We start from the raw sequence: 70,865 nt of genomic DNA, 5'->3' as shown, positions 1-70,865 counted from the left end.
TCAAAGAATTTTTAAAAATCCTGAAAATTTCTTTGCCGAGGGCCAGGGAGTAGGCCCTCGGCAAAGGGTTAAAAATTCAAAAAAACCATTTCTTTGCCGAGGGCCGGCCCTCGGCAAAGAATTTTAAAAAATCCTGAATATTTCTTTGCCGAGGGCCATAGAGGAGGCCCTCGGCAAAGATTTAAAAAAAATAAAAACTTTTATTTGCCGAGGGTCGGCCCTCGGGAAACAAATTAAAAAAAAAAATCATTTCTTTGCCGAGGGTCGGCCCTCGGCAAAGAAACCGCCTACGGTGCCGGCATCTGACGGCGTCTTTTCTTTGCCGAGGGTGATCCTGGCCCTCGGCAAAGGCTTTGCCGAGTGCCCGATAAAGGGCCCTCGGCAAAGACCCCTTCGCCGTCTAAAAATTCCCCGAGGGGTCTTTGCCGAAGGCAGCCCTCGGCAAAGCCTTTGCCGAGGGTTTCTAGTCCTTTGCCGAGGGCCAGAGGCCCTCGGCAAAGCATGCGCCTCCAGTAGTGCCGCCTCCGTCCTCCGGGGCTTGGCCGCCGCCGCCGTCCGCGCAGACTGCAGCCTATGGTGGCCGACGACGAGGAGAGACAAGACCGACGGTCAAGGCAGGCCACAGTCGCTGCTCGGCTGCCGGCACCGAAGAAATACTCCTACCGTACACAGAACAGAGAACACTATCATCCAAGTTCGCAAGCTTTCCGCGACTAGACGACAGGTGCAAACTACAGCCCAGTACGTCGTCTATAACCATAAGGACAAACACATGCATGGATCCCATGCAAGCATGGCTCCCGGCCGGTTCCCAAGCCCCATGCATCCCAGAGTGAGTGACCCACCCCTCCAGGCTCCACCGCTCCAGCCTAACCTGATCCCGATCCGTCAGCTGCAGGTCTGGATCGGCCGGAGCTAAACAAACAAAAGGTCGAGACGACGGGTATCGAATCAAACCGAACGCGACAGCTCAGAGACCGATCCCCGGCCGCGTCGTGGCAGCGCGTGAGCGCATCATCGCCGGGGCCATGCTCGATCGCTTGGGCTTGGGGCCTTGGGTGTCACCAACAGTGCGCCGGCTCGGGGCATCTTGCGTCCCAAATGGGCAACCGCGAAACGCGAAAGATCAACAAACAACTACTACCACCTTTTTCTCCGGCGCGCGCGGCCGGTCTGACGGACGGACGGACCAAAGAATAACGGGTACGTAAGTGGATCACAGATTGCACGTACGTCACATGTATATTCTCAGCAAATTGCATTGCCATCGATCAACCCGTGCATCGTATATACTCGGCGTAAGAAGCCATCGAGCAACAGCATGAAGGCTAGGTTAAGGGCTCGTTTGGTTCACGGGATTTTCACGGGAAAATCAAAGGAAATAAAAACGGAGGAAAGGATCGGTGGGGGAGCGTTTGGAACGGAGGAAATAGCAAACCCTTTCCTTAGGAATACTGTAGCTGGATACCGATTTCATTAGAAAAATCAAATCCAGTCCGATCGCTTGCTTTCTCTTCCTTTGCGGAAGCCCGAGGCAACTCGCCCGTCTCACGCTAGCAAGAGAGGATTTTCTGTTATAAATTCCTACGTTATAAATTCATGTGTTCCAAACAGCCTAAATTTTCTGTTCCTGTGTTTTGAAATCCCGTAGTTTTTCACTTTTCATCATACCTTATTCCTGCGTTTTTTCCTATCCCTGCGTTTTGGATTCCTTCGTTCCAAACAGGCCCTAAAGGGTGTTTGCCTCTTGCATGGTGAGAAATGCTAGTTAGGTCCTGTTTATTTCTCTTCTAATCCGTCTTTTTTAGTTTATTTTTTTTAGCAGGCCTTAATCCAAAGAAGAATGAAGATGCTCAACCAACACAGTACTCTATAGCAGTGGCACAGAGGCATGGGCACAAGTCCCAAGCACTGTAGGCGGCTAGGAGTGGGCTGGTAGATAAAACCAGGCCTTGTTTAGATTGCAAGTTTTTTCACTTTCTCTCCATCACATTAAATCTTTGGACACATGCATGGAGTATTAAATGTAGATAAAAAAATAACTAATTACACAGTTTGATTGTAAATTACGAGACGAATCTTTTGAGCCTAGTTAGACCATGATTGGACAATAATTATCAAATACAAACGAAAATGCTACCGTGCCAACTACTAATTCCTAGCCGCGAACTAAACAAGGCCCCACTGTAATTCGGTTGGTTCCGGATGATTGAACAGTATTCTAGTATTCTGTGATAAGCTGAAACAAGCGACAGCCGAACAGGCCAAAACAGTCGGTGGCAGCTGGCTCCAACTGTGACGAGGAAAGGCAGGTACCAGCAGCACCAGCGCAGCTAGCTGGGCTGCTGAGACGATGACAGCACAGCACTACACTGCACTCACCAGCAGCTCACCGGTCGGGGCAGCCCATTTTTTTTTTGCCTTTTTTTTTAGTTTTTCATAAATTTACCCTGAAGGTATGTTTTCTAAATCTGAACCATAAGCTCAGCGCTATTACACGTCTCGACGCCAAAGGGTTTGGCGCCTAGGTCGGGGGCCACGTCGGCATCAAAGTAGAGCCAGGGGGTGAGATGACAGCCAGCTCGACGCCATGGATCTTGGCGCCAAACTTGACGCTGTAGATCTTGGCGCCGAGCTTGACGTCAAAGATCCAAGCGCCGAGCTTGATGTCAAAGGTGGGTCCGTTTCCTTTCTCTCTTCCTTCATTTCTTTTCCTCTCTTCCTTTCTCTCCCACTCTCTCTCGCGCCCGACACCTCCCGCCGTCGGCGCCGCTCGTCCTCGCCGTCCCCCGCCCTGGCCACTGTCGCCGCTCCCGGGCGGCCGTGCACCCGCGTCGCCGACCGGTTCGGCGCCCCACCCGTGCTGGTTGTCGCGACCGCGCCCCGCTCCCCCATCCCCAAGCGCCGCACGCCGGTCGGCCGCCCGCCCGCCTCGCCGAGGCCGCTGCGCCCCGCCCACCCCGGTGTCCCCTCTGTGGCCGCCGCACCGCGCCCGCGCCGACCGGCCTCCCTGCTGTGGCGGCCTGGCTGCCTCGCCCCGGTAGGCCGGTAGCGGGGTGCCGTTTGCCGGCCTCCTGTGGCCGCCCACCCCCGCCCGCTTGGCCACTCCGGTTGCTGGCCGGGTGAAAGCTCTAGTTTGGTTTTGGTTAATTGATGAAACCCTAAGTGCTAACCTAGTTTATCAAGATGATTATGAGATAGGTAGCACTACTCCAAGTGATGAAGCAATGACGAAGATCATGACAATGGTGATAGCATGGTGATGATCAAATGCTTAAACTTGGAAAAGAAGAAAGAGAAAAACAAAAGGCTCAAGGTAAAGGTATAAAATGTAGGAGTCATTTTGTTTTAGTGATCAAGACACTTAGTGAGTGTGATCACATTTAGGATAGATAGCCGTACTATTAAGAGGAGTGTAACTCGTATCGAAATGCGGTTATCAAAGTGCCACTAGATGCTCTAACTCATTGCATATGCATTTAGGATCTAGTGGAGTGCTAACACCCTTGAAAATATTTGTGAAAATATGCTAACACATGTGCACAAGGTGTTTGCAGTGTTGAGATGGGTTTGGGTCCCTCTCTCCCTCCCGCCGAGCAAGCTCGGCGGGATTCGGCGCTTTTGGAAAAATAAAATGTCTATTTTCTATTGCGCCGGATGCAAAATTCTTGGTGGTTGGCACATTTGAGCAAGGGTGAAGAAGTTAGAGTTGAAATGGAGTTGGTCGAAATGATGCTGGCGTCGGTCTACTGACCGGACGCTGGGTCACTCAGCGACCGGACGCTGAAAGGCTGCGTCCGGTCGAGCTGTCAGACGGCACAGTGGGTAGGGTTGAGCACCGGATGCTGGTCTGCGTCCGGTCAAGGTGGACCGGACGCGTCCGGTCGAAAAAACATGCCTCGGGGAGCTTACTGGAAACGACCGGACGCTGGGGCTTCAGCGTCCGGTCAGTTTTGACCGGAGCGTCCGGTCAGCTTCGTAGCCGTTGAAATCTGACGAACAGCGTTTGAAGCTGGTGACGCGTGGCGTCCATCGGGCGACCGGACGCTGAGGGCCAGCGTCCGGTCGGTATGACCGGAGCGTCCGGTCAGAGCATGTTTTTCCCAATGAAGGGGTACAACGGCTCTATTTGATGGGGGCTCTATTTATAGCCCCATGGCCAGCTCAAGGGATAACTTTTGCACATTTCCATTAACATAGCAACCTTGTGAGCTTAGCCAAAGTCCTCCCACTTATCTCCATCATTGATCCATCATCATTGTGAGATTGGGAGAGAATCCAAGTGCATTGCTTGAGTGATTGCATCTAGTGGCACTTGGTATTCGTGTTGCGCTACGGATTTCGCTTGTTTCTCTTGGTGGTTGCCACCACCTAGACGGTTGGAGCAGCGGTGAAGGATCGGCACGAGTTGGTGATTGTTCGTGGCCGCCTTCGGTGATTGTGAGGGGAGTTGTACCTTCCCCGGCGGAGCGCCAAAAGGTAACTCTAGTAAATTGCTCGTGTCATTGAGTTACCTCACTTGTGGGTCAGTTCTTGCGGTGTCCAATCATGTGGACGAGGTTTGTGAAACACCTCTTAGCCGCCGAACCACCAAGTGTTGGTCGACACAACGGGGACGTAGCGTGTTGGCAAGCACGTGAACCTCGGGAGAAAATCGATTGTCTCTCTTCTTTGTCATTCTCCCGGTGATTGGCTATATATTCATCTTGTGATTGGTTCATTCCCTACACGTCGGTATAATCACTCTACTCACTCATTTACATTCTTGCAAACTAGTTGATACAAGCTCTTTAGTATAATTAGAATTGAGAGCTTGCTTTATTATTTATATTCATCTAGTTGAGCTCTTTAGAGTAGCAAGGTTGAGAGCTCTTAGTGAGTAATTACATAGCTAGTTTGTGTGCCTAAGTATTCATTGCAACTAGAATTGTTGGATAGGTGGCTTGCAACCCTTGTAGAGCTAGAGCAAGTTTGCATTACGCTATTTGTCATACTAATCAAATTGCTCTAGTTGATTTGTAGATTTTTAAATAGGCTATTCACCCCCCCCTCTAGCCATATTAGGACCTTTCACTGGGTGCACGCCTCTTGTCGACCGGCTACGCCTCCCCTGCACTTGAGGTACATTAGTTTTTAAATTTAGTCATTTAGCAATGGTTATTAGTTGGTTAGTGTGGTAGTGGTTTAGATAGGTAGAAAGATATTTAGATTGATAGGTTGATTGATGGATACTTTACATAGTTAGATACATAGTTAGTTACATAGTTATATAGTTAGTAAGATAGTTAGTTAAATAGTTATATACTTAGTTACATAGTTAGTTAGATAGTTACTTGACATAGTTAGTTAGTAGTACTTAGTAGTTAGTAGTGAATTGATAGTATCTATTTAGTTAGTTATTATATACTAGAGACCTTGTACTTAGTATGCTTCATTTATATTGGACTAAAGGTATTGTGCGTCCTTATGTGTATGAAATAGATGGACGACCTAGTGAACATATATCATGGAGGCACCGTGGAAAGAGATCGTTATGGATATGTTGAGTTTGTTGACACGCAAAGCATGCCTGTGTTATTCAATGAGAAGCCTTCATTTAGTGATTTGGTTGCAAGGGCTCGGGAGAAGCTACATTGCCATGATGATAATGGCATCGCAGTTGAGGGTGTACTTCACCTAGGTTTTTCTCCCAACATCCTTAGGAAGATGATCCTAATTCACCAGAGTACCTTTTAGCTCTCCATCGGAGAAAGGTCAAGAACCCCTCACAATCACCACGATTGGAGCCGGAGACAATCACCAACCTCTGCTCGACGATCCTCACTGCTCCAAACAGTCTAGGTGGCGGCAACCACCAAGAGTAACAAGCAAAATCCGTAGCGAAACACGAACACCAAGTGTCTCTAGATGCAAACACTCAAGCAATGCACTTGGATTCTCTTCCAATCTCACAAAGATGTTGAATCTATGATGGAGAAGAGTGGGAGGACTTTTACTAAGCTCACAAGGTTGCTATGTCAATGCAAATGGCCAAGAGCATGAGCTAGAGCCGTCCATGGGGCTTAAATAAAAGCGCCCATGAAATAGAGTCATTGTACCATTTCATTGGGCACAACATGGGGTGACCAGACGCTCCGCTCAGATCGACCGGATGCAGGACCCCAGCGTCCGGTCGCCCGATGCTTGTCACGTGTCATCGGCTTCAAACGCTGATCGCCCGATCTCAACGGTTATTAGTACATTTAAGTAGTGACCGGACGCGCTGTTCAAAGTGACTGGACGCAGGACCCCAGCGTCCGGTCGTTTCTAGTAAGGTTCCACTCGCGAAAATTCACGACCGGACGTGTCCGATCAAGCCCGACCGGACTCACCCAGCGTCAGGTCACTCAACGTCTCCCATGTGCGCTGCATATGTCATCATATGTCATACTAACCGGACTCAGGCCCTGAGCGTCCGGTCATTTCGCGCGCCAGCGTCCGGTTATGAGACCGAAACCGCACGCTCACTGCTGCCACTGACCGAACACGCCGGTCCTATCGAGACGAGCGTCCGGTCACTTACAGTGACCTCCGTTCACCTAGGTTAAGCCACTGAATACGTCCATTACGCTCTGTGAAACCCTGTCTTTTTTGTACAATGCGAAGGTGAAGTTTCTTACCCTTGCTCAAATGTGCCAACCACCAAGTGCATCACCTTGTGCACATGTGTGTTAGCATACTTTCACAAACATTTTTAATGGTGTTATCACTCCACTACATCCTAAATGCATATGCAATGAGTTAGAGCATCTAGTGGCACTTTGATAACCGCATTTCGATACGAGTTTCACCCCTCTTAATAGTACGGCTATCGAATCTAAATGTGATCACACTCACTAAGTGTCTAAATCACTAAAACAAAAATGGCTCCTACCACTTATACCTTTGCCTTGAGCCTTTTATTTTTCTCTTTCTTCTTTTTAAGTCCAAGCACTTGATCATCACCATGGCATCACCGTCATCATGTTACGATCATCATTTGCTTCGCCACTTAGAATGTGCTACCTATCTCATGAACACTTTGATAAACTAGGTTAGCACTTAGGGTTTCATCAGTTCACCAAAACCAAACTAGAGCTTTCAGGAGGACAAAGGGAACTCCCATTGTGTGGGAGGGGTCTCTTGGGCCTGATTTCTTTGAGGAACCACTGTATCGGTTTCTCCCCGAGAGTAAGAGTGATTTCACTAAAGAGTGCCCTCTCATATGATATGATAACAGGAAGGAAGATTGGTCAAAATGCATGCATGGTGAGGACTGCTTAGTGCAGATATTCACCGAGGGGATCGACGGAGGTCGTCGCTTCTTCAAATGCCCGCGAGCACTTGGAATGTTGCTATTACATTTCGTTTGTTAAATATGTTTCTCGAATACTCTTACAACTCAAAGGACATACTTATTGTAGTCTTTCGAGTTCGAAGAAAACTGTGGGTTCACTAGGTGGGTCGATCATTAACCAATTTATCGGCATCAGCAGTACATCTACTACCTACAGGACCAAATATTCGATTTACAAAGGGAAGTTAGCAGCGGGTACAAGAAAGACGAAGACGACGGCAACAACAATGGTGCACGTTTATAGGAGGCACTCTGCAATGATCCATATTGCACCTGCCCTACTTACAAGAACAAGGGGCCTCCGCCGTCACCCCCGCCACCACCACCACCAACAATGGGAGACTACTGTGGAGAAGGTGCAACATAATTTGCTATGTGGCCACACTACTAGGACAACCCTATCTTATTCACATGGCACATCCATGTGTTTGTTGTTTGGTTTAATTACCTAAAGCATGTTAGGTTTAGTCGAAGGAAATATGTACACTTGTTTGGTACATGTTCTCACATGCCATTTCGTGTGCTTGTTGTTCGCTTCAATTACCTAAGCCATGTTAGGTTTAGTTCAGGACCTCTGTACACTAGTTCGGTACATGTTCTCACATCCCATTTTATGTGTTATGTGCGTTTAATTATATAATGACATAATTTGTTAGGTTTTGTTTGCATCATGTGATCACATTTCACTACGCCCGTAATACTAAACTGAATATTATGACCACAAATAATGAAAAACAACTACATAATGAAAAGTCCAATGCTATGACACATTAAACAATACAATAATACTAGAAGTATGTGCCAACAAACTAAATAACGCAATACATGACCTAAGCATGCCCATACTTAAAGTGCATTACATGACAACGCAATAAAAAGTCCAACAGTAGACAACTTTGTTCATGAATAAAATATAGAACTAGCAAGTAATGGAGACTACTGAGTGCAACGAGACCACTTTTCCTTCCTCAGGACATCGAGATTCTCCTCCATCGCTGCTTTCGCTCGACGTGCACGCTCAAGCTTCATCTCCCTCTTCTCCCTGTACGCAGCAACACGCCTCCTTTCCTCCTCTTCCTTGTGCTCTTTTTCTGTAGCCTCCTCTCTGTGTCTCTTCTTCATCATCTCCTTATCCTCTGTCTCCCACCGTAATAGTTTATGCATCCATTTCTTGTCTTTAGGCTCGATCTCAGTATCGATCCACTGCTCAAAATCACAGAGCGGTGGAGGGGTCTGCAACAAATACAATTGTTACAAAACAAAAAAATCATGCAAGATGTCATATGACACAAAATAATTATTACACGACATCAATTCCTCACCATCTTATTAATGCGGCGATGACGAAGTGTAGGTTCAAACGTAAAATTAGAACGCATCCAATACCTCTGCCTATACGTGTCCTCTTCATCGGACTTTGCTACCTTGCAAGGATCACCGTAAAAGCACATGGGCACTGGAACACCACTAGACAGAGGTAATGGGTCGAAGATATTTCCGATCATCCGGCCATAACTACAATTTAGCCATTTTCGTTCTAAGAACCGAAAGCTATTAACATTAAACCATACACTAGGGTTTTCCATTTGATCCACAACAATAGACCCATAACATAACAACATGCGCCGAGGTTACCTTAGTTTGCTAGCTTTTCCACACATTGGCATACTACGGTTGTATAATATAAATATTAAAATTGCATGAAAACCCTAAGTAATGACGATTCTTAAGTTGAAAAATCCGACTAATATATACCGAATCGATGTGAAAAAAACTAGGAGAGAGCTAGGATACCTTGCTCTTGAAGATCTACTAATCAAATTAAATTTTTCAAGGTCCAATATGCCGATCCGTAAGGTAGGGCAAAGTGGGGAGAGAAAAAACCCGAGAGGAGGAGAAAGAAGTGGTAGAAGGCTCGGGCAGGAAGGTAAAACACCACCTCGGCGCCATAGATTTTGGCGCCGAGAACGGTGCCAATAACCCCGGCGGCATGCTGCCTGCCAGGTCAGCGTCCACGCCGCCAACGTGGCCCCGACCTAGGCACCAAACTCTTTTGCGCCGAGACTTGTAAGCTCGGCGCCACCAACGATGACGCCAAACTAAGGGTCCAGATTTTAAAAGTATATCTCCACGACATATTTATGGAAAACTTTCAAACAAAAGAGAAAAAAAACAAAAAATTCGGTCGGGGCAGCAGCGAGCCGCTGCAGCAGGCAGGAACGAACGAACATGCAGTTAAAAGCGTCAGCAGCACACCACGCTGCGCTGCAGGGGTGCTGCGTGCAAGCTGTGCAGCCCGTGCTCTGCACCCTTGTTACACACCACACCAAAGACGCAAAGACTTTCAGCGGCGACATCGATCAGCATTCAGGAGGCGGCCGTCCTCCTGCCATGTGGCCAAGGAGCACCATGAGTCCCCATGACGTCGCTGCCGCCGGCCCATTGCTGGCACTGAAGGTGAAGCAGTAGCCGCTGGATCATGATGAGTGCATGTGACGGAGGAAGGCCCGACGCCCTGGACAAACAGTGTTTTTCTCTCACGATAAATGTACTTTTAGTCATAGCTTCTCGGCAAAAACGAGCAGGACCAAAAGGCGGTGCCCGTGCCGAAACGGGGGCCTGGAACGCCCAGCCTTTTGCAGCGACGTTGCTCTGCTTGCTTGCATTGCACCCGCGCGTGAAGGGATCCAGACTCCCCGAGAGCATGCATGCTGCCGTGTCATGGTCTATTGCTCTCTGCCGACTGCTAGTAAAGCAATGAAGTGAAGATGCTAGTTCTATGTTCACAAGTAATTTGACCCTGATGCTGCAAAGTGACGACAGCGGCAACTAGCTAGTGATAATTGTATGCTTAGGTGATCATCAGCCATTACTTATAATTGTCCTGTTCGTTTCTCTTATAATCCATACTTTACAGCCTACTTTTTTAATCGGAACATTGTTTTTTTCTTACAACAAATCAACCGGAACAGTGTTCAGCTTGTTTTTCAGCGAAGCGAATGGGCCCGATATATATTGCTACGAGTTTGGCAGCAGAAAGACATGAGTAGTACTGCGTTCTTTATTTTTTTTCTCCGTCTTTTTTCCAGGAAAGACGAGCTACTGCTGGCACCAAGGACAGCAAAGTGGATTCCGATCTCCTGTCGGGGTCATATACGTAGTAGACCATTAGGCCCCTAGGGTTTTGTTGTTTCTTTTCGTTTGTTAATGTAAAGAGGGAGATATTTTTCTACCACCTTTCTTTCTTTTGGTTGGGTGTGACTGCGAGCCTTGGATTGGAATTCGACTGGACTGATCGCCATTCGTCAACCACCGCTCTGCCCGATTCCAACCACTGCCTTGGAAAAGATTGTCTGCATCTGGGCCTGAAAGGCCGCAAGTGGCCCAACCAAACTTACAGTACTAACCATCACAATGGCCCAAGCAAACTTTCCTACTACTAACTCTCTGAAAACGCCGAGTACACGCTGCGACAGGAGCAGCTGATTGTAGCCAATTCCCCTAAGGGCTGATTTGGAACTAGGCCATTCTTGCACCCTTTGCCTACTTCACCTTATTTCTCTGTCGTGTTAGGTTCCCGCCTTGCACGCTTTGCCTGCTTCGTTTCATTCCGCTGCCCTCCACCATCCCACACGGCTCCGTTTTCTTAATTTCCACTTCCCTCGCGATGCAGGACGACACAATGCACCCATGGTATAAGGGCTCATGTGCCACATACTCAAAACTCTTATCCATGCATGCAACCAAACAAGATCATATCTCGTACCGGACCAACAACAAAGACAACTAAACACGACTGGGTGCACGATTTGAGCATGCATCTCACAATCCTAGACTGCCTCTCCATCCCGGCTCCCCATCACCAAAGCAACCGATCACGCTTAAAAAAAGCTGATTGTAGCCAATAGTTATCATAGTACTGCGTTACAACAAAAAATGGTGTTAGTCAAAGAGGAATTTTCAGAGTTTCTCTGTTTCGAAACGTACGCTATCAAAGCGGTCCATGTTTCTGTGCTGCTACACTATGAAGTGTCCTAACCGAGAAAGATTAGGTAATAAAGTGGGAGCTGTACTGACTAACAAACTTCCTATGCTGACGCTGCTTCTGCAATCCTGCAATACCTAAAAGCGCTGGAGAGAGTCTGCGGTTGCACAGCTGCAGAAGGACACACTGTCCTAGCTTCTGGCCGTGCTTAAATTGAAGCAAGCAACAGCGGCAGAGACGCCAGCTCCATGCATAATTCCATATCAATGTTCCAGTGTATTTCAGATACCATTGTCGGGTTCACATCTGAAAACCAATAGACAAGGCAATCTCAGGCTGCTGTTTGGCACACTGTATCTCTGTTTCTCCGGAGCATTGCAAATGTACCACAAGGCATGATCACATCAGTGACAGCAGTTACATCATTCTATGCGCGTGGCTGTCCCAGTGCGACTGTGGTCAGCATGAACGGATGCACTTAGGCTTTCAGAATGACATGAATAGATTCATAACAAGCAGTCAAGCATTCAATTATATCTTACTACCTCCGTTCTTTAATATTTGAGTATGTTTATAGTTCAAAATAAGAACTAACGTCAATATTAGAGAATGGATGAGATATTATAACTTTTTTAAATCTTGATAACATGTAATATTAAGGGCACCCACAATGGTGCCATGTCAGCTCTCCATAGTGATTCCACCTTACTCCCTCCGTCCAACAAGAAGTGCAATTCTATAATTCAAAATTTGTCCCATAATAAATTTAGCTCGATCCACCTAGAACTAGTAGGTTTAGTTACTTCTCCAGTTTTTAGAGCACAATTATTACATGTAAGGACACCTTTTTGTAGGGGCACATTTTATTTCCCTACAACATTAACCTCTCTTAAGAATCCTAGAATTATGCTTATTTTAGGACAGAGGGAGTAGCCTTTATCCTACGTGGAAGAGAGAGGAACGGAGAAAGAGAGAACAGTCTCTCGTCAACATGCCTGGATGCTAGCATATATTATTTTTTTCAGCCGGAACAGTATTTTTCTCTCACAACAAATCATCCGGAACAATGTTTCGGCTTGTTTTTCCAGCGAAGCAAACAGAGCCAATAAGTATATATACTCTCTCTAGACTTTAATATAACACATTCTAGAAAGTACTCAAATAACACATGTATCCATAGATTAAACCCAATTAAGAAGCTTTTTTCTTAAATTATGGTTTCTTTTTTAATAATATATGCTAAATAGGCATCGCATTGAATGAATTATATTTTAGGACGGAGTGAGTACATGACAGCTCTTATCTCTATGTACTTCCTCCTATTGAAAATATAAGTTCATAAAAGTTTGCCCTAAGTCAATTCTCTTTACTTGGACTACTAATATGTATAGAAAATATATTATCTAAGATGACAAATGTATATTATGAACTTAATTTTTTCATAAATAATTCAATATTGTCAACCTTCTTTCTATAGTTGTGTGTAGGTAGTTGTTTTTTAGACATTGATTTATGCCAACTAGTACAAGGCGCGTGCCCTCGCGCGGGCGTCGATGGGCACAGGAAAAAAAATTGTGGGATTGATCATCAGTTATCAGCCATTTTTTTATTAGAACTTAGCAAGTGGCATAAGTATCTGTAGGAGCACGTGGGTTTAGAAAGATAGTATGAACTTATGTACAAAGCATATATCTGTGATTCTTTTTTTTCATATTGCTAACAAATCCGAACTTGACTATGCATGGATGCAGAGGGCACTGCAGTGGTGGTCGCGGAGCTTAGCCTGGGCACATTCCCCTTCCCCATCCCTTGGAAGAAGCATAAAAAACTAAGTAGACATAGACCCTGTTTGCAGTATTAGGTCCATCTCCAAATCTGAGTTTACCTACAACTGAAGCTGACATAGAAAACAAAGTTCACCAAACTATGCAAAAAATATATAGATCATGCTGGTAAATGGATATAAACTATATTGTGTAAGTTATGGCTTATGAATTATAAGCCACCTACTTCGGTAGGATAATTACAGCTTGACAGGCTGAGATTACTTCAATATCAGAAACAGATAGTAGGCTCTAAAGCAGCAGGAACTACAGAATTACATGTACTGTTAATTTTTTAATCAAACTCGTACCATGTATAAAACTATCCAACATGACATGGGAAGTCGAAATAGAGTTTCAGCATATTATGATCTCTGGCATGAGCACACTTCAGATGCCCATGAACTCAAGTAGCACGACAACAGCGAAGCACGACGGCCACACCACAAGGGCATAAGGAGGTAGGAATTAGGAACTCTTGATTTAGTTCTTTTTTAATTGAAGGAGATTGAATCATACTCTTATGCCATCATGGAGTAGATAATGCTTTAGTTTGCTGCTATAGAAGCATAGATCTGTGCACTTCTTTTTTTCTAAACTATTAGGACAAGGAATTGCCACATCAGCAACTAATACATATCCATTATGACCCAGAGTGGATTAATTTAAGATGTAGTGTAATACTGAGACAGTAACCGGCATCCTCATATTATTATTAGCCGGACAATAGGTGCTTTTCCCAATAAGCAAACATGGAGAAATTGGTGCACGAAGAGTAAGATGTCACACCTAGCAATCCAGAATGTGGAGCATCCGAATTAGAGTCCCCTCGTCAATCCAAGACTCACTAAAACGACAAGAACTGCAAAGGGTTAGAGTACAAACACATGAATACGTGCAACAGGCAAGAGGAGGACCTGGGAAAGACCAACCTGATGGCCTGTCGAAACTGAGAGAATGAGCAGAAATTTAGATAAGTGCACTGATCACCCGCGTCAACAGCAAGAAGTGCCACCGTGGATCTTCAACAACGAGAAGTGACACCATGAAGCACTGCACTGCTGCTGTAACTTATATAACGGCACAGTAAGTATCAATAAGCGAGAATCCAAAATTTGGATCCAGATTGATAAGAAACCTTGAGTTATTTGAGGAAGCACACTAAGGTAAACCTACGAAAAAAGGGAATATCTATCTTATTTAATACTTAAAAATACGCAAGGCATCAAAGTAATAAAACTGAATAAATAGGCTGCTATTTTGGAATCTAGAGAACAAACATGCTGAACATTTTAAAGGGCGGCAATGAGTCTATGGACTACCGTACCAAAAAACACTGAATAACGAATTCAGTATAACACAGAAAATAATACCGGTCGCATGCTTACTAATCAAGTAAATGAGTTATGCAGTGGCGTATACAAATTTGAGGACCCCTAGTGTTTGCACTGATATTTCCACACAGCCCATTAATCCATGCAGTCTCTAGTTGACGATGGCAGCTGCAGATTTACCATGCACTTAAGTTATTATACAACTAAAGTTACGTAGCCAAAAAAGACCTACCTATGTGCAGATAAAGTAACATGGCTGCAGTCAACACTAATCATGAACTCTCATGTGTCATGTGATACAGGAAAAAAGGGTGCTTTTAGATAACTTTCAGAAATAAATGGTTGAACTGACAGAAGTTGTACTTGTAGAAATTCAAATTCCTGACAATATATTCACATCCAGAAAATATTGAAGCATATATTACATATCAGACCATACTTGCGTAGAAAACCATATGTTGTTGCAACATCCCAGTCAATACCTAGTAGAGAAACAAGGGTCAGAGGTTCTGAATCTTGTAGGAGGTTTTGTTAATTCACCCCAGTTTTATAACCAAACTGACATAGCAAAGACAATGCACTGTCAAAGTTACAGACAGGTAACCATAAACACAAATAAGCCTAAAGTATACCGAGATACTTCACCATCAACAATTGATCCCAATAAACTGATATAAAGTAGTACTTGCAAAAAGTTTACGCAACACACTGGACCTATGTATACTTTGTGGCGACTATAATGGCAAGGCAAAGAATCTGACATTTTACTCAAAAAGGACATGTAACATAACATTATAGGGAACGAAAAATGAAATTGAAAGACCTGTTTACTCACTTGGTGAAAGCTTTAGATTGGTTTTGGTGAATTGATGAAACCCTAAGTGATAATCTAGTTTATCAAAGTGATCATGAGATAAGTAGCACTATTTCAAGTGGCGGAGCAACGATGAAGATCATGATGATGGTGTGACCATGGTGATGATCGAGTGCTTGGACTTGTAAAAGAAGAAAGAGAAAAACAAAAAGCTCAAGGCAAAGATGAAATTTGATAGGATCTTTTTGGTTTGGTGATCAAGACACTTAGTGAGTGTGATCACATTTAGAATCGATAGTCGTACTATTAAGAGGTGGTGAAACTCGTATCGAAATGCGGTTATTAAAGTGCCACTAGATATTCTAACTCATTGCATATGCATTTAGATCTACTGGAGTGCTAACATCCTTGAAAATGTTTGTGAAAAATATGCTAACACATGTGCACAAAGTGATACACTTGGTGGTTGGCACATTTGAGCAAGGGTGAAGAAGTTGGTGAAGTGAAGGATGTGATTGTCACTGTGAAACAGTGACTGGACGCAGGTCAAGAAGTGACCGACGCTCAGGCAGGTGAGTCCGGTCCCTGCTGACATATGCTGACGCAACATGGAGGAGCTGACTAGAGAGGACCGGACGCTGAGCGCGTCAGGTCATGGTTTTGCCTCTTTGGAACCTCTCTGGAGTCGACCTGACGCTGCACAGTGGCAGTGAGCTGCGCGTCCGGACATAGGGTGAAGGCTTGGGCGCGCGCGGAATGAAGCGAGCATCGGCGCGTCCGGTCCTGAACTGTGGTGCGTCCGGTCGTTCTTTAACACACGCGAGGAAGCGAGTTGACCATTGAAATCGTACGCGCGAGGTTGAACGCAGGGGACATGTGGACGGCGATCGGTGACCGAACGCTGGGGCCGGTGCGTCCGGTCGATCTGACCGGCGCGTCCGGTCTCCTCGAGTTGGGCTACAGTGAGAGCCCAACGGCTCTATTTCGAGGGGGCCTCTATTTAAGCCCCATGGCCGGCTCAAGCTCTCTCTCTCTCTCTTGGCCATTTTGTATTGACATAGCAACCTTGTGAGCTTAGTCAAAGCCCTCCCACTCATCTCCATCATAGATTGATCATCTTTATGAGATTGAGAGTGAATCCAAGTGCATTGCTTGAATGATTGCATCTAGAGGCACTTGGTATTCGTGTTTCGCTGCAGATTTCGCTTGTTACTCCTGGTGGTTGCCGCTATCTAGACGGCTTGGTGTAGCGAGGATCGTTAAGCGAAGGAAGGTACTTGTCTCCGGCTCCGATCGTGGTGATTGTAAGAGGTTCTTGACCTTTCTCCGGCAGAGAGTCAAAATGTACTCTAGTGGATTGCTCGTGGCTTGTGTGATCCTCATCTTGTGTTGGTTATGCGGCACCCTATTAAGGGCTTGGCGTGTGATGCCAATTAGCACGTGAACCTCCAAGTGAATGTATTGCCACAACGGGGAGTAGCTTGGCGGCAAGTAAGTGAACCTCGGTGAAAAATCATTGTGTCACCTCTTGTCACCGGGACTCTATTGTAATTGATTGGCTTCATCTTGTGATTGGCACACCTCTCTACACGGCGGTATAAACATCTCAACCACTTGTGTACTATTTACATTCATAGTGTAGCTAAGCTCTTTAGTATAATTAGTTTTGAGAGCTAGCTTGTGTTGTATCTAATGGTTAATGAGTCTTTTTAGTTAGTCATTGAGAGCTCACTAACTTAGTGTAGTGTGGCCTTTGTGTGCCTAAAGATCATAGAGACTAGAATTGTGGTAGGTGGCTTGCATTTTAGTAGGCTAGCGTAATATTTGCTTTGCCTCATAATTGTCTAACAATTTTGTTTAGTGTTGTTGTAGAAATTTTTATAGGCTATTCACCCCCTCTAGCCATTAGGACCTTTCACCTGAACGGCCAATAGGGTAGAAAAACAGCACCTCCACTTAATTTCACAGAATGCTTTAGTGGCAGTACCGTGAATAATGTCAGTAACAAAGATTAGCAGAATGTACCAAAAATTATATGTCGAACCTAGAATTAACATGAAAATAGTCTGGAAGAATGGCGAAATGTCATGAAGGATATGCACCAAAAAGAAGATTAAGTATAAGAAATGGAATCCACAAACGGACAAGACCTTGTCCTTGGGAGTGTGATCTTATATCAGAAGCTGGCGCTAAAAGCACAGGCTTTGGAAACACCTCTTATTGGTGGCGGCATATAATTAAAGGCACACAATAGGATCAGTCTAGGATTGAATTTAGACATGTGAAACTAACAGAGATCATTATCCATGTAAATAGGACAAGGTTCCATTTGAGGGCTGAGCAAAGATGCAGTTCTTACTGAACAGAAACAATGAAGACGCATTATCCATGTAAATCATAAAACTGATTTTGTAGGGAAGAAAAAACGGGTTTCAACAATATACAGAGTTGCCCAATTGCTTTGCGGCCTAGTTCTTTGGCTAGCAGATGAACAGCTTAAGAAGTTCTACACACATGATAATCATAATTGTGTATTCTCATATGGCATATTCTGACTGTCAGTGAAATATGTTCGACAAAAAAAATTGACAAATAGTAATGGCATCGAAATATGGTCAGACTTATCCTCACAGGCACTGTCATGGCAAAATTATTTTCCCAATACACCATCAGCAATGACTCGACAATGGCATATCATGAGGACTAAATACACAAATGAGTAGCATGGTACATCACAGGCATTGACATATGGTAAAATTGGAATGGCTACATCATCGGTAATGGCATATGCTCAGCATAAATCAGTAGCATGGATAAGACAATTTGCATGAGATGTTGATCCAGATTTAGGGCTAGCTTACCGCGCAGGCTGCTGTAGGGATCACTGTCATCACACGTACTGCTATAGGGATCTAAGAGAAGAAAGCAAACAAATTTAGGGATCGTCTCCACGCAGGGCGCCGCCACCGGGGGTGGTACTGGCACTGGGCGGTCACGACGTGGAGCACAAGAAGTTAGGGTTTCGTCAGGATGACACGCGGCGCTACGGAGGAGGAAGCACCGGGTCGCAGCGACGTCGGCGGCCACCAGCAGGGCCCGGTCGCGCTGCGCCGTGGGCAGGACGGCCACCGCCGGTGGCCACACGCGGCGTCGCGCTGCAGGTCCGCCAGGGCCTCGCGCGGTGAGCCGGCAGCGTTGGCCCGCCCGGCATGCGGCGACGCGAGGGGAGGAGGAGGAGGGCCTTGCCACGTCGGGAGAGAGGGAGAGGGAGAGGAAGGGCTGGAAGGGGGCGGCGCGTGCGTGCGGCGCATCGCTGGAAGGGGGCGGCGAGCGTTGCGGAGAGGTCGCGGGAGACGGGGTTTGCTTTCCTTTTTTTTACGGTACGATGGGAGGCTTCGAGAGGTGACGAGAGGCAGCGGACGCGGTGGGAGCAGAAATTTCAAGGCAGGCACTGTAGGAATCTGTGGGAGCAACCAGGACTGTTGATCTCAAAATCCAACGGACACAATTCGGGTGACGTGTCACATGTCCCCTGCCGGGGTTCACCTTGTGATTGTAGGGAGTAAAGTTGAAATAATTTTATTTAAGACAAACCTAGGTTGAGTCGTATTTCAGAAATCAGAAGGCACTGATTTACCACATCTCTGTTTTGGAGTTACTTCACATGCGTGCATCGGATTTTGTCGAAGAACATGTGATGCTTGCCATGCATGAACTTGCAACTTTTCTGCATTTTGCAAACGTGCAGGGCTGAGTCCCGGCTCGAGTGATGAATGCGTGCATTGTTGAAGGCATGAGTCTTCGTTTCTAAATCGATCTTTTACAAATTGTAGACGTGATATTTGACAAGCAAACACAAAGAACGCAAACCATGCACAGCATTGATGTGATATTTGTGATTACAATTGCATACGCTTGAGCGATTCATCGCGTCAGACACCTAAAGCCTTTACACACCCCTATCCACACGGCGAACAGCACCAGGCACAGCACCACATCCACGACGATCACGACCGCCGCGTGGCGCCACCACGAGCGCCACCCCGTAAGCGCGCTTTCCCTCGGTTGCAAGGCGCGACGTCGCTCTCCAGCCCGCTGGTGGTCCTCGTCCTTCTCGCAGGCCGGCGCCAGCGGCGTGGACGGCTCCTGATCTTGCAGCGATGCTCCTGGAAGCTCCGCGTCCGCCACGCCGGAGCTCGGACCCGCCGCGGTCCGCAGCAGCGTCCTCGCGAACTGGCGCGCGACGGGGGCCACCGCTTCGTCGCGCAGGCGCTTCCTGGGCGCGGCGTCGCACGCGTCGCGGACGCGCTCCAGGAACCGGACCACCTCGGCGGCGCCAGGAGTTGGGTCGGCCACGGCGAAGTACGTGCAGCCGTCGTCGGCCGAGAGGAACGCGAACGTCCTCGCCCCGTCGACGGTGTGGTGGTGCCAACGGTGGTGCTCGGGGGCGTGGTCGAGGCAGAGCGCGGCGAGCGCGAGGGCCGACTTGGCGCCCTCGCCGACTGCGTTGGTATGGAAGCAGGAGATGTTCTTCCTGTTGCCCCTGGACGTCGCGGCGACACAGAAGACATCGTCCACGCCGGCGTCTCCTGCGCCTGCGGTGGCTTCCTGCATCCCGTCGGCCTCCGCCTCCATCGGCACACGACCGGTGTGAGTTCTTGCTTCTGATCGGTGCGAGGTCGTGCACGCTCAGTCGAGGCTGACGAACAGGTGCTCTTGTTCGCTGAGGCTGTAAAGAGGACAGCTTCAAATCGGCCCGAGGTGCAAAGGCTGCTGCTGCGACGCAAAAAGGTTAGGGGCAGAAACGGTGCAGAAGCAAGCTGCTGCAACCGGGAGTTGCATTACTTATGCAGAAATGGTTTCAGCCGCACCGGAAAGGAGTATAGGATAGACCGACAGAGATGATATGTGCTTTGGTGGCCAAGGAATACACAAGGAGAGAAGCAACGAAGCCCTAGGTGCTGGGTCAGTAGAGGAGCTGGGGTGCATACTTTACTTGAGGAGAGGAATGCCATTCTGATTCATGGCTTGAAGTGTCGTTCTGACCTTGGAGAAGCCTCCAAGGTGCCCAAAACGATGATAGTGTGTAGTTTCTGCTGTAGACAGTTCTCGTTCCAGAATAAAACAGTTTTGGGTCAGGTGAGTTAAAAAGTGCCTCAGTGCGATACACGTCGTCTAAAAAAAGTGGTATGCCCTCAGTTACCATCTCGTTTTTTTCCTTACGAGGATGCTGGTAGGCTAGTAGGTTCGAAACAGAGTAATGGAATGCTATGGTTAGTGAAGCAACGGCGAGAAGACAGGTTGCTTGTCATCACTTAGCACAAGCCTACCGCCTGTTCGGCTGGCCTTAAAAAAAAAAAAACTGTTCCGACTGGTTTGACGTGAGAAAAAAAAATACCGTTTTGCCTAGAGGACACTGTTCATATGAACAGTGCCCCCGTGAGTGGGCTGGCCGGCACTGGCCAGCCGAGCCAGCCAGCCGAACACCCGGCTAGTTGGTGGTAGTTCGGACAGTGACCTCACTTATTCATAAGATGAAAGGTATTACGACTTACGAGAGTTACACATAAGATGAAAGGTGGAACTGCACTAATAAAAGAAACTATCAGACTCGTCAAACATAAAAACAGGCTATATATTCAGGCGCCGGGCAATCTTATCAATCCGCCTCACCTAACTCAAAAAATAAAGGCCAAATGCCAACTAAGATCTTGCTAGCAGTGAAAGATGACACACAGAACCATTGCATGATAACTAGTGCAAGAATTAAAATATTAAGCGCCAGACTGCAACTGAGTTTTTTTTTTTTCCGTTTAGTTCGCTTTCAGTCTGCAATGTCAACACAAAAACTAATTGGGCATGTCTACATTCAGGAACTTCCTGTTGTTCCAGCAATCCAATCCGAATGTGTTAGATTCACTAGTGTGGCTGGCATGAACATAACAGAGTACTTCACTCTCTTTTTATAAGTAACATCTGCTGGCTTCAGAGTAGGAACAATGGAGAACACAACAGGACAGGATTTTTGCCTTCAAGGATAATGCAGCGTTCTTCTGAAGATCTAGAGGATATGATAACCATATTTACATGCTTGGGCATACGACTACGAGGTACTACAATGTAGGCGTTACCAAAATATTGAGGTGTCAAGAACCTATGGGCCAGTTCGCTGGTCTGGTTTTCAGACCAGCCGGCTGGTTCCTCCTCACAGGATACTATTTATCAACCAGCCGCTACAGTATTTCTCTCTCACACAACCAGCCACTACAGTGTTTTGGCTTCTTTTTTTCAGACAAGCGAACCTGCCTACTCTCAACATACTACATTCTTCTGCACCTAGGATGGGTACACGATTGGCTGATTTGCAGCTCCATGGGCACAGGCATTCATAACATGACCTCTATGGGCAATGTTCAGAACAGAACCAAATCCCTGCCTATTGTAATCATACATACTGTAGCTTACCTGGCCATGGCTGTGTACTGGTCCACCTGATAAAGCTGGTCATAAAGAGGAGAGATATGATGATCAAGTTTACATTAATAGCTGTGCAGTTTGGAACATGTATTAACAGGCTCAGGAAAGTATCTCACCTTGTAGGTGAAAACCATATGGATAAGGAGTGGGAGAAAAAACATAACCTCCAATCCTCCCGTTTACCACCAGATATGCTGGGGTACGGGACACAGGCATATCACTACAATGCATGATTTGAGTCTGTTTTGGTAACGGTATAGGGTTGAGCTTAGGCATTACTGGGTTATTGCCATTTGAAGAGGGTACAGGATTGAGCATTACTGAGTTATTGCCATTTGAAGACGGTTTGTCATGACCAGCAATCTGCAAAAACGTAACAAGAAAATAGATGTCTGAGCCTGGTTTCATTTGATGACAAGATAACTACGTAACAAGTTGCACGTGATTTGAAGGAGATGGAAGAAACTAGGGACTTGAGGCAAATTTTAATATTTCTGCAAATAGTATGACAGATAACGTAAGAACTGTCATTGTACTACAGCTAGTTGCCTAGGTAAAAGCAGTGGTCCTGCGATTATAGACAAGTAATGTATGTGGACAGAATATTATACACAAGTAATGCATGTAGACAGAATATTATACACAGGTAATGTACCTAGATAGAAATGAAAACCTACCACGAACTTAAGTGTTTTACCATTTATCCGAACAAGTCCTGAGAACAGCCTAACAGCATATTGTGCAATTTCTTCGGTTTCATACTCAGCAAAAGCATAACCTTTGCGACTATTACTCTCCTTGTCACTGGGTACATGTAGGTCTACTACATGGCCTGCCTGAATAAGAATCTCATACAAGACTCTTTCAGATACTTTTTCATCCAAGTTACCTATTAAGAAAATAAACAGTTGTAGAATTAATAAAGCATACTAGATATTAATTGGGCCAACACAGCTGCCCAGATGGTCCAGAGATCATGACAACATATCTTACAGAATCTTAGCTATAATGTTCTAATAAGTAGCGAAGCCACCCAACCCAACACATGACACTCAGTTTTAAATTCAAATAAAAGCGCAAAAGGAGAGCTCCCTGTGTCCATAACAGGCTAGTTCAGTAACATGTATAATTTGAAACGACAATTGTCCAAATATACATATATATGATGTTATTATAGCACACTAATATTTACTCTCCATTCCAAATTATAAGTCATTCTGGCTTTTCTAGTACATAGTGTTTACTATGTATCTAGTCACAATGTATATCTAGGTGCATAGCAAAAGCTATGTATCTAGAAAAGAACGACTTACAATTTAAAACGGAGGGAGTAGTAATTAAAATTCAGAAGAAGCCCTGTAGTTGCTGACAGTTTGATTATGTGGACATTAGTCATCAGTCATCAGTGGGCAAGCAAAATGGCAAGCAACCTAACAGGATAAGCAGGAGCATTGCCAAATGTTTAGGAATAAAAATTTTTAGAACAAATCAATTGGCCTGCATTAAAACAGAGAATCAGAAACTTTAGTCTATAGACATAGCAGCAACAGTGGCAAAACCAGGAATCTTCAAGCAGATAAATTATAAGTATAGTAATGCCTAATGCTACAAGTATAATAATGCCTAATGCCTCAAAACAGCAGAAATCAGGAAAATCAAAAGTCGAGGAACATTAACTCATTAGTGACACCGACATTTGGCATCAGAAATGCATAACCAACACTAACCGCTGAGTCAATGCATAATAACCACCTATTAGCCCAAAGAGCAAGGGTTCTATTAACCCAAAAGGCTAGAAGCACCTGTGTATACGCTTGCAGGGTGAGAGCGCAGAACAAACAAACACGCAATATACATTGAATTGCTCACGAGATCAGATCTAACAAAATCACCCAATCTCTAAGACTCTAACCAAAACAAACGCACACAACACAAAATCACCCAATCTCTAAGACTCTGACCAAAACAAACGCACACAACTAGATTGGAGTGGACCACGCAGGTGGCTCGAACTAGAATAATCCTAAAACCCCGTGGGATCCTACGAACCGACCCATAAACGACGGAAAGGAATCGCGAGCGTGAAGAGAGCTCTCACTTATGAAGACGGTGCGGCCTGGGTTCCTCGCCATGGGCGACCGAATCTGGGCGCGGGGGGCGGCTACGAGCACTCCTCGCGCAGCCGTGCCTCAACCAGCAGGACGCCGAGTCGCCGACGGCGGGACGCGGGAATCTGTGTGATGCCGCACCGCCCGCACGAGGGCACAAACAAATCAGGTGGCGGCGGCCGTTGCCGCGAGGCGGAAGCGGAAGGCGGCGCCGCGGCGGGTGGCTATAATTGCCTGGAGATTCGGAAAAACGGCGCGACAACCGACGCGGAGACGGAGGAGTAGGGCCGGCGTGGTGCGCGCGGGTCCGGCACGTCAGTTGCTGGTGTTTAAACAAACCCGACACCCATCGGGTTAACAGGTTACTTTGTGGGGACACAAGAGCGGCGTAAAGGAATCGTCGCTTCGGGTCATGGATGACGTGGCGGGTACGCGTGTGGGCTCCGGATTGGCTGGTACGCGTGGCGTCTGCTCTCGTGCACCAACCGAGAGTCCGAGACACACCCCGAGACGCGTAGGAGTATGTATGTGTTACGCAAACCGCTACAGTTACTGATTTGATTTGAAATTTTAAACCCGAATATAACTTTCAAGAATTTATACCTCTCACAAAAAAGAGGAAATTGAATTCAAGGGCAACCATAATGTAACTAAATAGTCATATACATAGGCTCACGTGACTAGTTTATAGCTACTATAGTATTATTTTCTCATAATAATGTTCAACCGTCTATAACAAGAGTCTCACTAGACATAAAAAAATCTTGCAGACAAAGAAAAGTAGGAAATGATAGTATTTTTATTGCCGGTTATGAGTAGTCCATAATAATATTATGAGTAGCCTTTGTTGGACTACTCTATTAATTAACAAATTTCACAATTTCTTCACTTGTTGGTATGAAATATTTTAATCATATATGAACTGCTCTTTGTTACATATTGTCGTTGCTCTAAAGTATGGTACCATTTAGATCAAATCTAATCTATAATCATACCACCAAATGATTGATTCTTAGACTTTAAGGTATCATTTGAACCCAAGGTTCTTTACCCAATACTATGATAATTTAATTTTAATCTATCTAAGGTACCATTTGAAGTACTATGAAGCTACTTCACCGTACTCCAATCCGATTCAAAGTGTAGGTTGTTTTTGCTTTCTCAACCTCTTCTCATTTTCTTCTTCGTTTCAAATTAATAAACACTACTATCACTATCACTCTCACAGTGTTTTCCTCCTACAACAAATCGGTATAAGCCAAATTTCAACGAAATAAACAGGGCCTAAATTGTATTAGGGTCATTTGATCTAGTATTTCCTTAATCCCTTTGCACATGTTTAAAAAGCAAAACAATCTACATTTGAAAACCAGTTGCAAAAATGACTTAAATGGACCTTGTAATCTGTAATTTTTATTAGGCTCTAGATACGGAGTCTTGCCCTGTTTACTTGGCTTATAAACCGTATTTTTCAGTCAATAAGCATTATTTTTTTCTTACAACAAATTAGTCAATAGTATTTTCAACCATATCTAATCAGCCAAGGCACGGGTATTCGAATTTTGAAACCAAAAGAAGTCTCCATGTTGGATTGGAGAGAAACAACACGGAGAATCCAAGCAATCGAGGAGATCCACCTCAGCACAGGCTGGACGGACACGGACGTACAGGCCGCGCGACGATTCCTTAGGCAGTTCCAACGGTGTTTAACCAAGAGAGCAAAAATTTTAGAAATAGTTTCCTCATAAAGAAATCAGGTCTTCTCTTAATCCAATGCACCACACTTCTATTGAAGAAAAAAGATAGAGTTAAAAGAGAGAAAGAAAAAATAATTATTAGTCATAAAAATTATAAGTTAAAAAACAGTACTTTTTAAGTACGGTATCCTATATTATAAAAGCTGGTTTCTTTTTTTTTTTGACTGCCCTCACACTGCCAACGGGAAGAAGAAGCACCGAAGCAGACAAGATCTCGCGCTGAAGAGCACAAAAGCCATAAACGCCTCCCTCTTCCTCTCCCCCTCATGGAGCTCCGGCCGTTTCAAAACCCCCCGCGCCCCGCCCGGTGCCACGCGGCCGCGTCTCCGCAGCCTCGGTTCCCGGCCCGCGTCGCGTCACGCCGGACGCCGCGCTTCTGATTTCCGACCGTTCCTACTCGGGGTCGGCCGGATTCCCCCCTAGTCCTTGTCGTGCGGGAGGGTGCGGTTTCCTGGCGCGGATGTGAGGGAAGGCCGTGAGGGACAGGGAAGGAATGCAGAGGTCGCGGAGGGCCCTTCTGCGGAGGATAGCGGCGGCGCAGGAGCAGAGCGCGGTGGCGGAGGCTGCCGCTAACGGGAGGAAGAGGCGGCTGTATGGCTTCTCCGCCTCCCTCGTCGTCGCCTCGTGGGTCGCCGTACTCCTCCTCCACTCCCTCGTCGGACACGGCGACGGTCAACGAGGTATGGCCAACTGCCCTCTTCTCTTCCACTGTATCTCGCCCGACCATTTCTCAATCCGTCTTGAAGAGACAGCCGCGTGGCTGCTCGCGTGTTGGTGATCGTGACACGCGAACCGATGCCCCCCGGCTGTTCTACGCAGCCGATCATACTGCGCGGCGCCATCGAAGTCCGTCACAACTTGGTAGATCCGAGTGCCTTGTTGATTGTTTAGACTAGCTGATGAACTCCCCACGTCGTTGTGTCCTCAAGCTGCTAATTTCTCTTGTGTTTTAAAATAATGGAAATTACATCTGTGTTGTCTGGTTTCTGCAGATGGAGGAGGCTCTGCTGTAGATCTTACTGTTGTCGAGCCTACCTTGAATTTTGGTCCTGTTAATCTGGTTGTACAGGAAGAGCATGGAGAGAATTTGGCAGTGCCAGGTGATACCTGTGTTAATTCTGTCGAAAATGCTGTGCTTTCAGAGGACACACTGGTGCAAGCAGATCAGTTGTGCTCCAATGATGAGGTGCGGAGTGAGAACACAGAAGCTGTAACCAAAGACAGTCAGGTTGAGCTTTCAGGAGATCAGGGTGGGTATCTTCCTCAGTCAGATGTTGATTCTGGACTTCAACCAGGGGAGAAGGTGGAGAGTGAAGATTTGCCGAGACCACCAAGACTATCACGGGTTGCTCCTCCTGATCTTGATGAATTCAAGACAAGAGCAATTGCTGAAAGGGGACCTGGTGTTTCTAGTCAACCTGGTCATGTCATCCACCGAAGGGAGCCTAGTGGGAAGTTGTATAATTATGCTGCAGCATCTAAAGGGGCTAAGGTCCTGGATTTCAATAAGGAGGCTAAGGGTGCTTCCAATATCTTAGATAAAGACAAAGACAAGTACCTCCGCAATCCTTGCTCAGTTGAGGGGAAGTTTGTCATCATAGAGCTTTCTGAAGAAACTTTAGTAGATACAATCGCAATTGCAAATTTTGAGCATTATTCTTCCAATCCGAAAGAATTTGAACCGCAGAGCAGTCTAACATATCCCACAGAAAATTGGGAAACTCTTGGAAGATTCACTGCCGCAAATGCAAAACTTGCTCAGAATTTCACTTTTCTTGAGCCAAAGTGGGCTAGATATTTGAAACTGAACTTGGTCAGCCATTATGGTTCTGAGTTCTACTGTACCCTCAGTATGCTTGAAGTTTATGGAATGGATGCTGTAGAAAAGATGCTTGAAAACTTGATTCCAGTTGAGAATAAGAAAACGGAACCTGATGACAAGACAAAGGAGCCCATTGAGCAAATGCCTTTGAAGGAGCCTGCTGGAGGAAAAGAATCCTCACAGGAACCCCTTGATGAAGATGAATTTGAACTAGAAGATGTTAAACTAAACAGTGATCCATCGAAGAATGGCGTTAATGATCCAGTTTCGGACACAAGGACGCTTCAGGCTGGCAGGATTCCTGGAGATACAGTTCTTAAGGTGCTAATGCAGAAAGTTCAATCTCTTGATGTGAGCTTCTCTGTCTTGGAGAGGTACCTAGTGGAGTTGAACAGCAGATATGGGCAAATATTTAAGGATTTCGATGCCGATATTGATAGCACAGATGTCTTGTTAGAGAAGATCAAATCAGAGCTGAAGAATCTTGAGAGCAGCAAAGATAGCATTGTATGTATTTTTCTATACTTAAATTCTCCTTGAGCTATTGGTACCTGATAATTTGGTATTGAATGATATATTTCTTGGTTTCAGGCAAATGAAATTGAAGGTATCCTCTCATGGAAGCTAGTTGCTTCCTCGCAACTAAACCAGCTGGTCCTGGATAATGCTCTACTCAGGTTTGTATATTAGTATTATCGTATTGCTTTGTTTCCTTTCCCAATTTATGATCATGATGCACACACAACTTGAGTTGCTTCAGCATGTGTTCACAAAATTATATTTTATACATTTTACTTTGCTAATCACTTTGTTATGTTTCTGCAGATCGGAATTTGAAACATTTCGACAAAAACAGACTGACACGGAGAACAGGAGTCTTGCTGTTATATTTCTCAGTTTTGTTTTCGCTTGCTTAGCTCTTGCTAAGCTGTCTATAGGCGTTATGTCCAAATTTTGTAGATTCTATGACTTTGAAAAGTTCCATAATGTAAGATCCGGGTGGGTTGTGTTGCTGCTTAGCAGTTGCATCGTATCCACCATTTTGATAATACAGTAATACAAGCATTCAACTTCACATGGTCACGGCTGTACATTTTAGTTCCATGAGGTTTCTGATTCAAAATCAACTATCCTCTTTCAGATCTTATGCAATTTTACAGTGCAGTTGTTTGGCGCCATCAGTTGTCTCAGTTTGGAGGTCCTTTTAAAGCAGCAGCAGACCAGACTACTGGGAGTAGAATATTTTGTCCTTGTTCCACTCCCGGTCCTGGGGAATGTAAAGCAGATCTACCTGGAAAGCATGTGCATACTGGCATACTGCTGGATCGGTGTGCTTCTTTATTTGTTCAAGGAACCAGAGGTCCAGGGCATGGTCCCCATATGGCCTTCATGTTACCATGTATGATTGGCATGTTGAGATGGGTTAATATACTACTAGTAGCCTGTCATGTGCGGTCGCACATACGCCAGGCGCAGGAGAGCCCGCGACGTGCACCGGGCGGCCGAGCGAGCAACGGCCGAGCGAGCAGCCAGGGCGCAGGAAGGGCAGGCGAGTGGCTAGGAGGAAAGTTAGCTAGCTGATTAGTTGCTTCCTTGTTGGATTAGTCCTACAATCAAGGAGAGCCTTCTCCATCTGTTAGGCCACGGGCCATATATGCATGTACGCTGGGATAATTGAGATTAACGAAGAAGTTATCCCTAATCTCTCCTTCTCTCTTAAGCCGACGGCCGAGGGGCATAACCTCGCCGGCGTGACGGACGGCGGCTACGAGCTACGTAGCCGAGGTCCGGCCAGTCAGGGGTTTGAGGCCCTTGACAACCTGGTATCACGAGTCCGGCGAACTTCGTCGCCTTGCTCCCGCTCCACCAGCCTATCCACCGCCGCCGCACCACCATCCAGAGTCCGGCGAACTTCGCCGCCTCGCTCCCGCTCCACCAGCCTATCCACCGCCGCCGCACCACCATCCTCACCACCGCCATCCCCGTCTTCCTCCACCGCATTCACCGTTGCCCAGCCGATCATGGGGGAACAAGCCATCGCCGACCTCACCAAGATGCTCCAGGACCTGTCCGCGGATATGGCGACCATGAAGGCCGACCTGGCGTCCCTGAAGGACAAGTCGAGCTCTTCCTCGGCGGGTGCCGGGCCCACCGATGGCAGCCATCACAACGACCGGCCGCCGCGGTTCCAGAAGATGGACTTCCCGCGCTTCGACGGCAAATCCGATCCGCTGATCTTCATCAACCGATGTGAGTCCTACTTTCACCAACAGAGAACCATGCCGGAAGAGAAGGTCTGGATGGCCTCGTTCAATCTCGAAGACGTGGCCCAGCTGTGGTACATCCAGCTCCAGGAGGATGAAGGCACGCCGCGCTGGGGTCGATTCAAGGAACTCCTCCATTTGCGGTTTGGCCCTCCTCTCCGATCGGCCCCCCTGTTCGAGCTCTCGGAGTGCCGGCGTACCGGGACGGTGGAGTACTCCAATCGGTTCCAAGCACTCCTTCCCCGCGCCGGCCGGCTTGACGAGATCCAACGGGTCCAGCTCTACACCGCGCGGCCTCCTTCCGCCTCTGAGTCACGCGGTGCGCATCCACAACCCCGAGACACTCGCCAACGCGATGAGTTTGGTGCGCCAGGTGGAGCTCATGGAGATCGACAGGCAGACCCAGGCCCCGGCTCGGCCCGCCGCGCGCGGTCTGCTGCCGTCGCCGCCGCCTTGTCCGGCTCTTCCCGCGCCGCCCCAGCAGCTGGCGCTGCCCGCGCCACCGGCGGGTGCCGACCAAGGACGCCGCGAGGGCAACCAGCGGCGCCTCTCCACGGCGGAGCAGGCGGAACGTCGTCGCCTTGGCCTATGTTTTAACTATGATGAAAAGTACTCTCGTGGCCATAACAGGTTTTGCAAGCGGATCTTCTTCGTCGATGGTGTGAAGCGGGGGACAAGGAGGCTCCCTGCTTCTCGCTGCAGGCCGTGGCCGGCGTGTCCATGGCGGACAACATGCAGCTCGCGGTGGCGCTGGGGGCTGCCTCGCTCGTCGCCCTCCTCGACTCCGGCAGCACCCATAATTTCATCTCCGAGGAGGCAGCGCGGCGGTCCGGACTGCCTCTCCGTCAGCGGCCCCACCTCACGGCCATGGTCGCCAATGGCGAGAGGATCACCTGCGCCGGCGTCATCCGCGACGCGCCACTGCTCATCGCCGGTGACCCGTTCCAGGCGGACCTCTTCGTCATGCCCCTGGCCGGGTACGACATCGTCCTCGGCACCAAGTGGCTCAGAGCGCTGGGGCCCATTGTCTGGGACCTGGCTAACCGGCGCATGTCATTCCAGCGCGAGGGCCGCACCGTCTCTTGGGCTGGCGTGCCCACAGCGGCTGGCCCTGCCTTGAGCGCCCTGGCAGCTGGCGAGCCCCTCCTGGAGGCCCTCCTCGACGCATTTGCGGGGGTCTTCGCCACACCGACCGGCCTGCCCCCCAAGCGCGCCCACGACCACCGCATCTTGCTGAAGCCCGACGCGTAGCCGGTAGCCGTACGCCCCTACCGGTACCCTGCTGCCCACAAGGACGAATTGGAGCGGCAATGTGCCGCCATGACTGAACATGGGATCGTCCGCCGCAGCGACTCGCCGTTCTCGTCGCCGGTCCTCCTCGTCAAGAAGCCCGACGGTTCATGGCGCTTTTGCGTTGACTACCGGGCCCTGAACGCGATGACGGTCAAGGACGCCTTCCCGATACCGGTGGTGGATGAGTTGCTGGACGAGCTCAACGGCGCCAAATTCTTCTCCAAGCTGGATCTGCGGTCGGGGTACCACCAGGTCCGCATGCGGTCCGAGGACGTCCACAAAACGGCGTTCCGCACGCATGATGGCCTGTACGAGTTCTTGGTCATGGCGTTCGGACTCTGCAACGCGCCGGCCACATTCTAAGCCTTGATGAACGACGTACTCCGGCCGTTCCTCCGCCGCTTCGTCTTGGTATTTTTTGACGATATTTTGATTTACAGCAAGACATGGGCGGATCATCTGCGCCACCTTCGTGCTGTCCTCGACGAGCTCCGCCGCCACCAGCTCTTCGTCAAGCGCACCAAATGCTCCTTTGGTGCCCCCGCCGTCGCCTACCTCGGCCACATCATCTCCGCTGCGGGCGTCGCCATGGATCCGGCCAAGGTGCAGGCCATTCGTGACTGGCCGGCTCCTCGCTCCGCCCGTGCTGTTCGTGGCTTCCTCGGGCTCGCGGGGTACTACCGCAAGTTCGTGCATAACTATGGCACGGTGGCCGCGCCCCTGACTGCGCTTCTCAAGAAGGATGGCTTCTCGTGGAACGACGCAGCTGCCGTGGCGTTCTCGGCACTCAAGGCGGCGGTCACGTCGGCCCCCGTCCTCGCCATGCCCGACTTCGCCAAGCTGTTCGTCGTGGAGTGCGATGCGTCGACGTTCGGCTTTGGGGCCGTTCTCGTCCAGGAGGGACACCCGGTGGCCTACTTCAGCCGGCCAGTGGCACCACGTCACCGCGTCCTAGCCGCCTACGAGCGCGAGCTCATTGGCCTCGTTCAGGCGGTCCGGCACTGGAGGCCCTACCTGTGGGGGCGCCGCTTTCTCGTCAAGACGGACCACTACAGTCTGAAATACCTCCTCGACCAGCGCCTCGCCACGATACCGCAGCACCACTGGGTCGGCAAGCTCCTGGGCTTCGACTTCACGGTGGAGTACCGCTCGGGCGCCACGAACACCGTCGCCGACGCTCTCTCCCGCCGCGACAACGAGGAGGGCGAGCTGCTGGCCATCTCGGCGCCCCGGTTTGACTTCATCGAGCGCCTCCGCCACGCCCAGGCCACTGATCCAGCGCTGGTCGCCATCCACGACGAGCTCCGTGCGGAAACCCGCACCGCACCGTGGACCATCACCGACGGCATGGTCGCCTGGGAGGGCCGCCTCTACATCCCAGCCGCATCGCCACTCCTTCAGGAGATCCTGGCCGCGGTCCACGACGACGGCCATGAAGGCGTCCACCGCACGCTGCACCGTCTACGGCGTGACTTTCATTTTCCCAACATGCGTCGTTTGGTGCAGGAATTTGTGAAGGCGTGCGCCACATGCCAGAAGTACAAGGCAGACCACTTGAGGCCGGCCGGTCTGCTCCAGCCGCTGCCAATCCCTTCCAGCGTTTGGGCCGACATCGGCATCGACTTCATTGAGGCGCTGCCACGGGTGCAGGGCAAGACGGTCATCCTCTCCGTCGTCGACCGCTTCAGCAAATACTGCCACTTCATCCCGCTGGCGCACCCCTACACCGCCGAGACCGTCGCCCAAGCTTTCTTCGCCGACATCGTCCGCCTTCATGGCGTTCCGCAGTCCATCGTCTCGGACCGCGACCCGGTGTTCACGTCTGCGTTCTGGACCAAGCTCATGCGCCTCACCGGCACCAAGCTCTTCATGTCGTCGGCATTTCATCCGCAAACGGATGGCCAGACGGAGGCCGCCAACTGGGTGATCGTCATGTACCTCCGCTGCTTCACCGGCGACCGTCCTCGGCAGTGGCTCCGTTGGCTCCTGTGGGCCGAGTACACCTACAACACCGCCTTCCAATCGTCGCTCCGGGAGACACCGTTCTGCGTGGTCTATGGCCGTGACCCGCCGACCATCCGCTCGTATGAGCCCGACGAGACGCACGTGGCTGCTGTTGCCCAGGAGATGGAGGACCGCGCAGCCTTCCTCGACGACGTCCGCTATCGCCTCGAACAGGCACAGGCGGTCCAGAAGCGTGTCTACGACCAGCATCATCGCCCAGTGGCTTACCAAGTAGGTGACTGGGTACTCCTTCGTCTCCGGCAGCGCCCAGCGGTGTCCCTGCCACGTACCACCGCCGGCAAGCTCAAGCCACGTTTCGTCGGGCCGTACCGCGTCGAGGAGGTCATCAACGCCGTGGCTGTCCGGCTGCAGCTTCCCCAGGGGGCCCGCCTCCATGATGTGTTCCACGTTGGGGTGCTCAAGAAGTTCGTCGGCACGCCCCCAGCCACGCCCCCGGCACTGCCACCAACCCACAACGGCGCCGTGGTGCTGGCGCCTGACAAGATCACCGCTGCCCGGCTGGCACGCGGGGTGCGACAGGTGCTAGTCCAGTGGAAAGACGAGCCGGCGGCATCTGCGAGCTGGGAGGACTTCGACGACTTCCGTGCTCGCTTTCCCGCTTTTCAGCTCGAGGGCGAGCTGGTCTTCGACGGCGGGAGAGATGTCATGTACGGTCGCACATACGCCAGGCGCAGGAGAGCCCGCGACGTGCGCCGGGCGGCCGAGCGAGCAACGGCCGAGCGAGCAGCCAGGGCGCAGGAAGGGCAGGCGAGTGGCTAGTAGGAAAGTTAGCTAGCTGATTAGTTGCTTCCTTGTTGGATTAGTCCTACAATCAAGGAGAGCCTTCTCCATCTGTTAGGCCACGGGCCATATATGCATGTACGCTGGGACAATTGAGATTAACGAAGAAGTTATCCCTAATCTCTCCTTCTCTCTTAAGCCGACGGCCGAGGGGCATAACCTCGCCGGCGTGACGGACGGCGACTACGAGCTACGTAGGCGAGGTCCGGCCAGTCAGGGGTTTGAGGCCCTTGACATAGCCTCCTTCCATGAGCATTGGCTCCCTGTCTTGTGCACATGGCCTCAACACTGGACTGCTTTAAAAGGCAGTGTTCCGTTGGTTTCCAGCAGGAAAGGCATCGCTGGTAACTTCAGTCAGCACCCAGCAGCAAAGTCAATGCCGAAAACACTACACAATTATGTGAAGTGAAATCTACTCCTGCTCAAACCTGGAGCTCTCTGAGTTGGCTGATAGTTGAGACCGTGCTTGGTTTGCAGTAGGTTGCTGACTTGCTGTGGTTTTGTTTGTTTGCTTCCAGTTTTCCTGATGGAGATTTGTCCAAACAAATTCAGAAATGGTCATCCATGATGGTTGCCAGATTTATTTCATATGGGCCTGTTCGCTGGTTAGTTTCTGGGCTGATAAGCCGGCTGATGCTGGTTTGTTGTGAGAGGAAAACACTGTTGGCTGGCTGATAAGCCCTGGCTGAAACCAACGAGCGAACAGGCTGAATATGTACATAAGACGTGAACTGTATGCAAACCATGAATGTGATCACCGGTCAGCTGATTAGGTGTCTAGAATCCAGCTGCTTGGCTCTGGCTGTCTTAGCATGTGTTTTTTTTATGCAATGAAGTTAGTGTTCTCGCCTGATGGATATCCTCGGTTCCACAAGGAAGTTGATTCCATTGCGCCAAGTGTCAACTTCAGCAAAGCAGTATTTGATACGAATTGCAGTCTGTCTTCCAACTAAATGTACTCATAGCTTTTGTTCGACTGTGGTTTGCTGGTATTAACGGTAAAGCAAGGTGGAACTTGGAAAAGAACTATACGTTGCTAAGGTACCATCGAAAATCTGATTACCTAGGGCTATCACCAGCAGTAGCTTTCTCCTTGTTCGCTTCTGTGATTCATGCAAAACCCGTACGGGACTTGTTTCTCCTGGATTGACCAGACCAGGGAGTAGCTGGAGATGCGTTTTTGTCTGCGGAGAATCTGGAGCAGGATCAGAATCTGTGGCTACACTGTTCGGTTCGAGGGTGATCTCTGACGACCGGGCCCACTCACCCGATGCACGAGCCAGCCTTCCGTCTCCGGCCCAGCTATGTGCGAACGGGCCTACATGCCAGCCCAAGAAGGAAGACGTTGTTATCTCTCCCTTTCCTTTTTAAAATTTAATAATGCAACTGCATGACAGCATGAAGGCGTGAAGCTATATGGCCTTCAGTGAATTTTCAAATATAAATTTAGCATGAATTTTAAATCGGTTTGGCTCTGTACTTTTGTGATTATTGGTGGACACGTAGCCTTCCCCTGCTATCGGCAGTTCCGCCCGCGTGTACGTTTCCTTCAGCCGGCACGTCTCCTTCCGCCATCTGTAGCGGGCGGTGCGCGAAACGCTTCGCGCTGGCCGGCCGGCCGGAGAAGTTGCACACTCCAAGGAACGCCGAGACATTCTTTCGGCAAGCACGTCGGCGTCAGTCCATCAGATTATGGCCAGATTTGCTGAAATTTGACTAAAACTGACTGAAAATATTGTTCTGTCTGAATTGTTATGAGAAAAAAACATTGATCAGTTTCTGGGTAAGCCGAATGGGGCCTATTAGATCAGTCCCACCGAAATTCAGGTGGGCACCAGCATAGGAAACTTTGAGTGGCATCCACACGACACGATGCAAAGAGTCTCGGTGAGAACGGCGCACCGAACGTGTCCTTGCTTCCGCGACCGGGCAACCACAGCCGATAACGCATCACCGTCAGAGTCTAGTAAGGTTCAGTGACTAAAATAACCGGGAGGTGCATCGGGAGAATGTTGTATGGGTATTTGAATACTAATAAAAAAATAAATTACATAATCCATACGAAACGAATTTTTTAAGTCTAATTATTCCATCACTAGCACATGTTTACTGTAGCACCACATTGTTAAATCATAAACTAATTAGACTTAAAAGATTCGTCTCGTAAATTAGTCGCAAACTATACAATCAATCTTGTAATTAGTCTTATTTAATACTCTATGTATGTGTCCAAATATTCGATGGAACAACAACTAAAATTTAGGAGTGGCGACCAGACACCACCTAAGAATGTTCAGAGACAGCGGTGGGGGCGCTTGCCCGGGAGGTGCGCCAGATTCCTCTCCTGGGTGGCGCAGGACACGGAGAACAGCGATGAGCCGAGATTGCCGCGAGGAAAAGCGTGGCATTGCGTCCAAGCAACAGAGCCACAGAAGTTTCATCTTCTTCTTTTTTTTATGATGAACAACCAGACGTCTCGTCTCAGCCTTGAAGCATTGAGCACGGCGGAACAGGACGACGGTATCGGTATAGGCGTATAGCCAAGCATGCCTATTGCCTAGCTTATCCTGACGCTTCTTGTTTCTTTGTGGCAAACATAACGAAAGGGTCGTGGCGATACGTGACGAGATTTGCACGCACGAACAAATGGCAGCTTGGTCCCAGCCCACCTCTTTACGTGGACGCCTCAACGTGCAGGAGTGCGTGCCGGCCCGGCCAGGCACGCACGACGATGTCCTGGCATGGCATCTACCTATCGTCCTGGACGTATGTTGCTTGGAGGCAAGGCCAAGAAGAGTTCCTTTTGCATCATTGCCAGGGACATAGTGGCCTAGTGGTGGATCGATTCAAAAACTTCTATCCGCACGATTTCTTCTCCTCAATTGTTTACAGGAGAAAGACTTTACCGTCATTTGCACATCAGATACCTGTAATTGTTCCTTGCCAAAAAAAAGAGAGAGAGAGAGAGAAAAGATGGCTGTGCTTGTTTATTTGTTACAAAATGGGATACCTTTGCTTGTTCTCTCAAAAGTTTAAAAAGAAGAAGAGATTTTTCTTCGCCGGCTTCAACAAGAAATAAAAAAGGGGACTGCTATATAGCATTCGGCTCCTGGCTTCTCTTGCCAATACCCTAATTCTTCCTTTTCTCTTTTCATCTTGCTCCTTTATGGTTAGCACTTAGCAGGCATGGAAATGGAAACGAAATAAAGAAATAGACGTGTTGGTATCTGTCACCTAAATTTCTAGCCACGGTACAATTTTAAATGGACAATTGTGATTTTATCCTCGTTCAACTTTATGATTTTACCTTCTTTTTTTCAAACCTCAAGCCACCATTTATCCATATTCTAGTCTCAGTTAGCTAAAGGCCCGACAAATAAATCAAAGATGATGATGACAACAATAATAGTAACAACGATGCTAACCCTTTGCCTTATTCTAACCCTCCCAGCTTTTACCGATGAGCATGTGCAACTTGTTAAACTCTGTTTAAAAAACCTAGGTGCAAATTTCATATGGGAAATCTAGTTTTTTTAAACTGAACTGACAATGTTACCTCATCTAAATGGATGTTACCTCATCTAAATGGGACAGGGGTAAAAACTCTGCCTTTGTTTTGAAAGAGCTGGGGCAAAACCACAAAGTAAAATAAATGTGGACAAGATACAATTATAAATCAAAACATGTTTAAGAACACAAGAGCGCCTCTGTAATTAAGTTATATTGGCTCCGTTCGGCTTACCCCATATTCGGCTTGTTCGGCTTCTTTTTTCAGCCGGAACAATGTTTTTCTCTCACAACATTTTAGCCAGAACAATGTTTTTCAAGTAATTTCAACCAAGATTCAGCAAGCCGAACGTGGCCATTATAGTCGAAGTGGTATTTTTCATAGTTTCTAGGTAAAGTTGATGTGTCCAAAAATCCAGGTGTTCTTAAAACATCTGATTTTTACAACACCATATGGTTCAGGTACCTAATAAACACATATAAAAACAGAAAAAAGTCTACCTAACCCCTTGACTATTAGCGTTTGTCGATTTCATCATCTCATCTAGAAAACCAAGTAGTTTAAGTCTTGAAAACCGTCTAAATCTACTACCACACGATTTCCTATCCTCAATTATTTAGGGAGGCCAGGTGTGTACCACCTGCGGGTGGTAGAGGCTGAAAGGTTGTTCCCTTATCTAAAAAAATGTTTAGAGAGGCAAAGATTTTCCATTATTTGCATATCAGATAACAATACTTGTTCCTAGCAAAGAAAAGAAAGATAGGTGCACTTATTTGTTTTTTACAATGGGGTATTGCCTTCGAGAATAAATAAAATTTGGGTATTTTGTACCGGTGAGGCAGCTATGTTTCTTTTATTTTTTAAACAATAGAGAACTTTTTCTTGCTGTCTTCGAGATACGTTGGTTATCTACTTCCTCCGTATCTCTGAAACTGTTTCTATTAAAAAAATAGGTCATTTTCTCATGGCATTCTCTTTTTCTTGGTATAGTCGTCTGATACTGACAGAAAATCGCTCTCTTTGTAGACATACACGACACGTCCAACAGTGAAGTGCCACAGGATAATGCCTTTTTTTTTAGAAAAGAGAGTACCTCTGTTTTATTGAAAGCAAATAAGCATTCACATTGAAAGCAAAATAATTGTTCACAGACAAAACAAAGGGCCAGGACACCAGCTCTTAACACCATAGTTTTCACATAAAGCAGACTCAGGTGCAACAGATTCCGCCGTAAACGATTTCACCAATGCCTGGAATGCCTAAAATCATGCAAGCCAAGCAAGTGTGCGCTCGTCCACTGTGTCCACCCATTCCTTATCTTTCACCTTGAGCAGTGGTCGCCGTTTCTGCACAGAAGATAACTCCAGGAACAAGATTTGAGAGACTCGAAAAAAAAAGGAACAGGATTTGAGAAGGATTGCTGGGTAGTTTCTTCTCAACTGCTATATATCTTGTTACAGTTTTCCCACAAACCCCAAATTTGTGTGGTTACCAATTTTGTCATAAATCGACTATGCTAATTAAAAATGTTCCTTAAAGGAGTCCAAACAAAAGTAGCAAGAGGGCTGTCTTTCTAGCCTCTTTTCTTGATAGAGGCTGCAGTTTGCAATCTGTAAATGGACATTTGCCAAATAAACATTGCAATCTTCAAACGGATTCTACAGTTCCAAATAACAAAACCGGATCATCTTGCCCATCCAAATGAATATCCTGTAACAACCTCGGCAACTCGCTAGCTCCATCTCGCCGAGTCCTATTCAGCAGAGCATCTTCTTCTTCTTCTCCTTCTTGGCTTCTTCTAAAGCTGGTAAGTGGTAACCCAATCTCCCTCACTTTCAGAGTCACAGAGACCAGACTCCTTTTCCTGGTGGTATGTAGGGCCAACGCAGAAAACACGCTGCAAACCTCGCGTCCAAAGTAGGTTTACCCCAAACCCAGCAACAATCCATGTTCTTGCCAAAATGGCAAAATGGCAGGCACCAGACTCCACTGCTTGCATGTATTGTATCAGTTCCGGCGCAAAAAGTGCAACAGCGATCAAAAGCGTGTGTATACATATATCCAGTGACCAGTGGGCAACGGTCACGACTCACGCGTGTTCACTGAATTCATTCATTTCAGGTTTTTTGCTATCACCCGAAAATGATACGTCACCTCCATGATTCTTCAGTCGGACTGTAGGAGTATCATGCGCTTGCCGTGATGCGCATCGATCGACATCTCTGCGTGGCGTCGACATCCAAGTCGCTTGCTTCACCCGGTGGAGAAACCAAAGCACAGCCCAAGGCTTTATAAATAAGTACTTCCTCCGTTCCAAATTATAAATTGCTTTCACTTCTTTTCATCCATTTCTTTATGTATCTAAACATATTATTATATGTAGATGTATAACAAAGTAGAGATACCAATAAAGTCAAAGCGACTTATAATTTAGAACAGACGGAGTATATGTCGTTCTATCCATCTATATATATATATATATATATATATATATATATATAGCAGTGTCCTGTTGAGTACAAATGTAGAATCAGCAGAAGGGTGCAGCAGGTTCAGGAGGAGCTCTCGTGGTGTCATAGTCTGTGGAAGGTCCAAAGAAGATGGAGGGCGAGATGGACGAGGACGTGCTGACGGAGATCCTCGCGAGGCTGCCGTGCAGGTCGCTGGCGAGGTTCCAGTGCATCTCCACGTCGTGGCGGCGCATCATCTCCAGCGACTACCTCCGCCGCAGGCTGCCGCTCATCACGTCGGGGGTGCTCTACCACGACGACACGCACCGCGGCGGCGACGACTTGGACGGCGGCAGGAGGCAGCAGGCGTACACGTACGCGTGCGCGTCAGGCGGCACGGCGGAGGCACCGGACATGGGCTTCTTCCCGCGCCACGAGACGTCCACCATCATCGACGGCTGCAACGGCCTGCTACTCTACTACTCCTCCCGCCCGACGGCGTTCCACGTCGTGAACCCGACCACTCGGCGGTGGGCGGAGCTTCCGCCGCCGCGCGCCAGGACGCTGCTCTCCGTGCTGGCGTTCGACCCCTGCAGCCTCGCCGCACTACAGGGTGGTGTGCTTCACGGGGTGGCTTCCCCGGGGCGCCACCATCGAGGTGTTCGACTCCGAGCGCGGCGCGTGGCGGGACCACGAGGTCGACTTCGGCCTCGACACCGACGCCATGTCGGCCACCATGCACTACTCCGGCGGCGCGCTCCACGTGCTGGCCTACTCGGGCCACGTCGTCCGCGTCGATCTGGACACCATGGCGTCCGCGGTCACCGCGCTCCCGGCCCCCGTCAGCTGCCGGGCGCGCGCCGGGCACTGCCGCGGCCGCCTGCGGTTCGCGTCCAGCGACGGCACGCGCCTCAGGATCTGGGAGCTCAAGGACGCCGCCGGGGGCGAGTGGGCGCTGAAGCACGAGATCGGGGTCAGCGACGTCGTCCCCGGCGGCGCGTCCCAGCCCATCACGTTCTTGTTCATGGCGTTCCACCCCGAGCGGGAGCTGGTGTACCTGTGGTCGCCGTGGAAGCTGCTGGCGTTCGACGTGGTCGAGAGGCGCGTCGAGGAGGAGTGGGTGTTCGGATCGGAGAAAGAAGGCACGCACCTCATACAGGTTTGGCTGTTTCCGTTCTCGCGCCATTTGGCCAACGCGCTGGCCTGATTAGGCTTGCCGACGAGCCGGAAATGGCATGGGGCCCAAGTGTTCGTTGCCTATCCACAATGCTCTGGTTGCTAAAAGATTGATAAAATATATCAAAACAGAAAACAAAGAGTCAAAGACAGTATTCGTCGAAAACAAAAGAAAAAAAAAGACAAGAAGTAGTGAAACTGAAAATACCTTGAAATACTACATTGCAGACATGTTTGTTGCCCTGTATAGATCATGATTACTTGTATATGGACTGTTCATCTGTAACGGTGTGTAAGCGTGGTACTGTTTGTGTCGTTGATTTTCTAGTAATGTTTAATAATATATGTGGTTCAAGTTACTTTGAATGTTGGTAGCAACTCAGGCAAGTTGCACTGAAGATATCAAGTTATCAACTGATGCGATATGACAGCTTACCAAGTGTACTCTTATTGTATTGTTATTATAGTACGCTTGAGTTGAAATCATGGTTTTAAAAGCATCGTCTAGGCGTCGCCTAGGCGTCCAGACGTACCCAACTCACCTTGGGAAACAGTGACGCCTTGTCGCTAGGCACCGCCTAGGCGTCCAGGCGTACCAAGCACTCGCCTGCCTAGCCGCCTTTAAAACATGGGTTGAAATCATGCCACTCATTTCGTTTTTGGCTAATTGTCCAAGCTATTCAGCTTGTGGATGCCATTGACTTAAAAGAAACGTCTTTGACAGTTCTGAAAATGGTTTACACTGAAAAGTAGCAGCGAATTGACAAAGACTGTACACTGAACAGTAAAAGTAGAAACTTTGGCTAAGGTCGTGATGGATCCCTCGAGGGTAACAATATTGGAGGCTTAGGTTGTAATGAGATTACTTTTAGAGCAACTACAATGTATTTAGACAAAATAGTCTAAATAGTGTAAAATATATCTATATATGTATGGACGATCTTTGAAGAGACGAGTTCCATTGGGTACACTGATAATAAATAAAAATGACACCTAATAAGGGTATGTTTGGATCCCAGAGCTAATAATTAGCGCCTGTTCGGATACCAATTAGAAAGCATAAATGTGAGCTAATTATGGGTGAATAAGAGCCAATGACAGCTAATTGGTGGTTAGAGTCCATTAAACTTTGTTAGCCCATAATTAGCTTTGGATCCAAACAAGCCCTAAGTCAATCATGCCTCTGCCTGCTCCACTTCTTCCTCCAACCGTCGTCTTTCTCCGCCCGTCATGTCTTCTATGACCGCATGGGTCTCGCCACACCCAAATCAGTAGCACAGCTTCCAAGATCAATCTTCCCTCGACTGAATCAAGCTCCTTGCGGCAGCCACCTCTCCAAATCGAAGGTTCGTTGACATAAATCGAGCTCACCCTGATATATGGCCGCTACTAAGAAGAAGGGTAGCACAGGCAAAATGGTTAGGCCGAAGGAGATTAGGCGCACAGGAACTGGGGTGGTGACCTTGCTTAGCGTGGCGAATTGCCAACAGCAGGGCACCATTGGCCCCGTTCGCTTCGCTAAAAAAACAAGCCGAAACACTGTTTCGGCTGATTTGTTGTGAGAAAAAAATATTGTTCCGGCTAAAAAAAAACAAGCTGAAAAAGACGGATTATAAGAGAAACGAACAGGGCATTGTACGAACCGATAGAGACAGGGAGGAGAGAACAGTTTATGTGTAGTCCATAAGCCTATTAGTATATTTGCTATGGACTACTATATAGACTACTATTAGTATATTTGCTCTGTTTTCTTTACTTGCCCTGTAATTTAGCTTTTCATTTTCAATAAAATCACAGTAGGGGCATGTTCCTCCTGTTTCCATAAAAAAAACTAGACTACTCCCCCTATAGACTACTTTATTGCTACTCTCTGTCAATGGATAAATACATTTCTAGAATTGTTTAAAGTTATTCTTTTTTATGTTGACCAAATTTATAGAAAAAGTATACATTTTTGTGACACCAAATGAATATCCACATTGTAAGAATATAGTTTAGTGTATCTAATGATATAAATTTGGTGTCATAAACCTTTGGTAGTTTTCGCTACAAATTCCGTTCACTTTTTTCAAAATAACTTATACAACTCTAAGAATGAATTTATTTAACAACAGGGTAAAAACGTTCTGACCTAAAGACTACATACATTGATTTATTCAAGAACTGTTGGAGTTGAGTACATCGTTACAATCGTGCTTTAAATACGTTGCTCTTAAGGCCAAAGAACCTGGTCATCCAACAGAGTTCACAGGCCCACTAAAAGACTCATTTCGGGCCAAACAAACTCGGAAGTCAGACCATAAGATTTATTTCGAATTGGTTGGGGAGCGCCAGGCTTGGGCAGTAGTGCAACGCCCAAGCGACGCGTGAGAGCCCCAGTAGCAAGCTACTGTGGTGGACCCTCCCCCACAATAAATAAATTTAATATCGAAGTGGACACATGGCCCACATATCAGATATTAAACTGATAAGAACAGATACTACACTTGATCTTAGCCAAAAGGCCGAGAAAGGTATGAGATTTTCGTCTGCTCAGGGTCTTCTTTTATAGTCTTCCTCTGGCTACGCTCGCCCAAGTCCGCCGAGGTGGGACTAAACGAGCAGCGCGCTCCGCGCAGGCAAGGCGCGCTCTCTTTGGCCAGGCGTCGGTGCTACCCAGGCTGCGGTAGCAATGGGCTCTCCCAAGCCCATCAATTGGTAGTAGCCCACCAAGGAATCCAACGGTCCTGGAATTCACTCATCGTCTCCTCCTACTTTCGGCTTCATCATCATCAGAGTTTGAAGCAGCCATGCCTGATCGATGCCACCTCTAGTGCCGACGCTCATCTCCCGCCTGGCCGCCTCCCACGTGCCACGCCCAGACGCCTTCCTCCTCACCTCGGGCCATCTCGCCGCCTCCCCGCTGCGCCTCTCCAACCTCCTCCTCACACTCGCGTCCGTCCGCGGTGCCGCCGCGCACGCGGACGCCGTCTTCGCGCGCCTCCCGGAGCCCGCCGCCGCTACCAAGCAGCAACGGCAAATGGCCGCCACGCCGGTGCGGTGGCCGCGTGTGCTGACCCCGGCGCAGCTCGCCGGAGCCATACGCCGGCAGAAGAACCCGCTCGAAGCTGCCCACTTGTACTGGGACGCGCCTCGCCGCTACCCACCCTCCTGCTACCGCCACAATGACGACGTCCGCTCCACCCTCCTAGGCGCCGCCGCCGGCTCCCCCATCCTCCCCATCCGCCGATTCCCTCCTTGCTGCTTCGATCCCCAACCTCTCACCCGCAGCCGCCGTGTCCATCTTCCGCTCGTCCCTCCCCTCCTCCCCGTCGCCGCCTTGGTCCCTCTCCTTCTCCGCCCTCCTCCGGCGCCTCGTCTCCCAAGCTCTACTCCCCGAGGCTGCCCGCCTCTTCGCCGACTTCGCCGGGCGCCCGGAAGTCTCAGTAGCATCCGCGGATCTTACTTTTCTCATCGCTGGTCTCTGCCGCGTGCGGCGCCCTGACCTCGCGCTGCAGGTGCTCGACGAAATGCCGAACCTATGCCTCGCGCCAGAGAGGGACGCGTACCGCGCGATTGTGCCTGCTCTCTGTGACGCTGGCATGCTTGATGAGGCTACACATGTCGTCTATTCCATGCTGTGGCAGGTGTCGCAGAGGGGCTGTGACGCAGATGTTCTGGTGTACCAGGCATTGCTGGTCGCACTCTCTGCGGCTGGCCGGGGCGAACAGGCTGAGCTGGTTCTGGATAAGGTGCTCAGGAAGGGGCTGAGGTCACCAGGTAGTCGTCGGTCTCTTCGTGTGCCAATGCTTGCTGTGCTTAACCTCGAGGATGCTCGGGAATCCATTGACCAGGCGTTGGCTGTTCGAGGTGGCCGTACTGTATGCAGCTTTGAGTCCATGATTCTTGACCTCTATGAAGAGGGTCGGTTTGATCAGGCAGACAAATTGTTCGAGGACATGGCCAAGAAGAATTTCAAGCCAACAATCTGCATGTATGAGGCGAAGATAGCTGCTTTATGCAGGGTAGGGAACGTGGATGATGCTGTGGAAGTGATGGAGGAGGAGCTGCCAAAGAATGACCTTGTTCCAACAGTGACAACGTATAACTTGCTCATGAAGGGTCTTTGTGACACGATGCAATCAATGAGGGCACTAGAATACCTCAAAAAGACGGATAAGCAGCTTGGTTGTGTTGCTCAAAAGGACACTTTCTCAATCTTGGTCCATGGTTTGTGCTCAGAAACCAAGTTTATTGATGCTTCGAAGTTAATGGAGAGAATGGTGAAGGGACATCATCGGCCTGACAGAAGTGCATTCAACTGTGTTATTGAAGGTTTATGTTCTGCTGGCAGAACTTATGATGCATTGTTGTGGCTAGAGGAGATGATCGACCATGGAGAAACACCAAACATCCATGTTTGGTCATCCTTAGTCTCAGCAGTATGTATGTCCCAGTTTGAAGCTTTAGGAGCTGGACTGTTGGCGAAAGCTTAGGTTGTAACTGTACAAGAGGTGGGATTCAACCTAGGAAACTCTTGAAACTACAACTACGCCAATAATGAGTGTAAGTCACTCTTCTATTTATGTATGTAGAACGAAATGGCTGTGGTTTCATCTACTCTCAGTACCAAGAACACAGCTTTAAATCACCAAATGCATCTTACACTAAAATTCAAAGGCATGTTGTTTCGAAGAGAAAAGGTAGTATATCTGGGATGAAAGGGTGTTGTAGTTACATAGGAGCAATCTCTATCCTACAACTAAAAAGCCAGAGATGTTATCGTTCTGAGTTATAGGCTGATGTTATGTGGCTGCTTAGGATTGAGAGGAGAGAGTCAAGAGGGAAGGGTTTTCCTTCTTAATTCTTGCTTGATTAGATTGATACATCTCCTCTCCTTATACAGAGAGGTTTACTTGACTCCTAAGCAAGCGACCCTTATCTCTAATTAACTCTAATACTAATGGACTATACATCCAGCCCAAGCCCAATAGGCCCCTGCCATACTCTAACAGCTGAATCCTCTGTGCTTCATTTTCTTTTTGTTTTTTATGAACAGAGGAATAACAGTTGAAGGAATCAGACTTTATATTATTATGGCGCTGTTTCGAAGATCTTTTGAGCAAAGGTAAGATGTTCTACAGCAGTTGAATTTGATGAGTTGCAAACATATTTGTGGCGTACCTGTGTCTATGAGATCAATTAGTATTTCACTGCAGTGAGCCAGTGAAAAAGAAACAAGATTATGACAGAATTTGTAGTAATTTCAATTTGTCATATTCAAACTGTGTGACATGTTTATGAAGTAATTTCTAGGAGCATTCATTGCAGGGTTATGAATAGCCATTTGTTTTCAGAATTAAACAACTCCAGTATATCACCTTCCTTTGAGGAAAGCTGAGAATGGAGAGGGTATTTGGCAAGATATTATATAGGAAAAAATACCTAAATAAGGGGGGTTTAGTTCATTTGAAGAAGAGTTATAAAAATTCCCCTGTGTGGAATGTTCTTCTCAAAGTAAAGGATTTATACTTAAAAGGTAGGTCTGTGGTGATTGGGGATGGTAAGAGTACCAGCTTTTGGCACGATGGTTGGTGTGGGCTTGTCTCCTTGGCAGACAAGTTCCCTAGGCTGTTTGAAATAAGTGAAGATCAGGAGTGCATGGTCGAGACTGAGAAACAGAGAAGGTGGAAGCCTAAATTTAGGAGATAGTTGCATGAAGATTTGCAAAACCAACTGGGGAGGCTCCAAGGTATAGTTTACCGTTGTTGTACCAATGGTAATAAAGACAGAGCGAGATGGGATTGGGAGAAATCAGGTGTTTTCTCTGTCAAATCGACCTATAAACATTTATGCAAAAATGAATATGGGCCTAATAACAAGAGAATTTGGAAAGCCAGGATCCCTCTAAAGATAAAAAATTTTATGTGGCTGGTGTCTCAAAATGCGATTCTGACAAAGGACAATCTGAGTAAACGTAATTGGAAGGGGAACAAAGCTTGTGCTTTCTGTACAGAGGAGGAGGATGGTCATCACATCTTTTTTGGGTGCCTGACTGCGAAATATATTTGGAGTTTGTTAGCTTACTCTCTAGGAACTGATTGTAGACCAAGCAACATTGATCAGTATTAGGTGTGGGTTAATAAAATTCTGCCTCGTAGCCGACAAATGCATGCTGTTGGACCCGCAGCCATTTGTTGGGCAATTTGGCGTGCTCGGAATGCTGTTTGCTTTGAGAATAAACGAATTAAATCTCCTACTGAGACTGTTTGTATGATCTGCTCGTTTCTTACGTATTGGGCAGGATTACTGAAGGAAGAGCTGAACACTCAAGTCATTCAAGGTGCAGATGTGGTGAAGACGGCGGCCCTCTTCTTCCACAAGCAGAATCAGCAGGCTGCCGTACGCTGCCTGATATACAAGGGGTGGCACGTCTCAGATTTTGGGGAGCTGTGGAGGCTGTTTCGTCTAAGTCTGTCTTGTTAGCTTGACCAAGGCCATGTTCGATGTAATACGGTTAAACTTCCAGGAACTGTGGTTGTGTGCTCAGGATTAGGTTCCCTTGGTGATCCTACGCCTGAGCGTGGTTTTTACTGTTATTTTCTGTGTTGGTTGGATGGACATGTTCTAAAAACTCGTTGTAATTTCATTGTTGCGGTAATGAAATTCGGTTTTACCGGTGTGGAAAAAAGAATTTATATGCAGGAAATTGTTGTTTGTTAAACTGTAAGCTCTCTAGTTCAATGACATTATCAACCAAATTGGTTCGAATATTTGAAACAATCGCCAATAATTATCTGTGAGATATCTATACAATGTCTAAAATCCCAGGCTTGTCAGTTCTGACAAAATATTCAAGCACACCACTTTTATCGCAGGGGACAGGGTGCTGACTGAAGAGCCTAAGTTTTTTGTTCGAAACGTATTGAAAGCCTAATATTAAACTACTAATAAAAACCTATTACAGATGCAGTGCAATGCAATGGAATGGCATTCGCGTGCCGGCCGTGCTTTGTCGTTCTAGCGGGGGAGCACGTTCGGGTACAGCCCGCGGATGTACTGCGGCATGAAGTCGTGCCGCGTCAGGATCCCCACCACCGGCGGCCTCTGCACAACACAAAAGAATCGCACCGTTCGTGTCACGTCGCATGCGAAACCACAGAAGAAATGGAGTTGTCGGCTGGCATACTTACCCCCTGCGTCCTGGGCACGACGCACATGTGGCGGAGGCCGAGGCCGCGGAACAGCGTGGCGGCCTTGGCCAGCGACATGTTCTCCACGACGGTGTACGGCGACCGGTTGGTGATGGGGTGGAGGTCCACGTACATGTCCATCTCCTCCTCGGTCAGCTCCAGGTCCTCCACCTTGAGGCCCTTGCCGGAGCCGGCCTTGGCGAAGTCGAACGGCGCGAGCGTGCGAAACACCTCGGCGGCGCCGGTCTTGACGCGCGCCCTCGTGAAGATCCGCCCCTGCAGCAGCACCAGCAGGTGGGAGCGCAGGACGAGGCCGCACAGCTCCGGCGCCGGCGCGAACGGCGGGTCCTCGATCACGGGGAACCCGTTGTGGCCCGTGCTCCTCAGCGTCTCGACGACGGCGCCCACGCGCTCGACGCTGGAGAAGGTGACGAGCGGGCCGGACACCACGTCGCCGGCCACCAGGCTCCGCGTGCACCTCCAGGTAAGGGAGCCCCTTCATGCGCACTGATCTGCTCGTACATCCCCTTGTTGAAGCAGTCCGCCACCGTCTTGGCGATGAGCTGCACGAGCATGATGAGCGGCAGCAGGAGCAGGTCGTTGGTGAGCTCCAGCAGGATGACGCACACCGACACCGTCATCCGCATCGTCCCGCCGAGGAAGGACGCGGCGCCGAGCAGCGCGAAGAGGCCCGGGTCGAGGCCGCTGACCGAGCCCAGCAGCGTGCCGACCAGGCGGCCGAACGAGGCGCCCGACAGGATGACGGGGATGAAGAGGCCCGACGGCACGGCCACGCCGTAGGTGAGCAGGCCCAGGGTGTACACCGTGGTGAAGAAGATGAGGAGCGTAGACACGCCGAACTCCCTGTAGTCGTACCCGGCGCTGAAGAGGTTGCGGATGGCGTCGTCGTTGGTGTTGAAGAAGAGGGATGCCAGCGCGTTGTAGTGGCCCGGCGGGCACTGGAAGTTCTTGAAATTGCCAGAGCGGCCGATGGTCGGGCACTTCGTCCTGGCGAGCTCGGGCGGGCAGGGGGTGCACGTCGTCAGCCACGGCAAGCCGAAGGTGCAGCACGAAGTGATCACCGAGATGGTCACCGTCAGGACGATCTTGTAGCACGCGCCCTTCCTGCAAATTTGAACGCGCCCAGTGGTTAGTGTCCTATGAAATTAACTGCTGTAGAGTGATGAAAGGCTCACCATCAGATATGACGAGGCTATATACGCGAAGGACGCGGTCGACGAGGAAGTTGAAAAGAGCACCAAGCAGACCGCCGAGGACGCCGAGCAACACGACCGCGGCATGGTCCGTTACGGTGTAGGTCACTTGCCGTGAGCCGAGATCGAACATGATCAGCCCTCCTTTGCCAAACAGGCCACAGTGGCCACCACGGCAGTAGGTGATTAGCGCGTGCAACACCATTGTCACCACTGCTGTCGTAGAGAAGGTCCTCCAAAGAAGCGCGCTCCGCCACCTGACGAGAGATTGATTGCAAGGGCAAACCATGTTAGATCATGCACTGTCTGCACTCCAACATGTTGGTTTCGGTTTCGACTTTCCAGGGAGAGAGCAATTTCTGAGCCGTCCGTATTATGAGGTAGGAAACTCTCAAGTACGGTTCTATATATATTACCATGATGTAACTTCTTCAAGCGCAAAGAGCACGCCTCCAACCGGGGCACGGAAGGCCGCCGCCACACCAGCTGCAGCTCCGCAGGTGATGAGATCCCTTCGGTCCAGATCATTCTTGAAGTACCTGATCCAGTTCCAGGTGAGGCCATACTTCCGTGACCCACCTTGCCCGAGCAAGGAGGCAACACAAGCACCGGTGTGCACCATAGGGCCTTCCTTGCCAAGCACAAATCCAGCAGATACCCCTAGTATTGAGCCTAAAATCTGCATTTGCAGTAATAGCATAATCAGATGTAAATCAAGACATCAATATCAAAATAACTTAGAACCACCACAGCTTGAAAGTTTCAGGGCACCACCTTCACTGAGAGGGTACTAGGCGCCAAAATCGAGTGCGCATCGACGCCGTTCAGATACGCCTTCACCTCAGGGATGCCAGACCCGGCTGCTGCCGGGGCAATGTAAGCGCACAGCGCTGCAGCCGCAGCAGCCAGCATTGCATTGCAACCGATGTATAGCACAAAAGCTGCCAGGTACCTGAAGCGCCAAGCAATGTTAATTAAGCAAAATGAAGAAGAAAGTAGAAAGAGTTTGGCATTGTAACTTGTAGTAAGCGAGATCCGTACCGGTTCTCGAGCATGAGATCGCCCGTCAGAAGCAACTTGAACCCAGCGATGTTTTCGACAGCAATGTTGCTGAAGAATCCAACTAGGCCAACGACTACACCTACAAAAAGTGCTAGCACCCATTTAAGGACCTGGTATTGGAAGATCTGAAGTTTCCCTCTTGATCTCCAGTCTTGGTTGTACATTTCATTCTCCACAATTCTGAAATCATCAGTGAAAATGACGTGAGAAAATGCATGAATAAGATTGGTCCAAACCTGCTGACTGTTGAGTGTACGCTGACCAAGTTCATGGTAACAGTGATAGTCTGTTTTTAATGTAACTTAATAATCTCTTTTTATTAAGCATAGCACTTTTTTCATGCATTGGATTGGATCAACAATCAATCAAGTAGCATAGAAAAAAAAAGATTTTCGTGCAAGAAAAATTCAGGAAACCTACAAAGAGCAGAACTTTCTTTGCAACAACTGCAAAGACAGTCAGACATCAAATCCACAATGACATACAAGTCCTTGGTTAATTAAAAGGGTAAAGTATAATTTACACCCTCCAACTATCGTCAAAGTATAGATTTCAACCTCGAACTTCAAAACCCGATAACGTTGGTCCTCCAACTCTTGAAAAAGTTCAACTTTCATCCTCCTGGGCGGTTTTGCGCATGAACAGTACTTTTGATATTTCCTGGAGGTGCCGAAATTTTATATTATTTTTTAAGCATCTTAACGTCCTCAAATGAAAAAACTCAAAACTACAAAGTTGTAGATCTCATTGAGATCTACAACTTTGGTATAAAAATTATTTTTATTTAACTCCATACAAATAATATATTAGTGCCCTAATGCGGCAAGCGCTAGTTGGCGATTATTATGGTGCTGAAATTTTATATTATTTTTTCGAGCATCTTACTGTCCTCAAATGAAAAAACTCAAAACTACAAAGTTGTAGATCTCATCGAGGTATACAATTTACATATAAAAATTATCTTCATCCGCCATCGTATTGAAGGGTTTTCTATTTTTTGAAACTAGAGTCTCATCGCGTGATCGCTGCAGTGGTCATCGTAAAGCAGTGGTCGCTGCAGCGCGCCAGCCGCATCCTCGACGTCCTTCCCCCACTTCACCGATCTCGTCGACATCGGAGTTGCAATCGGTGTCGCCGTTGGCGTCGCCAACGGCGTCGTGCAGGAGCTCTCGGCCCCGTCCAACTCACTTTCTTTTCCAGCCGTAGTTGCCATGGTTTCTCACTTCCACCTGACGGAAGTAATATGCTTTACTATCTGCCTCTTCTTATAGTCAAGTAGGTTGTGTGTTCTTCATCCCTGTGATGAAAAAAAAAAGATTAGTGCTCAAACATGGTATGGACGTTATGTTTTTCTTGAGAAACAGCGTTTCGGCGTCTTATTGGAATCAAACAAACAAGAAAACACATGATCTAAGATTCCATGCTTGCAGTTTTCAGATGGCAATGTAATGCGCGTCGCTCGTCGTATCAGTTTTGTGACTGAAACTTCTAGTTGTGCTGGCCACTCTGAGAAACGCGGTTTTGTATCGACGACAGACGACCAATCTGATATCTAATACCAATGCGGCGTAATTATGTAGCCGCGACCGCGATGAATTGATTGAAAGATGGAAACTCAACGATACACCTCCGCGCGTAGCATCCAATCCCAATCTCCTCCTCGCCGTCGTCTGGTCCTACCGGGACGCGCGCCTCGTGAGCTCGCCGTCGTCTGACCCAACCGGGACGCGCGCCTCGTGAGCTCGATCCATCTCACGCGGCCAAACGGAGAGAATCTGACGGATCAGCATTATCCATCCGCGCCACCCGGCCGCCCCCAACACTTGCCAAGACGACGACGAGCGAGAGGAGAATAGGCCACCGACGTGCGCGGTGAGAGTCCCAGGAATTCGCAAGGCAAACTGGTAAAGGGTGATTTGGTGGAGGAGAGGCGCGGAGGAGTTGGCGGCGGCAAGTTAGCAGCGCCCTGGTCCCCTCTCCTGCCACCCTTTAAATACCAAGGGTCTGCGCGTGCGTGCCATGAGCCAGGGACTCCGTGTCTGTCCCGTACTGCATGGCGTTGGATCCCGCCGGCCGCCGAGGAAACCGTCTCGTCCTATTCCCACGCGTGAATGGATATAGATCATATACGTACGCTACAACTAATTAAGCGCCGTGCTTCAGCGTGCCTCTGGCCCTCTGCCTCCCCATGCACCTCTCCGCCACGCCGCCTGGCCGCCATGTCGCCCGGCCCCCGCCTCTCCCCGTCTCGCGCGGTCGCGCCCGCCGCCCTGCTCCACCACACCGCCGCGCCGTACGGCTGCATGGCAACCGTCCCACACGCGGCCGCTCCGCCCGGCATAGCTCCCTCAGGCAGGCCCCAATGCTCCTGAGTCCTGCCACAATGCAATCTGGGAGGAGGAGGCAAGTGCAGGCGGCACCGCGGCAGCCGTCCCGATCGGAGTCCACCGCTAAGGAGAGATATAGACCTTGATAGATAGATATAGATATGGAGAGAGACGAAACAATGCAATTGATTTGTCACTTTGGTATCTTATATTAATCAAATACACCTTGTCTGCTAAACATATTGGGGCGGATTTGCCGAAGTATCATCAATTTGTGCAGGCATAGATGGAGTGGGAAATATGAAGCTCATTTATGGTTGCTGATTTGAGAATTTAGCCTGCATTTCAAGCTTTAGAACATGAAGAATATTAAATTATAAAATCTGTTACTCTCTATCCCTGAAATTGCCCTCTTTTGTGGTTGCTGAATTTGGTAAGAAAAAAAAGGGGGAGGGGGGGGGGGGGGGGGGGGGGTCTACTATTGCATAACCTTATGATTTATCATGTTTTTGGAATTTGAGAAGCTGTCATGTAACTTTTTTATGCCTCTTTTCTTTTTCCGTGCTGATTTTTCCCTTTTTTAAGTTTAACTTTAGTTTTTATTAGTTTTTGAGGAGCTCATGACATCAAATGTGTACAGATTTATAGGGATGACTTGCTGGTGTCCAACCCACATTAAGCGGGTAGTTGATGAGTACACTTGCAATGCACCGCATCACAAGGCAAAGCAATTTGGAAGAGGAATTTATGGTGAACTTAGCTATCATGATATGAATTTCCTTCCTTTGATTTAGAACATATACTTGAATTATGTGTTTTACTCTTGTTTGTACAAGCTTGCTTTAATCAGTGATGGACCTAGGTTTTTACCTCTGGGTATGCGCAGCAAAAAAATTTCTTATGCAATTCGATGAAAATTTTCTTTTTTATTTTTTTACATTGAAAATTTCTACCTATCTCTATGACTGGCGGACCCCAGGGTATGCGGTGGCCCACCCTGCATACCCTGTGGGTCCGTCCCTGGCTTTAATACATTGTGTAAATCATGCCTATATAATGTCGCTCGACAGCATGTTGCTGGCGAACTCAAAACACCTTGTTTTTCTTATCGCACTGATTTTTTTTTTTTTTGCTCTCGTGGAAAAGTGTCTCCCTTTGCAATGTAGGGCATAATAATCCTAGTATTCTCTTTATTTGTTTTTGGGAAAGCTAACAGGCAACCATGTTTTTTTTCTGTTTATCGGCACGCGGTTTCCAACCGTTTGATCCTTGTACTTGTACATGGGAAGCTACCCGATGTCCGATCCAGACGGCATGTCGTGGGTGAGAGCGTATGGGAGCTAGAGCCGAAGCTGTGCCAAACAAACTTGGCTGTTTGGCAGGGCTCCTCGTGAGGGGCTCATCCGCAGGAGCCAGAGCCATTTTGGAAGAGACACAATTGGTGGCTCCTCCAAACAGCTCCGGCTCCTATGTTTTTCACTGAAAACAGCTTCTCCGGCAAAACCTTTGGCAGGGCTCCTCCGGAGGAGTCAGAGGTCGGAACAGGGGAGGAGCTCTACCAAACATGCCCTTAGTCTTCAACTTTAACCAACTAAACTTTAGACAATGAGACATGTCATGTAGGATAGATACTGTAAACCGATCGGCCATATCACTTGATTTGTTTTCACAAGATTATATCTAATCTAAACCATGGACCTTAAATTTGGAAGGATGAAAGTGTTTGAAATCTAGAGCATCCATGTGTGGTATGGACTCCTTTATATTTTGAGATAAGCTAATGAGAAACGCGTTCTTTTGGTTTGTTGATTGCGACTACAAGTCTTCAACATTCACGATCCGATCTGACCGATGGTAGATTCCTATGCCAGACCTCGGTATTAACTTTCATCCCCTGAGTTGTTGGACAGCTTGTTGTACATACCCGATCAAGGCCGACATTCCCAAGAACGCTATCTGTCTTTCCTCATAAAACCGATCGCCTTTGCATCCATGTTTTGGTACTTTCCAGCGTACTTCTTGGGCTCAGACATGCGCCGGACTCATCTCCTTTTCCTTGAATCTTTCTCCTCGATCTCTTTCTTCCCGGCTTGTTTTATTCCTCTTCCTACGTACGTTCCCTCGATCTGATCATAACTGAATATCTCCACTTTTTGTCCAATTGTCTGAGATATCGATCGGACTATACTTTTCTGCTGCCCTCTCCATGCATGCCTTCCTCGTGAAGAAGGGACGCTCAGAGAATCAGAACTGTAGGCTGGAGTGCTCGTTCATCCTGGTATCGTAGGTTGGCCAATCTCGCAAGCCATGAATCGCGGCCATCTGCGCAGAGCTTAAATCTCCCTCCTCCCTCGTCCATGTCACCCCGGCCCCCAGCTGCAAGCGCTCGTGTCCGTAATACCGTTTGCCGTTTAGCAACTGCAACAACTCGTCGTCGTACAACTACGGACGACGGACGTATGCGCTTGTTGTGTTCCTCCACGACAAGGGCATGAAGGGCTGGCTTGACGATTTCAAAGTGATGCTCACGAGGAACGAGCCCATCACCGGCCTCGCCAAGGTGGTCGCGTTCCTTGTGATCTTCGCGCTCGGCGTCGTCGCCGGCCTCTGGGTGTCTGCCGGGGTCCGCCAGTCCCAGGAAAGCATCGTCCCGAGGAGCATCGGGTTCCAGGGCAGCGGCGGCGGCATCTGCTGCCGGCCCGACATGGACCCCGAGTTCGAAGAATTCGTGGCCCCGACGCGGCTGATGCACGACATGACGGACGAGGAGCTGTTCTGGCGCGCCACGCTGGTGCCGGCCGCCGCCAGGTACCCGTTCGAGCGCGTGCCCAAGGTGGCCTTCATGTTCCTGGCCGGCCACGGCGTCCTGCCGCTGGCGCCGCTCTGGGAGCGCTTCTTCCGCGGCGGCCACGAGGACCGCTTCTCCATCTACGTCCACGCGCCGCCCGGCGTGGCGATCAACGTCTCCGAGGACTCGCCGTTCTACGGCAGGCAGATCCCCAGCCAGGTTAGTTATATATTGTCGCTCGCATGCTGCATGATAGATGCTATGCTTGCTCGATAGATTGATCGAGACACTTCTTTTAGCTCACGATCGATCGCTTCGTCTGACGAATGCTGTCTGTCCTGCCGATTTTCAGAAAACCAAATGGGGCGACGTGACGCTGGTGGACGCCGAGAAGCGGCTGCTAGCGAACGCGCTGCTCGACTTCTCCAACGAGCGGTTCGTGCTCCTCTCGGAGAGCTGCATCTCGGTGCACAACTTCACGACGGTGTACGACTACCTCGTGGGGTCGCGGCACAGCTTCGTGGAGTCCTACTACCGGAACGACCGGGGCTGCCGGAACCGGTACAGCCGGAGCATGGCGCCCGACATCACGCTGCGGCAGTGGCGGAAGGGGTCCCAGTGGCTGGAGCTCAGCCGCGACCTCGCCACGAGCGTGCTGACGGACACCAGGTACTACCCGCTGTTCCGGCGGCACTGCCGGCCGTCGTGCTACCCCGACGAGCACTACGTGCAGACGTACGTGACGCTGCGGCACGGCGCGCACAACTCGAACCGCACCGTCACGCGCGTGGAGTGGCGCGCGGGAAACTCCCACCCGGTGACGTACGGCGCGAGGGACGCCACGCCGGAGCTCGTCCGGAGCATCCGGACCAGCACCGAGCCCTGCGCGTACAACTCCCGCCCGACGTCCACCTGCTACCTGTTCGCGAGGAAGTTCGCGCCCGACGCGCTGGAGCCGCTGCTCAACATATCGTCGACGGTCATGCACTACTAACTGTTTTTTATTTGCCGTGGAGGCGTTCGACGGACACAAAACACGAGTTTGTAACTTGTTCAGATAATCAGATTAATTACACGTTAGGCATCGATCGGCTGTAATACGTGGCCGACCCCAGGCATTGAGGCATACGATATCTGGTTGGGTTGCCCCTATGCCGTTGGTGCTGAAGGCAGGCAGAGGCAGCAGCCAGCAGCAGAGCCCACTAGCTGTTGCAGCAGCGCACCAACACCAAGTTGCTTTGCCGCCTACTACCAAACGCCAATTGGCATGGAACCACCAGGTACTGGTACTACGACCGCCCCTGCGTGCAACAGGATCGGTTTGGTTGCGCTTTCTCATCAAGGAACAGCGGGGGCCCAAGCACACCGGCGGCACGCCAACTACTTCCAGCTCCTCCTCCTCCTCCGCTTCGCGATCCAACAACTGAGGAATAATTGCATTCAATTCCCGCACTTCCACTCGAGTACGCGAGCGGGTTCCATTCCAGGTCGTTTGTGCCTGGTCGGTTGGCTGCTTCGTATTGTTGCTGGTTCGTTTATGTGAGAGGGAAGTACTGTTAACTAGTTTATTAGAACAGTGTCCATGTGAGTGGCTGGCCAGCCCAGCCAGCCCCAGCCGAACACGGATTTCGTCCTTCTGCTCCGCATCCGGCGCCGGCAGGCCTCGCTCGCTGGCCCGCTGTGACGCTGGGCCCAGGACATGCATGGCCCATCAGCGCACGCAGCGGTGCATGGTAGCTGCGATGGACTCGTCGACTCCCGCGGGTAATCCTCCTTTGCTGAATCCCTTGAGGTACCATCAGCAGGAACCTGTAATTAGCACAAAAGCCCGTGCAAAAAAGGCACAAAGCGGAGGCGGACAAGGAAGGGATTAGGCAAAAGCGGAGGCGAAAACATCTGGATCGGCAGGTGATCGATGCGACAACCGGCAGTTCGGCAGAGTATTGTATCCACACTGCACCAGCTTCCTGCCAAGCTACCAGGCAGCAGGTGAAGGTGGCATTTGGTATACAATGCATTTCGAGATGGTTAATCAGACCAGACACCAGACGGCAGGTCTGTAGATCAGGACAGAGAAAGAAAAGGGGCGGCGAGAAGATCTCTGATTCTCATCGCAACAAACACATCCAGCTCATGCCACGAGCGTGTGGGATATGCAGGCACACAACTGGAGTAGGACACAAAAGCTTGGCTCACGTTTCATATATATTTTAGAGTTCTATATTTTATTTATCATCATATATATAAACGACCTGTATGTACAACGCCGCCCCTCTCTCTTTATTATGTACTCACTCACGCGCTATGAGTATATTAACACACGGACTGACGGACACGGCCACGAAAACTTGATACGCTAGGGCTAGCTTGGACCGACCCGGCGCCACCACGAGCTCCACTGCTCCACCGATCGATCACGATCAGCAGGACCCTCTGAGGATCTCGGCGAGGCCGGCGCGCTGCTCGTCGGTGAGCTCCTTGGGGAAGACGATCTCGAACTTCACCTTCAGGTCGCCGCGCGCGCCCTTCTGCTCGGGGATCGGCATGCCTTCGCCGCCGATCACCTTCTCGTACCCGGGGCAGATGATCTCGTCGTGGAACGTGCAGCTCACCTTCTTGCCGCTGAGGAGCCGGAACGAGAAGGACCAGCCGGTGAGCGCGCTCACCAGCGGCACCTCCGCCTTGAGCACCAGGTCGTTGCCCACCCGCTTGAACGTCGGGTGCTTCTTCTCCGACACCGTGAAGATGGCGTCGGCGGGGAGGCACCCTGGCCGCTCGTCCCCCAGGCCTTCGAACACGATCTGCTTTCCTTTCTTCCACCCTGGCTTCACCAGCACCATCTGCGTCACCTCCTTCTTGACGATTGACCTGCCCAATTAAACCACTTCGAGACATTAATCTATAGCTCAAGAAGTGCCACCAAATATGCTATACTCTAGTCTCAAGTAAACGTCCAAGAGTGAGTACAAGGAGGAGGGATGCTCAGGAGTCACTGTCCCTGAAAACCACCTAGGCTACCACCCTCACATGTAAAAGAATTATGAATACAGCCCATCGCTCAAAAGGACCACTCCTCTCTGCTCGACGATACATCCAAAACGGGGGTATTAAAAAGGCTCCAACAAACATGCACACGCATATGTGGCGAAGGAAGCATCTTGGGGCCTCAGGATTATTATCTTGTGGAGATAGGATCCCTAGCTGTACTAACCGCGTTGGGAATCATTGTTATCGTGAGCTTGTGTTAGGTAGGATAATCTTGCAAGAATAGCATAGATACCTGCAAGGGGAAAGAGGGGTCACACACACCAAAGGCCTTAGGCCACTCGCGTAAAAAGGTTTCACGCCCTATGTTCCAAAGGAAATATTCCACTGACAAATGCAAGGTGGTGGTACAAAAGCAGTGACCCGACCACCACTGTAAAAATACAAGTGCTCGCGCCATATAACCTTGAAAAAAAAAGGCAGAAAGTGATTGTGCTGGTGCACTGTTCATCGAGAGCTACCGAACAGTGCGGCGAATTGGGGGTTGGGGGTGCCACAACACGAAGTGGAATGTCTGTTGCCATCAGAGCGAGCTCTGAATTCTTGCCTAACCTCAATTTTCTAAGCATCGATTCACTGTTAAAATCTGAATCCACATCGACACAAGCCCCTTCTTCTATTAAATTCTCTGCTTTGCTGTTTTGAAAACAAAAATAATCTACTGACGAGCGATTGCTCACCGGATTTCATTTCTAGCAAGGTTTTGCATCAATCTTGTTCAATAGGCAGAGGAAAACCGACAGAGGAGAAAGCAAGTACCCGTTCTTGGTGACGACGTCGCGGGTGAACTTGACCTCCTTCTTGCAGCCGCGGCAGAGCTCCTCGAGGGTGCACTCGAGCTTGCGCTCCAGCGGCGGCGCCTTGCGCATGATGGAGCTGGAGAACTCGGCGAACGCGCGGCGCCCGCCGGGGTTGCCGGAGCTGTACACCTTCTTGAACTCCCTCGCCGGCGTGCCGGGCGCGCTCCTCGTGCAGAAATCGTCGCTGCGCGTCCTCTCCATGCGCGCCCCGACGCCGGCGCCGAGGCCTCCGCCACCTCCCGCCCCTCTCACCGGCCCGGCCGTCGTTGCACAGCCCGAACACGGCCCTGTTCTCCTGCTGGTCCAGGAGCGCCTGCGCGAGAAAGGAACACGTCACGACACGGCAAGGCAAGGCTGCAATGCACAATTCACAGGAACGCGCGCACGGCACGGCAGGGAAAGGGAAACGCCGTCGGCGCGCTCGCGCTCACCTCGTAGGCCTCGCTGATGGCCTTGAAGCGCGCCTCGGCCTCGGGCTTGGACGACGGCGGGTGCTTGTCGGGGTGCCATTTCTTGACGAGGTTCTTGTACGCGGCGCGGATTTCCTGCGGCGAGGTGTCCTTGGGGATGTTGAGGATCTTGTGGTACAGCTCCGGCGGGTTCCCCATCGGAGGCGACGGGGAAGGAGGATGTCTGGGCGGGCGGGGCCGGCCTGGCGCAGGGGAAAGCAAAGGATGAAGCAGAGAGGAACGAGGAGTGGCGTGGTGGGCGGGCGGTATAAAGTGGCGAACAGAGGGTGAGGGTGAGGGTGAGAGGCAGAAATAGAGAGTGAGCGAGAGAGGAGTGGCTTTTATGGAGGAGTAGAGTAGGGTCGTCTATTTGAACCGGTTTTAAATTTTAGATTAAATAAATAGAGATGGAGCAACAATGGGAGAGAGGGGGATTACTGCAACTGTGAATGGATGCCATCGTGAAATGGAGGTACGTACTCCAGTACTAGCCCATCGTACGTGTAGGGGCCATGGAAGTCATGAGGTGAATTGTTTGCAAATGGCAATGGACATGGACAAGGACTGAAAGGGGCAAGGAGGAGGAACAAGAAGCCCAACGATGTGATCGTGTGAGATCTGTTGCTGTGCGTTTCGCACTAGCTCGCCACACTCCATGAGGTTAAAATTTTAAAATAAAAGCACGTAGCGGCCGATAATAGATACCCCACAAAATAAGTACATATCTCGCTTCTCAAAAATCAAATATTTCTAGATTCAACCAAATATATAAATAAAAAGTACTAAAATATACGATTCGTAATAAGTATCATTAGATATGTTGTGGAATATACTTCTATTATGCATTTTTTTAGAGATATAAATATTGATAATATTTTCTTTATACTTCGTCAACCTTCAAAAGAGTTTGACTCCTCCAAGTGTATCTATCTTTTGCAGCAAATAGATGTAGATGTAGATATTTGACATTTATTGTACATATTTTTATTTTATAGCTAACAGATATAGATATTATTTTATTTTCTTGTAGCTATTATTTATGATATATGTCCTTTTATTGTTCATTTGTTTCTTAATATAGCTACCATTTTAGATTCTTGCAACCAATAGATATAGACACAATCCAATTTTCTTGTAGACTATTGTGTTATACTACTCTTTCCGTTCCAGATTATAAGACGTTTTGACATTTTCTAGATATGTAATAAAATCAATGATTCAGAAAAGCCAAAACGTTTTGTAAATTGGAACGGAGCGAGTACTATATATGTCCACTTATTGTGCCTGTGTTTCTCAATATTTTTTCGCTTGCAAATATGCCATGTTCGGCTGGCAGAATTTTGGCTGAAACTGGCTGAAAAACACTGTTCTGGCTGAATTGTTGTGAGAGAAAAATACTGTTTCAGCTGAAAAAAGAAGCCAAACAAACCGAATATGGGGTAAGCCGAACATGACACCATATCCATCTATTTATTGTGCCAATGTCCGTGAACAGACATTATACATAGTTATATAGTTTTACCATCTTCGTTAAAAGTAAAACAAAATCTGTACACTGCTTAGTAATGCAAAAATTAAAAAAAATACCCCTGATGGAATTAAATGCCTCGAATGCATATTACCCTTTATTCCCACGTGCACGAGGCCTTGTGCATTAGTACTACTACATGATATACTTGCCCGACAGATGTACATGCTGGTCAGAGCCAGCTTTGCAATACTATTATCTCGTTCCTTTTTATATGATGACGTACTTTCTGAAGATCGGAGGCGACGAGGGAGAGGGCATGGCCGCATGCCTTCATCATGCCTTCATGTGTCATTAACCAGTCAGCCAAACGAGCGCAACTCCATGTATCCATCCGTTTTCCGAAGCAGCTGCTCCTGCCTGGTGGAGTGGTGGTAGTAGCAGCTAGCAATAGCAACAGAGCAGACCGCTCGAGGGCAGAGCGCGCCCGAGCGGCCAAGTCCCACATCGAAAGTCCTGACTCTATAATTAAAAAAAACCATGTTCGTACTTAAAAATTTTAATAAAATTAACTAAAATTTATTTAGAGATGACGTAACGTAATTATCCCATATACTCGGAACTTATACATATGGCCCCATGTTATGAACCCAGAACTTATTTAACACTAGCAAATATGCCCGTGTGTTGCAACGGAAGAAAAAATTATCTTTTTTTTAAAAACAACAATGAGAATAATACATATATATTTATGTTTTACCATATATGTAAAATTTAAAATATATAGTTTATTTTATAATAATCATGACATCCATAGCATAAATTAACGGTGTCAATAATATGACAATATCTTATTAAGTTTGTAGTGAATTAAAATACAACATTGGTGCATTTTTTTCTCCCATTGAAAAGCACATAAATATTTAGATGTAAATATATCATAAATTTAATTTGTATACTATTCATGTGTTGCTACTGTTAAATATCAAGTTTCATGACTTTCTTTGAGGATCCAAAAATATATGTAGTTCTAGTATCTAATTAAAGTTGGCAATGAGTTAGTTGCCGACATATCAAGGATTTATCTATCCGCTGATGATTATGACTGAAGACCTCTATCGTTGTTTCATGTGTCAGCCCTTATTAGGGATTGCAGATATATATTTATTTACATTGGAATAGACAACAAACTCGTTAAGATTTCAATTTTAATATACGATTTTAGCTAGTTGGACTATATGCTGATCTAAATTTTAATAAAAATATTTTTTACTCAAAACTACATAAATATTTTATTTCTTAGGAAAGTCAACGGTTAAGTGACTTCGTCAATCTCGAGCGGTTGTCGGTTCAGTCTTCGAAGATGCTTATGTAGGGAACCGAGACGCCTAAGGGGGATGAATTAGGTAACTTCAAGTTCTAACTCTAAACTATGGCCTCTTTTTCTAACCCCAGTAAAACATATGCAATAGATAAACTATCTAAATGTGCAACTACGGTTTTGCTAGTATGTTGCTATCTCTACCGCAAAAAGGAGTAATACAATCAATTGAAAGGTCCTAATGGCTAGAGAGGGTTGAATAGCGTATTAAAAATTTCTACAATAACACTTAACAAACCGGTTAGACAATTATGAGGCGAAGCAAGTGTTGCGCTAGCCAACTAAAAGCAAGTCACCTATCACAATTCTAGTTTCTATAGTTACAATCCACACAATGGCTATGTCACTACACTAAGTTAGTGTGCTCTCAAAGACTAACTAAAGAGTCACACTAACCAAACTAACAAGCTCTCACAACTAGTTACACTAAAGAGCTTGATAACTAGTTCGCGGTAATGTAAAGAGAGTGAGCAAGATGGTTATACCGCCGAGTCGAGAAGTGAACCAATCAATCACAAGAATGAATACCAATGAAGATCAATCACCTCGGAATCAAATAATGACACAATGATTTTTTTACCGGGTTTCACTTGCTTGCCGGCAAGCTAGTCCTCGTTGTGGCGATTCACTCACTTGGAGGTCAACGCGTTAATTGGCATCACACGCCAAACCCTCAATAGAGTGCCGCACAACCAACACAAGATGAGGATCACACAAGCCACGAAAAATTCACTAGAGTACCTTTTGGCTCTCCACCGGGGAAAGGTCAAGAACCCCTCACAATCACCACGATCGAAGCCGGAGACAATCACCAACCTTCGCTCGACAATCCTCACTGCTCCAAGCCGTCTAGGTGATGGCAACCACCAAGAGTAACAAGCGAATCCCGTAGCGAAACACGAACACCAAGTGCCTCTAGATACAAACACTCAAGCAATGCACTTGGATTCACTCCTAATCTCATAAAGATGATGAATCAATGATGGAGATGAGTGGGAGGACATTGGCTAAGATCACAAGGTTGCTATATCAATGCAAATGGCCAAGAGAGTGAGCTTGAGTCGGTCATGGGGCTTAAATAGAGAGCCCCCATGAATAGAGTCGTTTTACTCCTTCACTAAGCACAACACGGGGCGACCGAGCACGCCGGTCAGATTGACCAAACGCTGGACCTCAGCGTCCAGTCGCGCGATGTATGCCACATGGCCCCCTACTTCAAATGTTGTTCGCTCGATCTCAACGGTCAAGTGATGACCGGACGCACTGCTCAAAGTGACCGGACGCTGGACCTCAGCGTCCGGTCATTTCTAGTAAACATCCAGAAACGAGAAATCACGACCGGACGCGTCCGGTCATGCTCGACCGGATACACATAGCGTCCGGTCACTCTACGTCATCATACGTTAGACAGACCGGACTCAGGCCCTGAGCGTCCGGTCAGTTTTTGCGCCAGTGTCTGGTCATGAGATCGAAACTGTGCGCCCTTAGCTGCCACTGACCGAACGCGCCGGTCCTTCAGAGACCAGCATCCGGTCACTTACAGTGACCACGTTCACCTGAGTTTAGGGTGTCGGGGGCACTGTGAAAGGTCCTAATGGCTAGAGGGGGGGTGAATAGCCTATTAAAAATTTCTACAACAACACTTAACAAATTGGTTACATAATTATAAGGCAAAGCAATTGTTGTGCTAGCCTACTAAAAAGCAAGCCACCTACCATAATTCTAGTTTATATTAGTTTCTATCCACACAATAGCTATGACACTACACTAAGTTAGTGTGCTCTCAAAAGCTAACTAAAGAGCCACACTAACCAAACTAACAAGCTCTCACAACTAGCTACACTAAAGAGCTAGACAACTAGTTTGCGGTAAAGTAATGAGAGTGAGCAATTTATTTATACCGCCGTGTCGAGGAAGGAGCCAATCAATCACAAGAATGAATACCAATGAAGACCAATTACCTCAGAATCAAATGATGAACACAATATTTTTTACCGAGGCTCACTTGCTTGCCGGCAAGCTACTCCTCGTTGTGGCGATTCACTCACTTGGAGGTTCACGCGCTAATTGGCATCACACGCCAAACCCTTGATAGGGTGCCGCACAACCAACATAAGATAAGGATCACACAAGCCACGAGCAATCCACTAGAGTACCTTTTGGCTCTCCGCCGGGGAAAGGTCAAGAACCCCTCACAATCATCACGATCGGAGCCGAAGAGAATCACCAACCTCCGCTCGACGATTCTCGCTACTCTAAGCCGTCTAGGTGGCGGTAACCACCAAGAGTAAGAAGCAAATCCCGCAGCGAAACACGAACACCAAGTGCCTCTAGATGCAAACACTCAAGCAATACACTTGGATTCTCTTTCAGTCTCACAAAGATGATGAATCAATGATGGAGATGAGTAGGAGGGCTTTGGCTAAGCTCACAAGGTTGCTATGTCAATGCAAATGGCCAAGAGAGTGAGCTTGAGCCGGCTATGGGGCTTAAATAGAAGCCCCCATAAAATAGAGCCGTTGTACCCCTTCACTGGGCACAATACGGGTGACCGAACGCTCCGGTCATATCGACCGGACGCTGGACCTCAGCGTCCGGTCACACGATGCGTGCCACATGTCCCCTCTCTTCAAATGTTGATCGCCCGATCTCAACGGTCAAGTGACGACCTAACACAGCAGCTCAAAGTTTCCAGTAAGCATCCAGAGACGACTTTTCATGACCGCTTGACCGGACACAACCAGCGTCCTATCACTCGGTGACTCCTTTATGTGCTGCCACATCAGTAGGACCGGACGCATCCTTCCAGCGTCCGGTCAGTTTGTGACCCAGCGTCTGGTCAGAGACCGACACTACGCGCCCTCTGCTGCCACTGACCGGACACGCTGGTCCAACAGAGACCAGCATCCGGTCACTTACAGTGACCTCCGTTTTTTCTATCTAGGGCGCCGGTGGCACCGTCGGACTGTCCGCACTGTATGGGCGAACACTCCGCCGGTGAAGTTCCTAACCCTTGCTCAAATGTACCAACCACCAAGTGCATCACCTTGTGCACATGTGTTAGCATATTTTCACAAACATTTTCAAGGGTGTTAGCACTCCACTAGATCCTAAATGCATATGCAATGAGTTAGAGCATCTAGTGGCAGTTTGATAACCGCATTTCGATATGAGTTTCACCCCTCTTAATAGTATGGCTATTGAACCTAAATGTGATCATACTCTCTAAGTGTCTTGATCACCAAAACAAAATGGCTCATATCATTTATACCTTTGCCTTGAGCCTTTTGTTTTTCTCTTTCTTCTTTTCAAGTCCAAGCACTTGATCATCATCATGGCATTACCATCATCATGTCATAATCTTCATTTGCTTCACCACTTGGAGTGTGCTACCTATATCATGATCACTTGATAAACTAGGTTAGCACTTAGGGTTCCATCAATTTACCAAAACCAAACTAGAGCTTTCACACCATCGGACTGTCCGCACTCTACGGGCAGACACTCCACCGGTGAAGTTTCTAACCCTTGCTCAAATGTGCCAACCACCAAGTGTATCACCTTGTGCATATGTGTTAGCATATTTTCACAAATATTTTTAAGGGTGTTAGCACTCTACTAGATCCTAAATGCATATGTAATGAGTTAGAGCATCTAGTGGCACTTTGATAACCGCATTTCGATACTAGTTTCACCTATCTTAATAGGACAACTATCGAACCTAAATATGATCACACTCTCTAAGTGTCTTGATCACCAAAACAGAATAGCTCCTACAATTTATATCTTTGCCTTAAGCCTTTTGTTTTTCTCTTTCTTCTTTTCAAGTCTAAGCACTTGATCATCACCATGGCATCACCATCATCATGATCTTCACAATTTCTTCATCACTTAGAGTAGTGCCACCTATCTCATAATCACTTGATAAACTATGTTAAAACTTAGGGTTTTATCAATTCACCAAAATCAAACTAGAGCTTTCGATCTCCCCCTTTTTGGTAATTGATGACAATCCTTTTACAAAGATATGAATTGAAATTCAATTGAATCCATGTTGCTTGTCCAAGCATATTTACCATGTGTAAAAGGGTATGGACAAGTTTCATGAACCCTAAATGGTAGCAATTGCTCCCCCTACATATGTGCTAAGAGTTTAGATTGTAGCTTGCACATATGTTTAGATAGGAGATATAGGAGACAATGTCTACCAAATGATGCTAAGGTATAAAAGATGGACCTTTGAAGCGTGGTAACAATCGGAGTGCACCGTTATACCATCCTTAGCACCATGGTTAGCTCGATACCACTTGGAAACACTTAAAAATGAAATCACTAGATAAACTTATACATGCTAGATTTTTATTTCATCATTCAAACCTACAACAAGCATACACCACACAAGCATGGATATTGAAATTTAAACTTGTGCCATGCAAGCAAACATATGAAATGCACATTCAAATGCACCATATAAGTTCATGAGCTTGCTCCCTCTACTTGTGTGCTCATTAATTGATCCCCTTCCTTTATCATATATCTTCCCTTATGTCAAATTCTCTCTCTTTGTTGTCTTTTCACTATCTTTGTACTCTATTTCTCTTCCTTTGTCATCAATAACCACAAAGGCTTAAATTATAGATAGGTTGAGATTATCAATGTCAATCAATGGGGTGAGGATCATTTTTCCAAATTTGGTCCAATCTAGATCATTTGCCAAAGATATTTAACTCGGTTTGATCCAAGGACAAGCTTCTTCACACCTCCAAATAAAGGTTATCTTGTATCATGTTGAGTTAAATACTTAGAGCTCATTTTCTAGATCAAACACTAGGTTTATAAGCCCACAAACATATCATATGCTACCACTAGATCAAAATAAGCATAGAAGCAATAGTGGTACCATACAATCATCAAATTCATTTAATTTTCATGAATGAGCCTATTAAATGTGAAGGATGTCTAGATGCACTAAACATGTCCTTAGCAAGGATGTATACCATGCCAATCAACTTTTACCTTGGATTGCTCAAAGGAGAGGCATGTCATATAAGTGGAGGGTGCATCAACACATATTCGAGAAATCCAATATGTTCAACTCATTCCTTAGCTTGCAAAAGTTTTTCTCATCCAATGGTTTGGTGAATATATCGGCAAGTTGATCTTCGGTGTCTACACTCTCAATGCAAATATCCCCTTTTTGTTGGTGATCTCTTATGAAATGGTGGCGGATATCAATGTGCTTTGTTCTTGCATGTTGAACCGGATTGTTGGTCAACTTGATTGCACTCTCATTGTCACATAGCAATGGCACTTTCTTAAACTTGATTCCAAAGTCACTCAAAGTGGCCTTCATCCAAAGTATTTGTGCACAACAACTACCGGTGGATATATATTTGGCTTCGGCGGTTGATAATGCAACACTATTTCACTTCTTTGATGACCATGAGACAAGTGATCTTCCTAACAATTGATATTTGCCCGAGGTGCTCTTTCTTTCAATCTTGCATCCCGTATAATCTGAGTCAGAGTAACCAACTAGCTCAAACTTTGCTCCTTTGGGATACCACAAACCAACATTTGGTGTATGCTTCAAGTACCTCAATATTCTCTTTGTAGCCTTCAAATGACTTTCTCTTGGTGAGGCTTGAAATCTTGCACACATGCACACACTAAACATGACATCTGGCCTTGATGCAGTCACATAGAGTAGGCTTCCAATCAGAGACCGATACAATTTTTGATCCACTATATTTCCACTTGTATCACTATCCAAGTTACCATTTGTTTTCATTGGTATGCTAATGGCTTTACTATCATTCATGTCAAACTTCTTGATCATGTCCTTGATATACTTGTCTTGACTCACAAATGTACCATTCTTCAATTGCTTGATTTGAAGACCAAGGAAGTAACTTAACTCTCTAATCATGGACATCTCAAACTCATTAGCCATTATATTTCCAAACTCATCACAAAAGTCTCGATTGGTTGATCCAAATATGATATCATCAATGTAGATTTGCAACACAAATAAATCTTTTCTAATCTTTTTGATGAAAAGAGTGGTGTCAACCTTGCCTATCATAAACCCTTTAGAGACTAGGAAGTCCCTCAATCTCTCATACCATGCTTTAGGTGCCTGCTTCAAGCCATACAATGCCTTCTTCAATTTATACACATGGTCGGCCTTTTTGTCATCTTCAAAACCGGGAGGTTGCTCAACATATACTTCTTCATTGATGTAACCATTGAGAAATGCACTCTTAACATCCATTTGGTAGAGCTTGATGTTGTGGACATAAGCATAGGCTAGCAAGATTCTAATTGCTTCCAATCTAGCAACCGGGGCAAATGTTTCTCCAAAGTCAAGACCTTCAACTTGTGTATAGCCTTGTGCTACTAATCTTGCTTTGTTCCTTACTACTATCCCATCTTGATCTTACTTGTTTCTAAAGGCCCATTTGGTTCCAATCACATTGTGTCCCTTTGGTCTTTCTACCAATTCCCATGCTTGATTTCTTGTGAAATTATTCAATTCTTCATGCATAGCATTCAACCAATTAACATCCTTCAATGCTTCATCTATCTTCTTTGGTTCAATGGATGACACAAATGAGAAATGCTCGCAAAATGAAGCTAATCTTGATCTTGTTTGTACACATCTAGAAATATCATCAATTATAGTGTCCAATGGATGATCCCTTGCAATATTTGTTGGTTGGTGTCAGTACGGACCCACAGGATACCCCGCAAGGAAGGAAGAAGACCTAGTCCAATTAGGACTCTCCTCCTGTAATCTTAGTAGTAGTATTACTCTGTAATCCTACTAGGAACTTTCATTGTAAACCGACTAGGACTCCGACCTCCTAACTATATAAAGGAGGGCAGGGCTCCTTAGATCGAGAGTTCAACAGAGCAATTGTACAACACAACACTTCATAATCAACCCAACGCAAAGGCTAACGCCGACTGGACATAGGGCTATTACTCGATCTATGAACGAGGGCCTAAACCAGGATAAATCGACTGTCTCTTGCGTTAACCATCGAGTTCAGCATACGCCAGGGCCCAAACATACTGCCCCAGGTACCACCGTGGCAGGCTATCAGTGGTCAAACATCGATAGCTGGCGCGTCAGGTAGGGGCCTTCGGTGACTTTGCATTTGAGAGCTCGATGGACCTTGACAAAATGATCTTCTCGAAAGGATCAATCTTCATCTTCGGCTCATGAATCTGCAAGGTAGGCAACGATGGCAAGCTCTGAGGACGTCTCCTTGAAGAATCAGATCATCATCAGGATCATCCTATTTCGACGACAACAACAGATCAGCTCGCTAGAAGATTCGCACAGCTCAATCCGACTCAGTTCTCATAAGATCACGTATCCGATTTAAACTCAAGTTCTGCTTCCGAAACAAAGTCTTATCTGAGTTCTTTCGGAAGACCGAGTTCTTTTCTGACAAAGCCCCAGGACATGATGCCAACCTATCAGGAGTACTACTCGGAGCACACCCAGAATACTTCAAAGAAGTCGGATCTTTTTCCGTTTGGACTCCACAACATGGCAACATCCTATCAGACATGACACGAAGGATCCACTTATTCCATGCTTAGAATGCCACTGAACGGAGCCTAGGAAGGTCTCATTTTAACCATAACATCTCAGGACTGCATCATTCACTGGCCAGATACCGTTCCTAAGGATGATGACGCCCAACTAGTCAATGACACAGCAACAACAATTCTGCCCTACCAAGAAGGAGATTCCATCTATGACTTTGAAACCTCTACTGAAGTCATCAACAGCTCTACCAGTACAGAAATCAATAATGATGACGGAACAACTCACGCTAGAGAAGTACTCATGATTCGCCGCCCTCGATCACCATTGATCCCCCTAGAAGCACCCGACATAAGGTCTTCAGATGAATCCGAGTCCAATATATCACCATTTATCCAGGGATACGATGGTGAGACTGAGAGCCAGAAGCAAGCAAGAGAAAGAAAGAACAAATTGAAACAAGGACGGCAACACTGTGCGAAACAGTGGAAAGACACTTGGAACAAATATGAATCAGACCTAGCCGAGTACAATAGAAGAAAATCAGAATGAGAAATCGAAGAAGGACGAGCAGCGAGTACTCCCTATGATAAGATCCGAGAAGCAC

At 47.8% G+C, this 70,865-nt stretch overlaps 4 protein-coding genes, 1 non-coding gene and 4 pseudogenes across 6 annotated transcripts; 4 read left to right on the top strand and 5 right to left on the bottom strand.

Annotated features, from left to right (window-relative positions):
• Positions 1–19,085: 19,085 nt before the first annotated feature.
• LOC136453698 (phytolongin Phyl1.1-like) lies at positions 19,086–19,966 on the bottom strand. The gene has a single exon (XM_066454253.1). The coding sequence runs from the start codon at positions 19,964–19,966 to the stop codon at positions 19,256–19,258; it is 711 nt and encodes a 236-aa protein (XP_066310350.1). The 3' UTR covers positions 19,086–19,255.
• Positions 19,967–19,981: 15 nt separating this feature from the next.
• LOC136453699 (uncharacterized) lies at positions 19,982–24,220 on the bottom strand. 2 transcript variants are annotated; one of them, XM_066454255.1, is made up of 5 exons: positions 23,907–24,220; positions 22,486–22,697; positions 21,925–22,171; positions 21,797–21,831; positions 19,982–20,104 (listed from the first exon to the last, which is right to left on the bottom strand). In XM_066454255.1, the coding sequence occupies exons 1-5, from the start codon at positions 23,938–23,940 to the stop codon at positions 20,078–20,080; spliced, it is 555 nt and encodes a 184-aa protein (XP_066310352.1). In that variant the 5' UTR covers positions 23,941–24,220; the 3' UTR covers positions 19,982–20,077. The 2 variants fall into 2 exon arrangements, with proteins under 2 accessions (XP_066310352.1, XP_066310351.1); XM_066454254.1 differs by lacking the exon at positions 19,982–20,104 and having other exon boundaries at positions 20,828–21,831; positions 23,907–24,216.
• Positions 24,221–25,863: 1,643 nt separating this feature from the next.
• Positions 25,864–28,857, top strand: LOC136453697 (SUN domain-containing protein 4-like). The gene is made up of 4 exons (XM_066454252.1): positions 25,864–26,353; positions 26,666–28,002; positions 28,087–28,172; positions 28,321–28,857. The coding sequence occupies exons 1-4, from the start codon at positions 26,167–26,169 to the stop codon at positions 28,550–28,552; spliced, it is 1,842 nt and encodes a 613-aa protein (XP_066310349.1). The 5' UTR covers positions 25,864–26,166; the 3' UTR covers positions 28,553–28,857.
• Positions 28,858–39,713: 10,856 nt separating this feature from the next.
• LOC136453695 (putative F-box/kelch-repeat protein At1g15680) lies at positions 39,714–41,357 on the top strand (annotated as a pseudogene).
• Positions 41,358–43,311: 1,954 nt separating this feature from the next.
• LOC136455645 (U2 spliceosomal RNA) lies at positions 43,312–43,508 on the bottom strand. Its single transcript, XR_010759129.1, has one exon. It is a non-coding gene; the product is annotated as a U2 spliceosomal RNA (small nuclear RNA).
• Positions 43,489–47,639, top strand: LOC136453694 (pentatricopeptide repeat-containing protein At1g05600-like; annotated as a pseudogene).
• A 264-nt stretch (positions 47,640–47,903) lies between these two features.
• Positions 47,904–52,371, bottom strand: LOC136453696 (chloride channel protein CLC-c-like; annotated as a pseudogene).
• Positions 52,372–55,022: 2,651 nt separating this feature from the next.
• Positions 55,023–56,640, top strand: LOC136453692 (glycosyltransferase BC10-like). Its single transcript, XM_066454250.1, has 2 exons — positions 55,023–55,773; positions 55,907–56,640. Exons 1-2 carry the CDS (start codon positions 55,258–55,260, stop codon positions 56,546–56,548), a joined length of 1,158 nt encoding a protein of 385 aa, XP_066310347.1. The 5' UTR covers positions 55,023–55,257; the 3' UTR covers positions 56,549–56,640.
• A 1,087-nt stretch (positions 56,641–57,727) lies between these two features.
• On the bottom strand, positions 57,728–60,142 carry LOC136453691 (uncharacterized; annotated as a pseudogene).
• Positions 60,143–70,865: the final 10,723 nt, after the last annotated feature.

The sequence above is a fragment of the Miscanthus floridulus genome, chromosome 5 (genome assembly GCF_019320115.1).
Source record: "Miscanthus floridulus cultivar M001 chromosome 5, ASM1932011v1, whole genome shotgun sequence".
Taxonomy (NCBI): Eukaryota; Viridiplantae; Streptophyta; class Magnoliopsida; order Poales; family Poaceae; genus Miscanthus; species Miscanthus floridulus.
This window is presented reverse-complemented; position numbering and strand designations above follow the sequence as displayed.

Coding starts and splice junctions, on each gene's coding strand:
- LOC136453698 (XM_066454253.1), bottom strand. CDS start 19,966: ATGGAGGCGGAGGCCGACGGGATGCAGGAAGCCACCGCAGGCGCAGGA.
- LOC136453699 (XM_066454254.1), bottom strand. CDS start 23,940: ATGGCGAGGAACCCAGGCCGCACCGTCTTCATAA. Junction 22,172..22,485: donor GTAAAACACTTAAGTTCGTG/GTAGGTTTTCAT, acceptor ACGTTTTTGCAG/ATTGCTGGTCATGACAAACC. Junction 21,832..21,924: donor ATATGGTTTTCACCTACAAG/GTGAGATACTTT, acceptor CTTTATGACCAG/CTTTATCAGGTGGACCAGTA.
- LOC136453697 (XM_066454252.1), top strand. CDS start 26,167: ATGCAGAGGTCGCGGAGGGCCCTTCTGCGGAGGATAGCGGCGGCGCAG. Junction 26,354..26,665: donor ACACGGCGACGGTCAACGAG/GTATGGCCAACT, acceptor TGGTTTCTGCAG/ATGGAGGAGGCTCTGCTGTA. Junction 28,003..28,086: donor AGAGCAGCAAAGATAGCATT/GTATGTATTTTT, acceptor TCTTGGTTTCAG/GCAAATGAAATTGAAGGTAT.
- LOC136453692 (XM_066454250.1), top strand. CDS start 55,258: ATGAAGGGCTGGCTTGACGATTTCAAAGTGATGCTCACGAGGAACGAG. Junction 55,774..55,906: donor GCAGGCAGATCCCCAGCCAG/GTTAGTTATATA, acceptor GCCGATTTTCAG/AAAACCAAATGGGGCGACGT.